The sequence below is a fragment of the Camellia sinensis genome, chromosome 4 (assembly GCF_055761805.1).
Source record: "Camellia sinensis isolate YWXY chromosome 4, ASM5576180v1, whole genome shotgun sequence".
Classification (NCBI taxonomy): Eukaryota; Viridiplantae; Streptophyta; class Magnoliopsida; order Ericales; family Theaceae; genus Camellia; species Camellia sinensis.
This window is the reverse complement of record NC_138964.1, coordinates 101,180,665-101,252,753: the sequence shown is the minus strand read 5'-3', so window position 1 is coordinate 101,252,753 and position 72,089 is coordinate 101,180,665. Positions and strand designations below refer to the sequence as shown.

The 72,089-nt window shown below is 36.6% G+C and overlaps 2 protein-coding genes across 7 annotated transcripts; both read right to left on the bottom strand.

The window, feature by feature from the left end:
• Positions 1-37,849: 37,849 nt before the first annotated feature.
• On the bottom strand, positions 37,850-51,301 carry LOC114283572 (IAA-amino acid hydrolase ILR1-like 4). Of its 6 annotated transcripts, none has more exons than XM_028226434.2 (7): positions 50,663-51,301; positions 50,012-50,089; positions 49,723-49,848; positions 46,629-46,943; positions 42,014-42,121; positions 39,033-39,161; positions 37,850-38,392 (listed from the first exon to the last, which is right to left on the bottom strand). In XM_028226434.2, exons 3-7 carry the CDS (start codon positions 49,843-49,845, stop codon positions 38,003-38,005), a joined length of 1,065 nt encoding a protein of 354 aa, XP_028082235.2. In that variant the 5' UTR covers positions 49,846-49,848; positions 50,012-50,089; positions 50,663-51,301; the 3' UTR covers positions 37,850-38,002. The 6 variants fall into 6 exon arrangements, with proteins under 6 accessions (XP_028082235.2, XP_082781543.1, XP_028082237.2 ...); XM_082925417.1 differs by having other exon boundaries at positions 49,723-49,912; positions 50,012-50,158; positions 50,663-51,160; XM_028226436.2 differs by having other exon boundaries at positions 50,012-50,158; positions 50,663-51,125.
• Positions 51,302-70,526: 19,225 nt separating this feature from the next.
• LOC114283570 (ESCRT-related protein CHMP1B) lies at positions 70,527-71,635 on the bottom strand. The gene has a single exon (XM_028226430.2). The coding sequence runs from the start codon at positions 71,254-71,256 to the stop codon at positions 70,645-70,647; it is 612 nt and encodes a 203-aa protein (XP_028082231.1). The 5' UTR covers positions 71,257-71,635; the 3' UTR covers positions 70,527-70,644.
• Between the last annotated feature and the right edge of the window lie 454 nt (positions 71,636-72,089).

The following is a 72,089-nucleotide window of genomic DNA, read 5'->3' as shown; positions in this document are numbered from 1 at the left end:
TCTCACTCTTCTCACTCTCCCTCACATTTAGAGCTTCAAAATGAAGAAATAAGTGCGCAAAATGAACTAGTGGAGTCAAATGGGCCTTATATAGTGTGATATCCCTGTTCCGTAATATGTTAATTGGTCCTTAAAATGAGTATGATTATGTGTTTAATATGATTTTGTGTGCAAGTATGTGAAAATATGTGGTTTTTGTAATAACCCAACCCTCACATGTGTTCCCGATATGTTTTCAATCCCTCATTATGCGTATTTATATGCTTATTGTGAAATGTCACGTGGAATTAAGTTTAAGTAAGTGAACCTTATGACTATGGATTCATATATGTTGAATAAGGAGACACGTGGGTTCGTTTTTGAAATTTTTATTGGTATGTTTGGGACCTCCTCATTTTATTTTGGGGTGTTGCTTGAGGTGGTAATATGATGGTAAAGTAAGATTGGACCAAAAACTTTAATTCGAATAATTCGTCTATGATCAGCCGGCACTCTTTTGCCTTTTTCTTTTTCCACACTTTGAATTTGGATGTGAGGTTAGAACCATTGGAAATCTTATCTCCGGGGCTTCAATTTGACCACAAGAATGACATAAAACGGAGTCCGGATGAGAGAGTTATACCCGTTTGAAGTTTTCACATCTGTGCTGGAAGCAGGTCCGCACGTGCGGGGATAGCGGCGCACGTGCGGGACTGTGCGGGACAGCAGCTCAAAAACATGATTTTTGGACCATTTCTTACATTTTCTTTTCCTCTCTTCTTCTCCCCTCCTCCATGTCCCAAACCCTAGCCCCCAAAACCTTGATTTCCTCCACTTTTATCAACAATCCACTGTGGTTCTTGCATCAAGGATGGAGAATAAGAGAAGATCAACATTTTCTACCGTTTGGATTTCGAAATTTTGGAGGAATCTCATCAAGCTTGCTTGATTCTTGAGGTATGGAATCTTGGGAGTTAAATTGATGGATTAAAATGGTGAATTATGAATCCTAGGTGTTTAATCAATGGGAAAATGGGAATAAAAAAGTAATGGGTTAATAAGTTTGAATTTGTCTTGAAATTTCAATATTTTCTTGAAACCGTAGGTTGATTAATGATGATAACCAATGATTTAGCCCAAATTGAAAGTAGAATAATGAAATTGAGATATTGAATTAGATATGTACAAGTTTAATTGGAATTTGGAAATATTTGAAAATTATGTTTAAAATTTGCGAATGAACTTTGTTATGAACGTTGTAATTCATGCTTTAATGTAAAGGAAAAATTGGAGAAATAATTGATTAAGGATATGGATGACATGAACTCGGTTGTGGAATGTTGAAATGGGATTTAAGGATTTAGTTTGAATTATGTTGAATTGCAAATTGATGTGTAATTGGTATAAAGAGAATTAAACAAGTTAAGAACGAAATAATTATATGTGACCCGATTTCTATGTGTATTATGAATTGTGTAGGGTCAGTTACAGGGGCGGACCAAGCATCTGAACACTATGAGTAGTAGTACGGTAGTCGTACATTCAACGATCATTAATGATTTTTGTTGTTAACATTCTATTCCTTGCAAGTATGTTGATTGGAAAATCTAAAGGCACTATTGCGCAATACATTTTATTATTGTTGACAAAGAATACTAACATTATGTGCAAGATATCTATAGTGATTCATGATGAACCAAGGGAACGTATAAGCACTATGGAATCATGGTATTCACGTATCTATGAAATCATTCAATTTGTAAATGTGCTTATCTCTCATTAGTAATTATCAGGAACGTCCTGTTAAACTTAAGTTAACTATGTTAACTCATGTGAATGATGTAACGGCTACCAGTAGTACTCTGCTAAGTACAAGTCAAATATGGTAACATATATGAACGAGCAAACAAAGGTGTATGCTCTATATGCTATTAATAGATCAAGTGAACTACGCTATTTCTTAACGAATAATTAGCTAAGACCACGGATTGTTTTATACGTTAATACCTGCTAAGTATTATGATAAACAACGGATTGACTTACGGATGGCTCAACCCAAAGACAGAATTAAATATCGATGACCTTGTCATGTAACCCACATTATGATGTAACCTGTTCTGTCTTTGCTAAGTGTACTGTAATGACATGATATAACAAGAAATGTTCTATGTTCTAATATGTTACGTTTTGAAGTAAAGAACAGTTGGCCATATATGTAAAGTATTCATGACATCCGTAGCACACGACCCTCACCCGGGGGTAATAATACTGTGTTTTCAAGTATGTTACAAGTTCAAGTATGTTACAAGTATACGCATGTTACAAGTTCAAGTATGGTACAAGTTTATATATGTTACAAGTTCAAGTATATACAAGTTTACGTATGTTATAAGTTTACATCTGCTACAAGTTTACGTATGTTATAAGTTTAGGTCTGTTACAAGTTCACGTATGTTATAAGTTCAAGGATATTACAAGTTCTTAGTACCGAGGAACAAGAATGCTTTATATTGACTTGTTAGCACTATTGAAGTGCCAGGTATAATTAAGTTTGAATTCTGATTTTTGTTTATGAATTAAGCATAATGCATATGTATGAATTTGTTTCCATTTATGATATGACATGATATGTATGGTTGGTCTGTAAAACCTGTTAATTATTGGTACGGAACAAAGTGCTACTTGGAACTAAGTGCTACATTGCGAGCCACCTCTAGAGTCCATGTGAGCCACCTCTTGAGTCCATACATATATGAATGAGGCTTATAGCCAATCTGGGCCTATGGCCATTCTATATGATCTATGAGGCCAGAGGCCATTCTGTATTTTCAGTATGGAGCAAAGTGTTGTACGGAACTAAGTGCTGCAATGCGAGTCACATCTAGAATCCGTACGAGCCACCTCTTGAGTCCATACATATGTGCAAGTTATGAGGCCTATGGCCATTCCGGATAAGTTATTATAATATGAAACAAAGTGCTACACGGAACTAAGTGCTACGATGTGAGTCACCTCTAGAGTCCGTGTGAGACACCTCTTGAATTCATACACATATGTTCAAGGGCTTTATGCCACATGTTCAAGGGCTTCATGCCATATGTACAAGGGCTATATGCCAATATGTTTAAAAGTTTAATGCTAATATGTTCAAGGGCTATCGCCACTTTGTTCAAGGGCTTAAAGCCATTATGTTCCAAGATATTATGTTTCAAGTCAATATGTTTCAAGACTGGGCCTTAGGCCGTTCAAGAACTAATACAGAATCAATTAACCTTATGCCTCATTATTTATGTATGCGTTGATATGTATTATAATTCAAGTTGAGCATTGAATCGTTTATGTACTATTATTCACAGAGCTTCGCTCACTTTATATTATGTCTGTTCTGTAGGTAATCACTTTGGGAGTCCGTCTTAACCCTTGAAGCTCACCCTTCAGTTGTCAACCTCAGTATGCCCAGGCTCGCAGACCAAGTCTATGCATTTATGTCAAGTTTTGTTAAGATTTTGGCTTGCACTTTAATTATTTACCTAACGTTAAAATGTATGTATATGACCCCTTTCTATACCAATGTTCATTTATGCGGTCATGTATGTGTACGGGTATGTCTAAAAATAAATGACTCTCACGAATGTGATCCTGGAATGTTAGGTTTAGCTCAATGGATGCTTTTCTGTGTTATTTTCTTATATTAAATGCTTCCGTTCAGGCCCCATATGATATGTATATCAGGTTAAGTCTCCGTTTCTGTATGCGTCATGCCCGAACTTTTAGGGACGAGTTTGGGGTGTGACAGTTTTGAATTTCTATATGTTCACCGTAGGAATATCTGTTTGATTATCTGCTTTCGAAATTAAATTGAAGGCCTTATCGGTCACCGAAACCAAAATTGATTGCGCCATTGTGATTGGCATAATTTTTAGAGCCTACGGGGAAATTTAATTGAAAATTGATTCGGACCAGATTAAGTTGATTAAATTGGTGAGTTAGTGCCCAATTATTTATTATTATTATTTTGTGTTGAGTGGGGGCCTTAATACACTCTCCCTTACTTCTATTGAACTCAAAAAAAATCTGAGTTATAAAATTGTGAGAGAGAGAGGGCCGGCCATAGAGAGAGAGAGGGAGAGACTTGTGCAATTTTTGGCTCAAGCTTGGGAATTTGAAGATTGAACTCAAGAATTGGCTAGAACTTGGGTGTTTGAAGCTCCTAGGTGAGTAAACCCATGAGTTTAATGTGTAATTTTGTGTATTCAAAGTTGATTAAGGATCAAGAGCGAGAAATAAAATGAATTTGAAGTTAGAATGAACATGCATGTACATAATTGTTATAATCTTGGGTGTTCTAGCATATAGCATGTTAAAAATGAAGAATGGAGCACCAAACCTTACATGCATGAGTAGTTTTGTGTAGCTTTGTGATTTGGAGCATCATTTATACCATTTGTAACAAAAATGAAGTCAAAATTGACATGCATGCATGATTGAAGAGATTATGAAATGGGTATGGAGCTTGAATGTATGGATTTTGATCATGCAAAAAGGAATGTTGATTAATTTTGAAGGTTGGGCCATGATTTTGAATAATTGACTTCATGTTGGTTACATCCATATGATATATATTGTGTTTGCATGTTTTGAGACCAGAATTGTGGGTTTTGGACCTGTGAAGGTCGAATTAGAACTCAAGAACACATTTTGGAAAACCTAGAATTTTTGACGTCCTCTCGAGCGAGAGAAGTGCCGCTCGAGCGGGGAATTCGTGTTCCTAGCATTTTTGCAGACTTGGATTCCCGCTCGAGCAGGGGAGTTGATGCTCAAACGGGGAGCCATGTAGCGAGGTTTTCCGCTCGAGCGCCAGACTTCACGCTCGAGCGTAGAAATGACATATCCAGTACTTTTGCATATCTCGTGGGTCTGCTCGAGCAGGGTTTCTGAAATTTTGAAAAGGGCATTCTGTGTTTCGTTTTCTGTTCTCTTTCACTTCTGAGTACTCTTAGGCATACATTGAGCATTGTAAATGAATTAGAAGAATAAGAATTAAGCCTAAAGAGGAACATGTGAATTAAAGAACGGATTTAATTATTTGTGACCCATATGTGTTATATGATGTGTAGGGTCAAGCTCCAGGGCAAATCCACGAGCCGATCACTGTGAGTAATATCTTAACAAGATATATATTGTTGTCCAATTGTTTACTTCTATATAAGTTTTGTAAGTTCATTAATTTGAATAGTGGGCAACGATTGATATGAATGAATGGGCCGAAGGCCGTTTTGATGTGAATGAACGGGCCGAAGGCCGTTTTGACAAGAATAAATGATTGGGCCGAAGGTCGATTGACATAAATGATTTGGCCAAAGGCTGTTTTGACACAAATAAAAGTTTGACATGCATGAATGGGCCAGAGGCCAGTTTGACAAGCATGAATGGGCCAGAGGCCAGTTTGATATGAAAGTTTGATAGGCCTAAAAGGCCAGTTTGATATGGAAGTTTGAAAGGCCTAAAAGGCCAGTTTGATATGGAAGTTTGAAAAGGCCAAAGGCCAGTTTGACACGAATAACAGTTTGACACGAATAACAGTTTGACACGAATGACAGTTTGACACAAATAACAGTTTGACACTAATGAATTGGGCCCGAGGCCGTATGATGTGTTTGGAACCGTAGTTACTTAACTTACATATGTCTATGTATCTATGTATTAGTAGAAATATAAATTGGGCCCAAGGCCATTTGATGTATATTGTTCCAATGTGTATTCTTTATTTGATATTATTTACTGGGCTTTCACTCACGCTTATTCATGTGTTTGTAGGTGAGCCAAGAGAAGTCCAAACCCAACCCCAGTGAACTCTATATGGAACAACTAAGGTTTTGAAGAGTCAGCCCTTGCGTCTCACGCGCGAGACACGTCTTCGCCCTTCTGCCATTCTATGTTACTTTGTCATGTTGGCGAGGACTTTGGTGTACGTCTATATATAGCTTTGTTTCGGCTGACTTAGATTTGAACGAACCTGTCTGTATAGAACTTTATGTTACTATACTTTCTGTTGTGAGTTATTAACATATGTATGTATAGAATGTTATGATGTGCATATAAGCACGGCTCTATGGACAAAGTTTTAAATTGCTTCCGTTTGGCCTCCGTTAACTCTGTTAAAATACATTTGGTTTGATTTGACGCCGTAGGTAATCTCATGATTACTGGCCGATTATGTCCTTAACCCACGGGGGTGAGTTCGGGTCATGACAGAGTGGTATCAGAGCACGAGTTAATAACTCACACACTTGTCCAAAAGAGCAATAAGCGTCTAGAGAAGATCTAGGATGCATTCATATGATAAGTATGAATGTGGAAACATCGAGAACATGCTTAAATGTTTTGATAAGAATAGTTATGTGTTATAAGCTGTGATCTGCTTGCATTGTAAATTATTTGAATATGTATGCTCTTTAGTATATACATACCTGTGAATCTTCTGTATAAGCCATAATGCAAGTTTAATCAAATGTTGAGAACATGTGATTATATGAGATATGAATTGTTGCACTAGTATGTACAACAAGTTTGTTTTGTTATAATGCACATATATGAACATATGAATCATGAAAAGTTGCCTATGTGCATTCGATTCCGCCAATGGGTGTCTATGTGAAATATGAACACGATTTAAGTATATAATTACTTAGTAAATGTTCAGCATGCGATATCTGATAAGTGTGCAATTATCTGTTACGTATGTGATTAATTGTGTCTTAACGATACATAAAATGAGGATATAACAATGTGCCTATGTGCGAATGTACGCATGTGTATCTGTGTTTATCTTTGTATTGGGCATCCTGGTATTTGGCAAGGGTTAATAAGAATTGTGTAGAACATGGATAAAGTGAGGGCATACGAGTTGGCAGACTCTTCCACAGCCCGACTTGATAGACTGGAAGAATAATACAAGAAATGGCAGAGATTTTAAGGCAACAACGTCAGTTGCCACTATGGCAAGGACCCTTGCCACCACCAGTGTAAGAAACATTGAGGAGTTGTTATCGAATTTCTAGGGTTTTGTTATAGGTGTGGTGAAATGGACCGTATGGTGAGGAACTATCCCCGGACTGAACAAAATGTGAGTAAATCTTCTGCCTCAGCTAGATCCGTACCAATGGTAGGAATTGCTAATCAGGATAGAGTAATCACACTCATCCCAGAAAGCATTCAAAATACTACGACCGTTATCCCAGGTATCTATACTGTTTATAAACGAATGCTTATGTGTCGATTGATTCTGAATTAGTACATGTGTACATTTTTGCTTGGGATATTATTTGATTCGGATTGGCATATTCTTTCGTATCTGCTACATGTGTATCCAGACTGGTTAGACCCATCAGATTGAGACCGTATTCATTGAATATATATGCTTCATTTAGGGAAATTGTGAAATGCATATTGGGATATTGATTAACTTTGCACATGCACATGTACATCTAAACTTATGCTCGGGGTGATTTGTTATATTGCTGTCTTCAATGACTAAACCACTGGAATTATGACTCTGTGATTATATGACTGAGTTGAGCACCCCAAATAGCGAACTCTAGGAATTGCAAGATCACGTATCTTGATTGGTAGAAAATTGACTGGATTATGTGACTATATTAAGCTTGACTCAGAAACCTATGCTTTTGTGACCAATTTGGAACTTTGTTTAGTATGTTATTGTGCGCCATATATTTGCATATAAGACTTGTTGGGGAACTACTGTATTGATTATGGTACATACCTCCTGATCTGAATAACTGCATGCTTATGCAACTACCCCCGAATTTATGTAGGCGATGCCATATTGTACATGATTTGAAATTCTTTGATATGAATAGTTGTGAAACTAGTAACCATGTACCTAAGCAAACGGAGTGTGTCTTATAGAACCGAATGTACCCTATTTGAGAAAACCTTTACTCAATTTGATCCGATAGAACCTTTGTCTGATATTGCCTTAATAGTACCCTCACTGGATATGATTTGATGGGATCTTCGTTTGATTAATTTGACAAGACCTTTTCTTGGATTGATCGATAAGACCCTCTATCTAATTTGATTTGTTGAAGGGAATTAAGAATTGTCTATAAATAAATAACCAGATTATTCGTGGCAGAAAGACTGATAGACCCAAAACTTGAACCCGTTTGGAATAACTGACTTATTTGAAAGACTTTTTGTGGGCTATCAACAGATTGATTTGATCGTAAACAGTACTGAATATTTATCATCGACTAATCAGAATATGTTTCATATGTCTGCTTCAGTGTTATCAGATTTTGGGAAATCAGGTTATGGTGAGTGGTATTATGTTTGCTTTGATGACATTCTTGGGGCGTCCTTTCGTGCTAGGGGACGTTAAGCCTATGTAGCACCTTTGTTGAGATATCTCTTTTGCCACCGACGGTTTTGTACGGGTGGATTTATTTAATCGATCTCGAGTCGGCCACCGACGGTCGTAAACGGGCATGCTTTGATTCCGAGACGATTATTCCCTTGTTTTGTCTGGAATGTCATCCTTTGGTATTATATGGATATTATTAGCATCAAAGGAGCTTTGAAAAATCCTGATTATCTGAAAGTGTGTGAATTCAGTACGCTCTATGTAAATAACTGTTCAGTGCCATTATGTTCTGCAATTAGGGCTCTGGGGATGTGTAAATTGTGCTTAATATGTGATTGACTCCTTTGATACTGTCCTTGACATCATGGGGATTTGTATATGCAATACCTTATGTTTTTTAGGATTATCAGATAATATGGAAAGACTCAATAGAACAGGGGATTGATTGTGGACTGAATTGTAAACCGTAAATTATTGAATGAATTAAGGACACGTGTATTGTATTAGAAATTGATTGCTTCGATGCTACCTTTGTTGATTCAGGAATCGGTATCTAGATCCACTTCATATTCCTGAAGACTTTTGGTAAACCTTGGATAACTGTGATGAGTCACTAAACTAAGTACTAAATTGGGTTGTGAATTGTGGAATTATTGAGAAATGAATTGAACTTCTGTGACAAGAAATGGATCAAATTTCTATGGAAAGGTTAGTTGGCATTTGAAACAAATATGTTGACGACCTATTGTGAAGAAGGAAATATTGTTGAATTTGTGTCTGAATGTTTTCGGTGCCAACGAGTCAAAGTTGAATAACAGATATTGGCGGAACTACTACAACCTCTCTCTATTTCGGAATGGAAATAGAAATATGTGACTATGAAGTTCATTGTGGGGCTACCTCGAGCACCCAAGGTATAAGTCCTGTGTGGGTTATTGTATGAAGAATTACTAAGTTCGCTCATTCCTCCTTGTAAAAATTTTGTATGGTGCTTGTAGACTAGCCACTGTTTACATCGATAAGATTGCTTGTTTGCATGGGGTCCCAATATCTATTGTTTTAGACAGAAATTCTAAAATGTGCTTGAATTCTGACAAGCCTTCAAGAGGCAATGGGGACTGAATTATGATTCGGCGCTGTTTTTCATCCGCAAGTTGAGGTATAATCAAAAAGAACCTTTTAGATTTTGGGAGGAATGCTCCAAAAATATGCATTAGATTTTTCAGAGAGGTTGGAAAGATCTATCCATCATTGGCAGGCCTTGCTTACGACGACAGCTTGCACTCTAACTCGGTGTGACACCATACAAGTCTTGTATGGAGGGAAAGGTAAGTCTCTGACTGATTGAGAACAGAGTGTTACTTGATTTTGAGACTAAGTAATAAATGACTATCAAAAAGGATTGGAACCGTTGAATGAAAAGTGTTCCAAATTGTGTTTGACAAGAGGTAAATTAAGTTTGGAGGACCAAACTTCCTAAAGGGGGGAAGACTGCGATATCCCTGTTCCGTAATATGTTAATTGGTCCTTAAAATGAGTATGATTATGTGTTTAACATGATTTTGTGTGCAAGTATGTGAAAATATATGGTTTTGAATTTCTATCGGTTCACTGTAGGAATATCTGTTTGATTATCTGCTTTCGAAATTAAATTGAAGGCCTTATCGGCCACCAATACCAAAATTGATTGCGCCATTGTGATTGGCATAATTTTTAGAGCCTACGGTAAAATTTAATTGAAAGTTGATTCGGACCAGATTAAGTTGATTAAATTGGTGAATTAGTGCCCAATTATTTATTATTATTATATTGTGTTGAGTGGGGGCCTTAATACACTCTCCCTTACTTCTATTGAACTCAAAAAAAATATGAGTTATACAATTGTGAGAGAGAGAGGGCCGGCCATAGAGAGAGAGAGGGAGAGACTTGTGCAATTTTTGGCTCAAGCTTGGGAATTTGAAGATTGAACTCAGGAATTAGCTAGAACTTCGGTGTTTGAAGCTACTAGGTGAGTAAATCCATGAGTTTAATGTGTAATTTTGTGTATTCAAAGTTGATTAATGATCAAGAGCAAGAATTAAAATGAATTTGAAGTTAGAATGAACATGCATGTACATAATTGTTACAATCTTGGGTGTTCTAGCATATAGCATGTTAAAAATGAAGAATGGAGCACCAAACCTTACATGCATGAGTAGTTTTGTGTAGCTTTGTGATTTGGAGCATCATTTATACCATTTGTAACAAAAATGAAGTCAAAATTGACATGCATGCATGATTGAAGAGATTATGAAATGGGTATGGAGCTTGAATGTATGGATTTTGATCATGCAAAAAGGAATGTTGATTAATTTTGAAGGTTGGGCCATGATTTTAAATAATTGACTTCATGTTGGTTACATCCATATGATATATATTGTGTTTGCATGTTTTGAGACCAGAATTGTGGGTTTTGGACCTTTGAAGGTCGAATTAGAACTCAAGAACACATTCTGAAAAACCCAGAATTTTTTACGTCCGCTCGAGCGGGGAAAGTGCCGCTCGAGCGGGGAATTCGTGTTCCCAACATTTTTTGCAGACTTGGATTCCCGCTCGAGCGGGGGAGTTGATGCTCGAGCGGGGAGCCTTGTAGCGAGGTTTTCCGCTCGAGCGCCAGACTTCACGCTCGAGCGTAGAAATGACATATCCAGTACTTTTGCAGACCTCGTGGGTTCGCTCGAGCGAGGAAGTCCACGCTCGAGCGAGGACCCTGTTTTTTGAAATTTTGAAAAGGGCATTCTGTGTTTCGTTTTCTGTTCTCTTTCACTTCTGAATACTCTTAGGCATACATTGAGCATTGTAAATGAGTTAGAAGAATAAGAATTAAGCCTAAAGAGGAACATGTGTATTAAAGAACGGATTTAATTATTTGTGACCCATATGTGTTATATGATGTGTAGGGTCAAGCTCCAGGGCAAATCCACGAGCCGATCACTGTGAGTAATATCTTAACAAGATATATACTGTTGTCCAATTGTTTACTTCTATGTAAGTTTTATAAGTTCATTAATTTGAATGGTGGGCAACGATTGATATGAATGAATAGGCAGAAGGCCGTTTTGATATGAATGAATGAGCCGAAGGCCGTTTTGACAAGAATAAATGATTGGGCTGAAGGCCGATTGACATGAATGATTGGGCCAAAGGCCGATTGACATAAATGATTGGGCCAAAGGTCGTTTTGACACAAATGAAAGTTTGACATGCATGAATGGGCTAGAGGCCAGTTTGACATGCATGAATGGGCCAGAGGCCAGTTTGACAGTCATGAATGGGCCAGAGGCCAGTTTGACATGCATGAATGGGCCAGAGGCCAGTTTGATATGAAAGTTTGAAAGGCCTAAAAGGCCAGTTTGATATGGAAGTTTGAACAGGCCAAAGGCTAGTTTGATACGAATAACAGTTTGACACGAATAACAGTTTGACATGAATGATATTTTGACACGAATAACAGTTTGACACGAATGACAGTTTGACACAAATAACAGTTTGACACTAATGAATTGGGCCTGAGGTCGTATGATGTGTTTGGAACCGCAGTTACTTAACTTACATATGTCTATGCATGTATGTATTAGTAGAAATATAAATTGGGCCCAAGGCCGTTTGATGTATATTGCTCCAATGTGTATTCTTTATTTGATATTATTCACTGGGCTTTCGCTCACACTCATTCATGTGTTTGTAGGTGAGCCAAGAGAAGTCCAAACCCAGCCCCAGTGAACTCTATATGGAACAACTAAGGTTTTAAAGAGTCAGTCCTTGCGTCTCACGCACGAGACACGTCGTCGCCTTTCTGCCATTCTATGTTACTTTGTCATGTTGGCGAGGACTTTGGTGTACGTCTGTATATAGCTTTGTTTCGGTTGACTTAGATTTGAACGAACCTGTCTGTATAGAACTTTATGTTGCCATACTTTCTGTTGTGAGTTATTAACATATGTATGTATGGAATGTTATGATGTGCATATAAGCACGGCTCTATGGACAAAGTTTTAAATTGCTTCCATTTGGCCCCCATTAACTCGTCTGGTTTGATTTGAGGCCGTAGGTAATCTCATGATTACTGGCCGGTTATGTCCTTAACCCACGAGGGCGGGTTCAGGTCATGACATATAGGCTTCATGAAATTGACTTAATTAATCTTGGCTTAAACTAAGCAAAGGAGCACTAATTATTTTAATTAATTCGTTCCGAATCGAATTTTAATTAAACCTACCATAAAATTTTAAAAATTCCAAATAACCCATAACCTAAGTCAATTTCGTGATCGGATGCCAATAAGGCCTCCAATACGCAGAACAAAATAGAAACACAAACAGATATTCCTACCGTAGACAGATATAAATACAAATAATCCAATGCACATGTAATTTAATTCAGGATTTCATCTTAATTACTTATTAGGCATATTTGATCATGGCTCAATAGTTAATCATGGGTCAGGGTTGTTACAGTCTTTCTCCCTTAAAAGAGTTTGGTCCTCCAAACTTAAATTACCTTTGTTTTGGAAGAATACTAGATCCAACGAAAACAAGTCAGGGTATTTTTTCATCATGTCTTCTTCCGTCTCCCAAGTTACATTAGTCCCTCTATGGTTCTGCCAATCAACTTTTACCAATGGTATTTCTTTGTTCCTCATTCTCTTAATTCTGCGATTCACAATCTAAATTAGTGTATAATCATCTTTCAAAAATACATGGGTCAGCTCAATCACGTGCAATGGGTCCTCAAATAATCTCGAAGCATTGAGACATGAAACACATTGTACATATTCTCCATGACCAGAGGTAAGGCCACTCGGTATGTTACTGAGTTGATTTTCTGTAAAACTTCATACGGGCCAATGTATCTTGGTGCTAGCTTTCCTTTCACCCCAAATCGTGTCTGGCCTTTTATTAGAGTTACTTTGATAAATACATGGTCACCAACTTCGTATTCTCTGTGCCTTCTCCGGACATCCGCATAAATCTTTTCACGGCTCTATGCAGTTTTCAAACGTTGTTGAATTAATTTCACTTTCTCAGTTGTTTCTTACACAAGTTCCAATCCCAACAATGGTCTATCACTTACCTCAGCCCAGCAAATCGGAGATCGGCACCTTCTACCATACAAAGCTTCATAAGGAGCCATTCAATGCTTGAATGGTAACTATTGTTGTACACAAACTCGGCCAAAGGAAGGAAAGTCTCCCAATTCCCTTGGAAGTCTAACACATACATCCTGAGCATATCTTCCAAAGTCTGATTAGTTCGTTCAGATTGGCCATCAATCTGTGGTTGGTAGGCACTACTCAATCGCAGTTCTGTCCCCAAAGCCTATTACAAACTCTGCCAAAATCTTAACATGAACTTCGAATCTCTGTCAGATACAATGGATACTGGCACACCATATAACTTCACAATCTCATCAATATAAATGTTAGCCAGCTTGTCCGCATTATGAATAGTTTTAACAAGCAAAAAATGAGCAGATTTAGTCAAACGGTCAACTATGACCCAGATAGAATCCATAGCTTGAGAAGAGCGAGGCAATCCCACAATGAAGTCCATGGTAATATGCTCACATTTCCATTCCGGTATTGGAAGCGGCTGAAGTAGTCCAGCGGGTCATTGATGTTTAACTTTAACTTCTTGGCAATGTAAGCATCAAGCCACAAAATCATCAATGCTTTTCTTCATTCCCAGCCACCAGAAAATTTTATTTCAAGTCATGGTACATCTTTGTATTCCCCGAATGCATAGAAAATTTAAAGGTGTGGGCTTCAGTCATAACACGTTTTCTCAAATCCAAGCAATCTGTAACACAAAGTCTATTCTAGAATTTCTGTACATTGTTCTCCAGTACAAATCCTGGCTTCGGTTTTGAGTCTATTTCATTCACAATCTTCTTCAGAAACTCATCTTGCAATTGTTTCTCTCTAATCTCTTCAATGATTGCGGGTTAAGCAAAAATAGAGGCTAAGATCCCGCCTTGTTCACGTAATACAATTTCAATCTCATTCTTCTCCAAGTCACATAACAACTCTTTCTGACTGGTGAGCAAACATGACAAATTCCCGATTGATTTTCTACTCAATGCATCTACAATAGTAATGGCTTTCTCTAGACGATACAAAATTTGCAAATCATAATCCTTTATCAACTCCAGCCATCTTCTCTGTCTCATGTTCAATTCCTTTTGGGTGAAGAAATATTTCAAACTTTTATGGTCGGTATACACCTTGCAAGTCACACTATACAGATAGTGTTGCCAAATTTTTAGAGCAAACACCACAACTACTAATTCAAGATCATGTGTTGGATAGTTCTTTTCATGCAGTCGAAGTTGTTGAGAAGCATACGCAATTACCTTCCCATTATACATTAACACACACACCCCAAACCTTTATAGGAAGCATCACTGTAAATCTGAAAACCATTGGTTCCATTAGGCAATGTCAAGATAGGTGCAGTTATCAATCTAGTCTTCAATTCTTGAAAGACTGACTCCCGTTGATCAGTTCAATCAAATGGTACATTTTTCTGTGTCAACTGTGTCAATGGCATAGCAAGTTTTGAGAAATCTTTCACAAATCTTCTGTAGTAACCTGCAAGTCCTAGAAAACTTCTAACTTCTGACGCATTAGTTGGTCTTGGCCAATCCACAATGGCTTCAATTTTCTGAGGATCAACAGAGATACCATCCTTGTTGATTACATGTCCCAAAAATGCCACACTGTCAAGCCAGAATTCACATTTGGATAATTTTGCATACAACTTCTTTTCTTTCAAAATCTATAAAACAGTTCGCAAATGATTCTCATGCTCTTCCCTGCTTTTGGAGTAAACTAGTATATCATCAATAAATACAAAATAAATTCATCAAGAAATTGTTTGAAAACCCTATTCATTAAATCCATAAACACTGCAAGTGCATTTGTTACCCCAAATGGCATTACTAAAAACTCGTAGTGCCCATATCTAGTACTAAATGCAGTTTTCTCTATATCCTTTGCTTTAACTTTTAGCCGGTGATACCTAGATCTAAGGTCTATCTTGGAGAACACTTGTGGCCTCTGAAGTTAGTCAAATAGGTCATCTATTCGGGGTGGTGGGTACTTGTTCTTGACAGTTACTTTGTTAACTCCTATAGTCTATACACAGCCTTAAAAATCTGTTTTTCTTCTTAACAAATAGGACTGGAGCACCCCAGGGTGAAATGCTCGGGCAGATAAACTTCTTGTCTAACAATTCCTGCAGTTGGGTTTTCAATTCTTTTAATTCAAAAATAGACATTCTGCATGGGGTTTTAAAAATCGGTTGTGTCCCGAGTATAACATCAATAATAAACTCGATTTCCCTATCAATTAAGTCTCCAGGTAATTCATTTGGAAATACATCAAGAAATTCATTTACTACAAGGATGTTCTCAATAGTAGAACTATCAGAAGTCACAGTCAAAATGCAACATAAGTAACCCCAGCACCCTTTTCTTAACAACTTTCTAGCTTTCGCAAAAGAAATCAAATATAGTGGAGGAATTACCCCATCACCAACGAATACAAACACAAGCATACCAGGTGGTTGAAACATAACAGTTTTATTCACACAATCAATAGTTGCACAATACTTCGTCAACCAAACCATGCCCAATATACAATCAAAATGATCAATGCTCAAAGGTAGCAAATCAACGTACAATGTCATATCACTAATCATAATATCACATGCCGGATAAACATAAGCACACATCATAGAACCTCCAAATGGTGTAGACACAGATAGTAAATAGTTCATAGGTTCTAAAGGTCTAGTTAATTTCTAAGAAAAAACATGCAATACAAATGAATGCGTGGAACCTGAATCTATCAACACAGTGACATTCTAGCATAAACAGAAATAAACATAAGCACACATCATAGAACCTCCAAATGGTGTAGGCACAGATAGTAAATAGTTCATAGGTTCTAAAGGTCTAGATAATTTCTAAGAAAAAACATGCGATACAAATGAATGCGTGGAACCTGAATCTATCAACACAGAGGCATTCTAAGCATGAATAGAGATTGTCCCTGACACCACAGACTCGATATTTTGTACATCTCCAAGCACTAGTGCAAACACTCTCTCTTACCTTAACGTCTCATTTCCAGTGTTGCCTCTAGCATTAGTTCTGACATTTGACCTTGATACAGGAGTAGATCCGGCTGAACTTGTTGCAAGACGGTTAGTATTGTCGAATCTCAGTGGACAATCTCTCATTACGTAGCCGGCTTGCCACACCGAAAACAAGCGCCAGATGCACAGTAATACGTGCCTTTATGCTTTCTTCCACATTCCGAACAAACTGGCATAGATCCACTGCTTTGGCTTGAACTGCTAGAAAATCCAGTATTTAGCTTTTTGTTGGTAAAAGATAAGCGGCCTTTCTGAAAATTAGACCCAGATCTTTTGCCTCTCCATTCAATTGTCGTTGGGGCCTTACTTTGTTTCATAGCTGCTAAGGTAGCTTCTACCATCAAGGCTATGTCCAGTACTTCCACATAGGTGTAGACGCGCCCGCGTGAGGCCTTCGTGCTACAGTTCGGACTCAATTTGTGTCACGGTCCTTAATCTAAACCAAAGAGTCCAAATCCGGCAAATCGTTTTGAGAAACAGATTTTTGAAAAGAAGTGCCAAACATGGACTGCTTTGCCAGATACAGAGTCGCCACCTAAATATTTTTTATGGGGGAATTTAGGAAACCCTGACTCGGTGCCAAAGGCCACGTGTCTGTCATCACCAAAGTTGCCTCGGCTCGGGAGCTTGGGTACGATTGGAGAAGGTCAGCTATGAGCACCCCCTCTCGCCCGATCCGAAGATCGGCCTCTACTAACCGTGATATCCGTTTTTGAAAGCGTTATGTGTTCTTATTCCAGTTATTAGCCTAGAATTACTATGTTATGTGCACAGCAAACAAGTATAGACCAAATCGCCTAAATTGGAACAAAACATAGCATGTTTGTTTTAAAAATGGTTTGCTACTCGCAAGGAGGCTAAAATGCAGGTTTTGCCACCCTTAAGTGGGCCTTTAGAAAAGATGGTTTTACCACTATCTAGTGGGCTTAAAACTCACAGTTTTAATGCATTATTCCAATTTAGATAATTCAACCTCCATCCACAGGCATTCAAGCAGTTATATCACATAAGCAGCTAGCCTCATGGTAATCATGTTGTTATGGCAACACTCACACGCATGCGGTATGCTAAAGCATAAATGCTTACCTAGTACTCCGAGCCAAAACAAAAACTAGTTAGTAATCATATGCATGATCCTAGTTCATGTTAAGATGGCTAATGCAACACATGAAAAATGCGACTAAGATAGGCTCGGCTAATCTATAATGACATGTGAAATGCCACAACTAATCACGTATTCAATTTGGATTTGAAATACAAATGCAGTTAGAATGATGCGCCGAGCCCGGTGCATGCAAGACAAATGTATGAATGCACGCATACATAGCATAAGGTATGCTAAATTAAACATGACCTATTACTAACCATCAAAGCAGGTAAGTAAAAAGGAGAAAGAAGTGGGGGTTGGAAGACATGCACACACTCACCCACACTTATTACAAATTCGCCCTCGCTCGGACGGACCGAAAGAATAGTACAAATTAACTAACTCGCAAGCTAATTAATTATTACAAATCACCTAATTAATTAGCAAATTAACTAAGCTAAGAAAATCAATAAAAAGGGGCCTCGGGAAGAGGGTCCAATGCACGCGTGCTCGGGTCTTGCTCGGAAGTCCACTGCCATGCACAAGCTGTCTCTATTTTCCCTGCTCTACTCCTCTGAAGACTGCCAAAGTCTCAGGATGTGCTCACTGGATGTTGGGGAATACCACCGGCTGGAGGGAATCATCATTGGCTGTGATTTGGTGTCGATCGGCCAAAAATGAATCCATCGGCCACCGATGGATTGCCAGTCGGCACTCTGTGCAGTCGATCGGCAAAAAGTTCCTGCAGAATCTGTTTGACAGCAGTAGAGGACAGAGCTTTGCATGGCAATGCAATTCAAGCAATGTATGCACCAACCATATCCCTTATCATGTTTATGACTCAAAGGGACATGGTCCTTGGTTCTCGGACCATCAATCGCGCATTTCAATGCGTGATGGCCCAAGAGACCAAGTTATGCATGTTGATTTCAAATGCAATGCAAACCAACAAACAAAGGCCCAACTCCCATCACTAAATCAAGGAACAAGGCATGCATGCTAGATGGAGTGCAACCTAGGCATGTGAACTAGCATGCAACATGGGCATACAATGCATTTATGCAAGTATGCAAGCAAACATGCAAGGTAAGTATGCAAACAAGCAAATGATGGACTTAAGCTCGTTTGGGCAGCCCTTAAGGAAGCCCAAACCAGTGGCCATCAACCAAGGAAATGAGGCCAAATGCACATGCAAGCATACATAACAACATGGACCAACATTTAAGCACATAAAGGCAACTTTTAAGCGCACTTTAAAAGAGGCATAGCATGGACAATTAACATGCAAATGAAGCTCTGAAAATCATGCTATAGGAGGTGCCAAACCAACTAAACAAAGCAAGCATATCATGCAACCAAGCCCAACGCCTAAGGCTCACCAAAGAGGCATTGGACTACACTTATCAAGACCAAACATGGCATGATTTAAGCAACTAAAATCAGGGTTTTAGCATGTCAAAATGAACCCCAAAAACCACTTAGATGACATCTAAATGACTTACACATGGAAGCATGCACAAATGCACTTTCAAGGAGCATGAAACACAAACTCTTGAAACATCAAAGAGCCATGAAATGCAGGTATACAAGCATGCTAAGTGGACTGAAATGACATGGAAAATAGTCCCAACTCACTAAATCAAAGCAAGTAATGCATGCTATACACTCACATACTTGAAGCCTACAAGCTAAAATGCAAAGGGGCTATGCAATGCATGCTAAAGTCGACCCAAACAACTAAGGACAGACCTTAAACATGGCAAAATAAACATGAAAGCTTCACAAAGCCAAGCCTAAAGCATGCTAGAACAATGGTTTACAACCTAAGGCATGTTAAGGCAACAAAATGGCATTACAAGGCATGTATGCTAAGCAAGCATGGTGTACCAAAACTAACTTAAAACAATGCTATATCATGGCATAATAAGCATAAAAAATAGCCGAGGCATGGTCAACATGAGCCTAAGCTAGGTGCTCACTCAAGAGGCAAAAATGATCCTTTTCAAGGACAACAAGGAGAAGGGGTGGCCCTCTCCTTCTTGGGACCTCAAGGCACCATCCTCACCTCTGAAATCCCTCAAGATTTCAGTGGTGAGGAGGCCCAAACACCAAGGTCTCGGAGCTCACCCAAAATGGCACAAAATGGAGCCTTACAAGGCTTAAGAGGGGTCAAACAACCCCAAAGCTTGAAGCAACCTTAAACAACTATTTAGAGGGCCTAAAAACAGAACTTTTTTATGCTATAAACAAAGCTTAAAAACAGTTTCAAGATAGGCTAAAAAGCTAAGCAAGAAAGGGGAAAAAGGGGCAAGATTGTTACCCTTGAAGACCTCTTTCACAAATGAAACTCCAGCAGCTTCTTGAGCTTCAAACTAGCTCCAAAACTTCAAAAACAACCCTCTAGAACCTCAGTTCCAAGAGAAAGGTGTAGTAGTAGGTGTTTGTGTGCAATACTAAGGCTTAAACACACACAATACAAGAGAATGAGAGATATAGATATAGGATAGATATAAAACCCTAAACCTAGAACCAGAGCTTCTCTAACAATGTTTTCTAACCCTAATGCCAAGAGAGGAAGTCTCTTCTTATAGGCAACTCCCTCTTGTAAGGCTTCCAAAATAAGTCATCCAAGAGGGAAATCCCTCCATACACGTGTATGGAGGGGAACAGAGTGGGTGCCAGCTATTACAGCTGGCACAAAATATCTACTAAAAGTAGATGAACAGTGATCGGCCATCCAAAATTGCCATTTTGACAAAATAAATGGCCGATCGGCAACAAAGAATGCCGACCTGCAATATATATTGCCGATGGCATAAAATCACTGGCCGGTGGCCTCGAGCCATGGCCGGTGATGTGTGGGGATGCCTCACAAGGCATTCCTTGCCCCTTCAAGGCAAAACACAAGTGTTTGGTGCAAAACCAAACACAAAACAGTCGAGTCGAGAGATCCTGAGGCAAGGTGCGCAACCGAGACCTCCGGGAACTCAAGATGAACACAAACATGGATGATCACCGAGTGTTCAAGCGGTGACGTCCAAGTCTTGAGGACGGTAAAAAATGGGGTGTCTACAATAGGTTGGCAACTTCAAGACGCCAACTCAATCAAACACTTCCAGATCCAAACTGCCTTCAAATTTTTGTGCCTTTTTGTAATCAGTATCCACCATGTGCGGAGCGAACTTGGCCAACTCAGTGAATTTAGCCTCATATTCGGCTATAGACATCTTGCCTTGCTTAAAATTCTAACACTTTTCGATCTCTGAAGCATTGGAGAAAATACTTATCGTAGAAGATCTCGTTAAACTGAGTCCATGTCATGTTCCTATTATTAGTTTGGATCAGTAACCACCATCTCCGAGCTTCATCCTTTAAGGTATAGGTGACCAAACAAAATTTTTGTGTCTTGGAGCAAGGAAACACTTCAAACAGTTTCTCCATTTCAAGCAACCATGTTTCCGTCTTTAAGGGTTCAATACCACCCAACAAAGTTGGCGCTTTCATCAAATTTATAATATCATTGTTATCTTATTCAACTTGGACCAGAGGAGGTAGAGGAGGTAAAAGTTGTTGCCCTTGTTGTTGCATCATTGCTTCAGTCAAAGCTGCAAGCATCTATTCCATTCGGCTCATTCGGGCTTTAGAGGATTCGGTGGCATCATTACTTCTTGTATTTTCTATCAGCTATAGGTAGACAGAACATTTATAATATAAACATAGGCAAACCCTTTTTTTTTTTAAACAATGTTCAGATCATTCAATCTCAGTTCAATTCATTCATTTCAATTTCATATGTTCATGATCAGGTTTAATTTTCACAGTTACAGAAATTAACACACACACTCACATGCAGATGAAATGTCCCTAACTCTTACTAGAACATCCTATAGCTCATATGGACTCGTGCGTGTGGTACAACTCGTGCTCTAATACCACTCTATCACGATCCAAACCCGCCCCTATAGGTTTAGCGTCTTAACCGGCCAATAACCCTTGGATTACCAAGGCCTTTGACCTGAATATCATAAAATGTAAAGGGCTGCAGAAGCAAATATATAAAATATATATAGTCCATTGAGCTGTGCTGACATACATGAGACAGAAAATTTAAAACTTTTATAAAATATATACATATATGACTTCATATCCACAAAAGTCTCGCAACACCGTACAAGGTGTACGGATGAACAAAAACAAAACAAAACAAAAAGTTCTTCACAAGATAAACTCTAAGCATGGTCCACAAACTAGACTTCTTTAATGGAAACCTCCCCGGGAGGCACGGTAGCTGGCTGACCCAAAACTCTAGGCAGCAGCTTAGGTCGAGTCACGCGCCTGCTCACCTACATACATAATATAAATAGTGAGTGAAAGCCTAGTGAATAATAACAAAGTAAAGGGGTGTAAATAAATGATGTCCCAACAGATTCAGAAATAAAAACATATTCATATTCATATTCTCGTTTGAATTATATATAGAAATCATCCATTAGCGTTAACAGATCAAATATGAAGCATTAAGGGTCATACTTGTCAGTTCCATAAAGGAACCTCTGGTATTGGGAACAGATAACATACTTGCCAGTTCTACAAAGGAAGCTCCAATATTGGGAATAGATAACGTACTTGCCAGTTCCACACAGGAACCTCCAATACTGGGAACAAATTACATACTTGCCAATTCCATAAAGGAACCTCTAGTACCGGGAACAGATCATACACTTGAACTACAGAATCATTGCCACAAGTGCTTGTCAGCAACTAGACAATCATTCATTATATACAGCATAACATTTCATAAAACATATCTTATTCCATATACAAAAATAAATAAAGTGAAACATAGATTTACTAAGTTATTACTCACAGATGGCTCTAAAGCAAACAACAGAGTAGATAAATCAGGTAACTTGCAGAGCGTGACCCACACAGATATAGAACGAATACGTACTAAATTACACACCTAGAATTATTAACTCAGTTCTTTCTTCTTTAGGTGTGTTTCTACTTCTTGTCATTATTATTATGTCTTAACTAGGGCTTAGGAATGCCTAGGATGCAATGAGGATGCCACAACATGCTATTCAACACTTAGGCAAAAATACTGGAAACAGGGGTCTCGCTCGACCGCAACTTCCTTCGCTGGAGCAGACGTCCAAACATATGAGTGGTCGCTCGAGCGGTCAGTAAACTTTGCAAAAGTATTGGTTGCTTGATTTTTCCGCTCGACAGTCGCTCAAGCATGTGACTGAGGTCTTCGCTTGAGCGCAACTCTTGTCGCTCGAACGGTCTACAAAAATGGTAAACTTCTGGGGGCATGCATTTTACGCTCAAGCCGACTTTTAGTCGCTTGAGAAGAAGTGCAAAATACAGAGGGGTTGCTCAAGCGCAAATTCTGTCGCTCGAGTGAAGAGACCGAATCTGAAATTTCCAAATTGCTCTTCCAAGCTCAATTTTCAAATTCAAAGCTGAAACTCATGTTCCTTTGGGCCCAAAACTTATGTTAACTTGGAAAACTTAGTGAATTTAATATCATTTCACAAAATCAGGGAATTGTGCAAAATTCAAACTCAAAGCTTTGAAACATAACATGCATAACCTCCCAAAACAAGATCAAACAAGGCAAAATGGTATGAAACTTGATGAATTTCCAAAACTACGCCATAATCAATGCATGCATGTAAGAATTCTTCAAAATCAAACTCTAAATGTAAGAGGATGTACATGCATGTATGATTATCATCCTAACTCTTCATTCATAGTTTAATTCTTGCATCTCATAGGTTAATTTCCTTGAATTCGTGCATTAAGCAACTAAGTCGCAACACTAGGGCTTGAATTCTTGCCTAAGCTTTCCAATTTAAGCTCAAAAGGCTAGATTCTTAAGTCTCTGGGTTCAATCCTTCAATATCCTAGCAAGTCCTTTAGCTTGAGTTCAATTCCTCTCCAATTTGACTCTAATCTCACTCTTCTCACTCTCCCTCGCGTTTAGAGCTTCAAAATGAAGAAATGAGTGTGCAAAATGAACTAGTGGAGTCAAATGGGCCTTATATAGGCTTCATGAAATTAACTTAATTAATCTTGGCTTAAACTAAGTAAAGGAGTAGTAATTATTTTAATTAACTCATTCCGAATCAAATTTTAATTAAACCTACCATAAAATTTCAAAAATTCCAACTAATCCATAACCTAAGTCAATTTCGTGATCAGATGCCGATAAGGCCTCCAATTCACAAAACAAAACAAAAACACAAATAGATATTCCTACAGTAGATAGATATAAACACAAATAATGCAATGCACATGTAATTTAATTTAGGATTTCGTCTTAATTACTTATTAGGCATACTTAATCATGGCTCAACAGTTAATCATGAGTCGGGGTTGTTACAATTTTGATTTGCTTGGCTCCACTCAAGTCCAAGCTTACTCCAACTAGGGAGCTTTCAAAACGACTGACGCAGGGGTTGACTTTAAGGCTTCTCTATCCTTGATGCTCAGTTTGCTCACCTACATATACATATAAATAGTGAGCTAGGGCCCAGTAAGTAATAATAGAATAAAAGAGTTAAATGAATGAAGTTTGATAATATTTCAATACAATTCCTATTTCAATTCAATTCACAATGATCCAATAATAGCACAATAGCAATAGTCGTTTCTATTGATACATCCAATAGAGTAACAATATTTCAATATTAATGGGACCACGAGGGTCAATCAATGTTCCATAGTCAATGTGACCACCAAGGTCTAACCTCAGAGATCTTTATATTTCAATTATCCAATGGGCCATGGTATTGTTTCCCCCGGGTAAGGGCCAATGGGCCATGGTATTGTCTCCTCCAGGCAAGGACCAATTAATCAATGGGCCATGGTATTATTTCCCCCATGCAAGGGCCTTACTATTGGATGCTACGAACACAATTCAAAGAAGAACTTCATTCATTGAAGAAAAACAATATTCCAATAAACCAATCATATAACAATTTTGAACGTAAATATAGTTTGAACATATCTTTATAAAGTTACTACTCATAGTGGGTTAAATCGACGTTGGGCCTCGAACGTCCACCTATACACAATACATAGCAAAAACACATTGAGGCTCTATTTCAATGTAACGTTTAATTCTCAATTCAATTCGCTTCTTGTATGTTTTTACATCAATTCCTTATTATTGATGTCTTAATCAATGTCTAAGAATGCTCTAATAAGCATGAGGATGCATGATGCAATTATGAAAGCTTTTTGAAAGTTACTGAAAACAGGGTGTTCGCTCGAGCACACACTTTGTCGCTCGAGCGGCACATCAATATGACAAGGGTTCGCTCAAGTGCACACTTTGTCACTCGAGCCGTCTGTAAAGACTGCAAAAGTACTGGATGCTCGATTTTCACATTCGACGGTCACTCAATAGTCGCTCGAGCCAAGTACTGAGTAAAAGTGGGTTTGCTTGAGCACACATGTGCTCGCTCGAGCCATTGTGTAATTGCCTGCAAAACTACTGGGAGCTTGAAATGTACGCTCGAGTGACACTTCCATCGCTCGAGCGAACTGCTGAATTCTAGGATTTCCCTGTTTGAAGTTCAAACTTGCAATTTAATGGTTCAAACTTTACATGGTTGGTACAAAAACATGGTAAATCATTTTAGAACATGAAAACATAGTCAATTTGAAACCAACTGCTCAAAATCATGCTCCAAATTCCAAAATCAAACTTAAACCATGAAGTTGAAACCATGCATGATATGAATTGCACTCTTTTCTTTTCAAAACTCCCATATATGAGATGAGAAGTGTTAGAACTATGAAAGATCTTCAAAAATGTCAAATATAGCTTCATGCATGTGGAAAAATTCATGGAATTCAAACTCAAGTTGGTGATTCATTCATAGATGTATACAATCATGCTCAATTCTTCCAAATTCATGGTAACTCTAGCTTGCTCTACACAATTACATGCAAATGAACTTAGGAACTTGATGAATTCAACTTCTATATGTTTTATTTTCAACGTTTAAGGATGAATTTCATACCTAGAGCGTGAATTCAAGCGTAATCTAGCTCAATTCTTCAAGTCTTCTTCAAATTCTCTACAAATCTTCCTTCTCTCCCTAAAGTTGAGTTCTCCCTCTCTTTCTCTCTAAAATCTCAGCTCATTTGGTGTAGAAATGAATTCATAAGCTTGATTAAGGCCTTATATATGAGTGGATTAGGTTAGACTAATCAAGATTGATTAAGGTTAATTAATTATACTCAACTCTAATTAATTCTAATTATTTGATCCGAATCAATTTTCAATTAAAGCTACCATATGATTCTAAATATTCCAACTACCCTATTGGGCTAATCAATTTTTGTTTCTAAAGCCATTAAGGCTCTCAATTTCTGTCTCTAAGTCAGCAATTCTAACAGGTATTCCATAAACAAACAGATATTCAAACTTAAGCATATAATTAAGCAATTAAACTCTCACAAATAATCTATAAAAATAATGTACGTGTTAGGGTCGTCACAGTTGTAACCAAGCATCGTCTTGGAATGTTTCTTAGAATGTTGTAGCCATTAAGGCATTTCATTAGTTGGTTTTATTTCTCTTTTTACACTTGTATCCATACCATATGCTATAGATTCAGAATCTAGTATTGGTGAATATATATTGCATATGTCATCTTTTGTAATAATCAAAGTTATAATGAATAGAATTTATGAGATTATTGATCAATTGTAGAACTAAAATGAGATGGGTTAATGTTAATTATTTCGAGGCGTTACATGAGAAGTTTGTGGCCCAAAGATAATATGGAATTCATGAATGTGGATGTAGAGGATGTGGCTGGTGGATTGTTGTGCATCTTAGATCCTGAAGTCTTTCATCTTTTTGAATGTTGCAGCAACAAGAGCTTCATTTTGTTTTCAAGTACCATTCTCAATTCTTTTGAGTGTGTGATTCTCAATGTATATACTCCTAATTAGGAGTGTAAAAATGGACCGCAACTCGTAGTGGGCCTGGCCCGTTTGGACTCAGTCCCGAGCCCAGCCCAAGCCCTTGAGCCTAGACCTGGGCTATCATTTTGAAGCCTGGCCTGGCCCGTAGGCCAACCCGCTCGAGGACCAGTGTCTTTTTTAGTGGAAAATAATAAAATTCTAGTAGAAAAAGTTTTAAAAAATAAAAAAAAATGGTCAGACCGGCCCAAGCCCACCGGCCTGCCCAAGGCCCGAATACCCATGGTCCTGGGCCTAATTTTTTTTCCTGTGGCCCGGCTCGAATACCCTTGGGCCTGGGCCTAATTTTTTGGCCTGTGGCCCGACCTGAATTTTAGCGAGAGCCCACGAGGCCCGATATGGGCCGGGCCAGATTTACACCCCTACTCCTAATGACATTACTAGTAGAGATAAGTTTTGGGAGGCCTTATTAAATCTGATAGATTTCTTCCCAAAACCGTGGTGTCTTGATGGTGATTTTAATGAGATCAAAAATCTGGAGAAAAGAATAGGAAACTCAAGAAGGGAGAGAGGTATGAAAGAATTCAATGAGTTCATAGATAGATGTGAGATGGCTGATATGCAAATGTTAAGGAGAGAGTACACTTGGTGCAATGCATATGATGGGAATAAATAGAGTAAAATTGACAGGTTCCTTCTTAGCCCTGAGTGAATTGAGAGATATAAATTCAAACTTTAGGGTCTACCCAAGATTATATCTGATCATTGTCCAACTGTTCTTACAGAGGATGAGAGAGATTGGGGCCCTAAACCTTTCAAGTTCTTGAATGCTTGGATTTTGCACTCTAACTTTAACCTTTTTGTAGAGAAAAATTAGAAAGAGACGCAGATTAGTCGGACTGATGGGTTTATTTTGCAAAGGAAATACAAGCTTTAAAGATGGCTCTAAAACAATAGAATAGAGAAGTATATGGCAAGGTTGGAGCAAAATTAAAATAATTTGAAGATAAATTACATGCCCTTGATTTGAGGGCTGCAACTAGACCTCTAGAGGATGCAAAAGTGAATCAAAAAAGAGAGACAATGAATGAAATGTGGAAATTAAGTAGGATGTTGGAATGGGCATGGCTTCAAAAATCAAGGTTGGACTGGAACATAAAAGGAGACGTGAATACTAGATTTTTTTCATGTCATGGCTAGTAGTAGACAAAATAAGAATGCCATCAATTCCATTACAGTTGGGGATGTGGTGTTTGAAGAACCAAATCAGGTAAAGAAAGAGGTGTGGAACAACTATATAAAGCATTTCTCAGAAGATTGAAGGCACAAGCCTGTGCTAACGAGTGAGTTCAAAAGTGTAAGGCAAAGTGGTTCATTTCAAATGCTAGAATCAGAGTTTTCTAAAGAAGAGATGTAGACAACTGTTAAAGAGTGCAATAGGAAAAGCTCTTGGACCAAATGGTTTCAATTTAATGTTCTTTCAAAAAAAATTGGACAGTGGTTAAAGAAGAGGTGATTCTTTTTTGAAAGAGTTCCATAACAGAGGCAGATTGACTATTGGTTTGAACAGCTCATTTATCACTCTCATTCCAAAGAAAGATAGTGCAAGTAGTTTAAATGAGTATAGGCCAATAAGTTTGATAGGGTCTGTGTATAAGATTCTAACCAAGGTCCTTGCAAGTAGACTCAAAATAGTTATGCCAGTGGTAATTGTTGAAACACAATCAACATTTCTAGGTAGTAGAAACATACTTGATGGGGTATTGATTGCAAATAAAATTGTGGATGGATGGAAAAAAAAACTAAGAAAAAAGGGTTGTTGTTCAAAATTGGCTTTGAGATGGCATATGATTCCATCAATTAGAAGTTTCTCTTCTCAATGTTAGTAAATTTTGGGTTTGGGTCAAAATGGATTTCTTAGATGAAGGAATGTGTATCTTCAGCTAGAATTTCTATACTTGTAAATGGTTTACTAACTAAAGAGTTTATCCCTTATAAAGGACTTAGACAAGGTGATCCTTTATCACCATTCTTATTCAACTTGGCAGCAGAAGGGCTGAATATTTTATTGCTGAGAGCTAGGGAGTTAGGGTTGTCAAAAGGGGTAGTAATTTGTGATAAGGAAGTGGTAATTTCTCATCTTCAATTTGCAGATGACTCTACTATTCTGTGAAGCTAAGTATACAGAAGTGCTAAATGTAAAAAGGATCCTAAGGTGTTTTGAAGTGGCATTAGGGCTTAAGATCAATTATCACAAGAGTGTGGTTTGTGGGATTGGAATTTCTGATTCAATGCTCAATGAGTTTGTTTCCCTAGTAAACTACAAAACTCAGAATTTACCATTAAAGTACCTTGGGTTGCCATTGGGTGCTAGTCCAAGTAGAAAGAAGTCCTAGAAACCTGTTATTGAGAAGTTCAAACTTAGGTTTGCTGGTTGGAAAAGGAGATTCCTTTCCTTTGCAACCAGGCTAACTCTAGTTAAAGCAGTTTTATCTAGTCTACCAGTGTATTATCTTTCATTGTTCAGGATGCCAGAAGGAATAGCAAAGGTTATAGACAAAATGCAGTTTCATTCTTATGGGGTGGTTCAGAGTTAAAGAGGAAATTACATCTAGTGAAATGGCAAGAGGTAATTAAAAGCATCTAGTAAAGGGGGTTGGGAGTTAGAAGAATTAGAGATGTGAATGTTTGCTTATTAATTAAGTGGTGGTGGAGGTTTTCCAATAAGGATGATACATTGTGGAAAAAGGTGATTTGCAGTAAGTACAAAATTGAAGGAGGGGAATGGTTACCAAATCTGATCCCAGGTAACAAATTTTCTAAGCTCTGGAATGACATTATTGTAGCAGCAGATCAAAGGGGTAACTTACTACAATTTTATGTAAGTAATCTCCATATTAGAGTGGGAAATTGTTGTAGAGTGAGGTTCTGGCATGATAGTTGGTGTGGAGAAGTGTGTTTGAAAGTGGGTTTCCTAGACTTTTTAGGTTGTCTAATGATAATGATGGCTCACTCAAAGATTATGTTGAGAATAAAGGCACCTCAGAGAATTGGGAATTCAGTTTTAGAATGATCTTATTTGAATGGAAGAAAGAGGAACTTCACAAACTCAATGAGGTACTAGGAGCATCACCTGTATTGAACATAAATGTCAAGGACAAGGCAGTTTGGATGGCAACCAAAATAGGGCAATATTTTGTATCAGTTCTATATAATCACACTACTTTAGATTATTGTGAGAATGTTAGTTCTAGTAGATTGGTATGGATCAAGTACCTTCCCCCTAAAGTGCAGTTCTTTGGGTGGTTGGCATCGAAACATAAGGTTAAAACATCAGTATTCTTGCAAAGACGTAGAATTTTGGATGGAAATGCTTCTACATTGTGTATTTTCTACAAAGCTGAACAGGAGTCAGTGGAACATGTGCTTATTTTCTGTCCTATGGTTTGGAGAGTTTGGACTGGTTTGCTACTGTCATAACCCGAACTCGCCCCTAAAAGTTAGGACCATAACTAGCCAATAATCATGAGATTACCTACGGTCTCAGACAAAAATCAAATCATAATTAATTATATGGGGCCAAAAGCAGAAGTAGAAATATAAAATTTGTCCAATGAGCCTGTGCATAAATGGCATGAACAAAAACATCTTATATATATAACTCACACCTATACATACATAAGAAATCTCACATGTCCAAGATCATACATATGTCATTAACATATAAACCAAAGCTTATATGAGCATGGTCAAACATGACTAACAAAAGAAAACAGAAAATCAAAAGAAAAAAGCCTCGTGCATGAGGCATCCTTGGCTGACTTCACAAAAACTCGATACTCCTCCACAGGTTCACTAGAGCTAGGGTTAGACATCTCACTGTTCACTTACATACATATATATATATATATATATATAACGGACTAAGCGAAAGCCCAATAAATAATATCAAAGTAAAGAGGTTATATGAATGAGTTCTAATACTCAAATAAAATCATTCTCATAATAGTTCATATCATAACGAACCGAACTTGGGTCCAATATTTGACAGAACAACCTGGTCCAATATATATAAAGATATAGAGCAGAACAAATCATACTTATTGGAATGACCTCAGGCATTATGACCTCGGGTCTATTTAATTACAGCTATATAGTGGCCATTGGGTCAATACATAACAGATACCCAGACTTATCAGATATATAGAAAATCAGATGATTGAAATGACCTTGGGTCCATTTTATCAAATATACAAAACAACCTTGGGTCCATTTCAGTTGTACAGAATGACCTCAAGTCCATTATATGTTTTCATGCTTGCTAATCACATTTACAGATCTTCTACGAATCAGACAGATAGAAGGCTTATTTATAACACGAAATCATAAGTTTAGAAAACTTACCATATCAGTAAATTTAGAAAATAAGATACATAAAAAATATTTTTACTAAGATATTACTCACAATGATTTGGTTGCTGATAAAGCTTTGAGAATGAACCTACACAATTCATAACGCATACACATATTGGGTCACATTGCTTATTCAAACCATTCACTAACTTATTCAATTCTCTTAGGCTTCTTTATAACTCTTTAATTCAATTAGAATACTTAATTCAAGCCTAAGAATGCTCAGGAAGGAATGAGAACAGAATTATGAACAGAATATGATTTTTCAAAATATATTGAAACAGGATACTTTTCTTGAGCACAACATTGGTCGCTCGAGTGGATCACATGGTCTGTAAAAGTACTAGATGGTCCGAATCTAGGCTCGATGGTCGCTTGAGCCAAGGTGCAAAATAAAAAGGCGGTTGCTTGAGCGATAACTCAATCGCTCGAGCCAACTGCCAATGTCTGCAAAAATACTGGATGCAAGAGATATGTGCTCGAGCAACAACTTGTTCGCTCGAGCGATGCAGTCAAATTCTAGGTTTTCAAAACTGATTTTGTACTTCAAAACATGTATTCAAAGTGTGTAAGCTTGCATGACATGCTGTTATCTTCAAATATACAACCATAAGTATAGATACAAAACCAATTTACAAATTCAAAGCCCAAAACTTCATGAATTCACCATGCATGACTCAATTGATTTCAAATTCTTTTCCAAAGCTTTAAAAACATGCATGCATGTAAGATTCAACACCAATTTCTTCCTTCCAAGTTCAATTCTCATAATTAATCACATAATCTTTTTGAATTCACATAATAGGCGGCTTAAATTCATTAATTGAGGACTAATTACTTACCTAAAGTCTTGAATCAAGCCTTCTCTAGTCAATTCTTGGGTCCTTCCTCACAATTCCACAATCTCCAAGCCAAATCTTCAAATCAATCTCTTCCTCTTTATACAATTAAGTTTTTTTTCTCTCTAAAGCTCTCTTCCTCAGATTTTGAGCTCAAAATTATGATTAAATCTCTAACTTAACATATATATAGGCTTAATTAGCTTAGTTGACTAATTAAGGATTAAGCTAAGTAAATAAAGATCAAGTTAATTAATCAAAAGCTTAATTTAATTGATTTAATCTAATTAATTTATTTCGAATCAAATTTTAATCAAACTTCTCAATAGGCTCTAAAAATTATGCCATACACATTAAACTATTCAATTTTGGTTTCTGTCACCATTAAGGCCTTCAAGTTCAAATTATAATAGAAATCACAACAGATATTCCTACGATTAATATATATGAATCCAAAAATCACATTAAACACATAATTAGCTTCCAAATTCACACTACCTGCTTAAATAACATTCTTAAGCAATGATTAAGAGCATAATATGTGAGGGGGTTGTCACAGCTACAATAGTGGGGAGCTTAATGGGTGGTGCCTGGATCAGTTGAAGGTCTTCTACAGTGGTGGGCAAGGAGTTGCTACAGGAAAACTGAAAGGAGGATTTGGAAGGCCATACCTCTGGTGGCACTTTGGTCCATTTGGAAGCATAGGAATGAATGCTTATTTGATGGGAGTCAACTAAAGATGATGGAGTTGCGGGACCTTATTATCACAAGGCTTGCATTTTGGTTGAAAGCTGCAACCAAGGATTTTCATTACTCTATCAATGAGTTTTTGTACAACATTTTGTAGATTAGGAACTGTATTGGGGGGTTGGGTGTACTGGTATGTATTATTTTGGGGGTGTTTGAGGTGTTTGAGTTGGAAACTCTCTAACTCTCTGTGGAGGTCTTGGGGATGCACGTGATTAGTCTTGTTTTGGATGCCAACTTAGTTCGGATACTTAGCTTTGACAATGATGCAACTTCTTCCCAAGCTATTTGTAACTTTTACTCTATTTCTCTATCTAATAAAATATGTTGTTTGTCGATCAAAAAAAAACTAGGCATTGTATTCCAGAGATAGAATTTCCAATAGTCCTTTCTCACATAGGAGGAATTACTATATTAAAGAGACTTTCCTAGAAGTGACTTGCCTATTGTTCGATTCTGTTTTTTCTGTTTTCACAACATAGTTTTATACAACACTTTCAACATATGTATTTGATCATCCAAGGATAAAACTTTATGATTGATCTTGAGAGAAAAATCAATCGTATGAATGTCCAAACAAGCTTCAGAAAAAATGATTACTTAGTTATTTAAATGTATAGAAAACTATCTGAAAACAAACCTGTAAATCCTTGATAAGTGGATGATCAAATGCAGGTTGTTTGTAAATGTCGATGTAATCAACCAATTCACCATCTTCACTCTGCCAAAAATTTAAAATAAAAATCAAAACAAATAGACAATTGCTTTATAAATCTTTCAATATTTAGAGAGAGAGAGAGAGAGTGACCTCTATGGTCTTGACTGTTCCTTTAGGTTTCAAGTTTAAAAACTTTTGGACTACAGCATGTCTATGTTAAACACATCCATAACTTGGCATGTGCATGATAGTTACTAAGGCAAATATTGCGTTTGGTAGAGTTTTGTAAATATGATTTGAGAGTATGAGTTGTATTTTGAGTTTGTGAGTTGTGGAATTATGATTTGAGTGTAGAAAATTTGTTTGGTTATGGTTTTTGAATAGAGTGTTGAATTGAGTTTTGAATTATATGTGGAATTGAGTTTTGAAAGTTTGATGTGACATGTGAAATAAGAAAATTTGTTTGGTGATGAGTCTTCAAACGAAAAAGCTTCGTAGCTCGAAATATTTGGCTTGAAATTGGCTCAAATATTTTTTTCTTCTTTTCTTTTCTTTTCTTGCTTTCGAATACAGTTGGAAGAGAAGAGGAGAGAGAGAGAAGAGAGAAGAGGAGAGGAAGAGAGAAGAGGCGAGAGAGAAGGAGGAAGAGAAGATCGACGGTGATGGAAGAGAAGGAGATCGCTCGATGGTGATGACGGTGATGGAAGAAAAGAAAGATCGCCGATCGCCGATTGCCGATCGTCTCTGTTGGAAGAGAAGATGAGAGAGAGAGAGAAGAGAGAAGAGGAGAGGAAGAGAGAAGAGGCGAGAGAGAAGGAGGAAGAGAAGATCGACGGTGATGGAAGAGAAGGAAGATCGCTCGACGGTGATGGAAGAGAAGAAAGATCGTCGGTCGCCAATCGCCGATCACCTCCGTTTTGTATCGCCGATCGCCTCTGCTTTCATTACTTTTTTTTTTTCTAGTTGATCTGGATCTGGATCTGAAGGGGGAAAAAAATTTGTTGATAATGATGATGATAATGTTGATGAAGATGTTGTCTGTTTTCTCTACTTCTTCTTCTTCTCCCTTTTTTTTTTTTTTTTGTTTCCTCTAGTTGATCTGGATTCAAGATGAAGGGGAAAAAAAAATATTTGTTGCTGATGATGATGTTGATGAAAATGTTGTTGTTGATGATGATTTTGATCTCTTTTTATTCTTCCTTGGGTTTGAGGAGAGAGAGAGAAGGCTGTGTGGCTGTGTGAAGAAGAAAGGAGGAAGAAGGAAAAACAAGTTCAAGCCATTCGAGCTCTATACTTTCGAGCTACGGAGCGGGGTCGGTTTTCAAAATAGTTTTCAAAACTTAATTCAACCTATAATTGATAATCAAACACACAACTCATAACTCGATATCCGTATTTTTGATCAACAATCATAACCAAACTATTTTTAAAATACTCAAACAAAAAAATGATTTTTTTTTCAATTAATTGTTTTTAAGTAATTTTTTTGAATAATTTTTTTTCAAATAATTTTTTTTTTCAAATAACTTTTATGTCAATTAATTTTTCTGTCAATTAATTTTTTACGCCCGTATAAACATTAAAATATTTAAAATATTTAAAATATTTAGAAAATTAAAATATTAAAAATATTCCGAAAATCAAAATATTAAAAATATTCCTATAAAATAAAATAAAATAAAATATTTAAAATAAAAAATATTTAAAATTAAAATTAAAATATTTAAAAATATTTTTATAAAATAGAGTTTGAATTTATTTTTATAAAATATTTTAAAATTTAAAAACTTAAAATCGTAATATTTAAAAATTAAAATATTTAAAAATATTCAAAAAATTAAAAAAATCGTAACATATTTAAATATTAAAATATTTAAAATCTTAACAAAATTAAAATATTTTTAATATATTTAAATATTTAAAAAATTAAAATATTGATTTGAATTGAGTTTTGAAAAGAGTTTTGAATTATGTGTTTAGTGATGAGTTTTGAAAAATAATGATTATGTTTTGAATTGAGTTTTGAGAAATGATGTAGAATTATGATTTAAAAACTCAAAACAAACACCACATTCAAATCAATGAATGAAACTATAATTTGAAAGCCAAACCAAACGGAAGGCTTTATGACCCTCATTAGCCATCTAAAATCCAATATATTTGCAAGGTTAATTTTTTTCCCTTTCAAATTGGGTTGTGTTGACAAATTTTAGTGTTGACCCATTTTACATACCCAAATGATTCATGCGATTACTAAAATCTTAGAATTTATAGAAAGTCCATTTAAGAAAAAAACTTTTGATTGTATTAATAATGTTAACATTTTGTTCTTCTTTGACTGGTATGATTATTAGATAATATATATATATATGAATAGTGTAATGTTTTATTTTGTCAGAATTTTTCGTCACTAGACACAACTTAGGGATTATTTTGAATGTCCTAAATAAGTGTATTTTTTGACTTTTTTGACTAAAAAGTTGAGGAAAAAAATATAATTGTTTGGGTTAACTTTTTGACTTTTTATGAAAAAATGTGTATTAAAAAATTGTATAAATTAGTGTTTAGGAGAAAATTAGGATTGAGAGTTGTACAGCCGTACTTTTTGACTTTTGGTGAATAGTGATAACTTTTTAACTTTTTGAGTAACTTTTTGACTTTTTTGACACATGCCAAACTTTGGCTTAGTGATATTCATATTAATAAATGTACGTAGGTTTCTTTTAGTTCTTTTCAGTTTCGTTGATGTTTACATTCGGTTACAGCATACAAGAGTTTTAGAATCCAAATTTTTTTCTCTTCAAATGTGAAAAATTTAATTGATAAAAAGAATTTAGAGACCAATTATTGTCGTCGTTAGAATAATCACTGAAAAATCGTCATAAAATCTAATTTTTTTTCTCTCCAAATGTGAAAAATTTAATTGATAAAAAGAATTTAGAGACCAATTATTGTCGTCGTTAGAATAGTCACTAAAAAATCATCATAAAATCCAATTTTTTTCTCTCCAAATGTGAAAATTTTAATTGATAAAAAGAATTTAGAGATCAATTATTATCGTCGTTAGAATAGTCACTAAAAAATCGTCATATAAAACAGGTCTATTTAGCAACAACTCATCTTTCTCTAGTGACTTACTCTTGCCATTATTTTTAACAACTGTCCCGATCATCACCTAATGACTAGTCATTGCCGCCGCCGCCTCATAGCAAACAACAACAATAACAATGAAAATTCAAAAATCATTGTTTTTATAAACAGTACAATTGTACTATTTGATTTAAACATGTAAGTAGTAAATTTTACCATTGTCATCACAAACCACACTTACTCTGATATCAACCATTATTCCTATAAATATTAAATGATAAATTAGTTAGAACATTGATTTAGTAACATTAATAGTAAAATTTCACTTTGGTAGGCAATAAAATTTTACTATTTTTGTTACTGAACATATTGTAACGACATCTTTGTTTGAAATCCTAACCTTAGTATTCAAACATATCATAAACACCCCCCCCCCCAAAAAAAAAAACACACACACACAGTCTTTGAATTGAACTTCCAAAAAGTAAGAGATTTTTACAAATCTAAACCTCCAATCTTAATGTTATCGATATCATATTTGAGGCAATAATGATGATGAGATACTCTAGTGGCAAAACGATGGTAGATTCAACGAATGTAAGCGGTGGTAGAACCAACGAAGATAAATCATGGTAGAGCTAGTACGGACATCAGTGACTTCTATTTTGAGAAAAAACAAAGGGAGGGAAAGAAAGGAGGTCATAAGAGAATTGTAGAGCCTATGAAAATGCCGCCGATGATCCCTATTAGTAGAGAGAGAGAGAGAGAGAGATCATGAGAGAATTTGGGAGGAAATTCTATTAAACCACTCATGCATATATTAAAAGCCAAAATTGTCCATAAAAAATATGCAAAATAAAATTTATGTCTTTTTGAAAGAATAAGATGATTTTGAAGTAGAAAACTTGCAACTGTCCTTGTAAAAAAAAAGTATTTGTATGAGAAATTTTTTACCAACAATCCCTTTCGACTTGTCTATACCACATCACCACTATCATTTTATCACCTACAGTCATATTATAGTCAATTATGATCAAGACTTCCATAGTGTTTATTTGGACTCAGTTGTAGCTCAAGTGGTTGAGAAAGGGCACTTGGGTGCTAATATGGCTTTCTGAGACTTGAGCCTATGAAAAGGCATCAGTCTTCATTTACATTGTAATCTAACTATTAACTTGTACTAACCCTCTAAAAAAATAAAAAAATAAAATAATAAAAATCATTAACTTGTATTATTACACAATCTAATAATGCATTATTACAAATTATAAAAATATAATTTTTATGGCCATATTCATACCATACTTATTATTTTTTTTTAATTTGTTAAAGATTTTTTATGTCATATTAGTAATACCAATATATGTACAAGTACATGTGCACATGCTTCATAATTAATAAATGCTAAAAAGATTGCCGCAAAAAATGTGGATATGAAAACCAAGGTATATGGCTACTTTGGTAATAAGCTAAAATAACCAAAAAGGAACTACAAAAAAAAAAAAAAATTAAATATTTTTTTTTTCTAAAAAAAAAAAACGAAAAATAAAATAAAATGTGAAAGGCCAAATTATTTTATCATTTCAGAAGTTACAACTACGACTGAGCAAACATGAGAGTGCCAAAAAAACAAAAAAAAAAAACATTCATAGTTCATCATAATGTTTTTTTTCCATTCAGCAAAGCAGTCCTCTGTTTAAATTCTAAAAGATATCTAGCAGCTAATGATGCATGAAGTGCAGCTCCGTAAGGTAGTGAATCTTCATTGATAGTGAAGTACGGTGAGTGAAACGATGCAAGCCTTCCATTTGTTTCGTTCCTCATACCAAGGAAGAAGAAGTAACCAGGTATCACCTCTTGGTAAAATGAAAAATCCTCGGAACCCATCAATCGTTGCATGTCTTTAGTATTCAGAAGGCCCAGCATATCCCCAGCAACGTTACGGAAATGTTCATGCAAGCCTTTGTCATTTACTGTTACCGGGTCTTCTTCAAGGAAATCAACAGTTGCATTGCACTTCTGTACATTTGCTTGTCCGGTTATTACCTATTAGTGAAGAGAATTAGCTTGTGTTCCATTAAAAATAAAGGAATAAAATGACAGAGTAGCCATAGAATGATTAAAAATTAAAAATAAATAAATAAATAATAATATTCTTGATTGGAACAGTAATCCACTTCCGGATTCGGTATGGATAAAAGATCTTCCTATGGCATACTATTCAATTCTCGACACTGAATTGATTTGATAGCTCATACATTGTTATTCAGATCAACAATCTCAAGAAATTGCAAAGCCGCTAAAGTAATGATAACTTAGTAAAATGGATCCTTCCTGATCCCAATATGTATGATGGAATCAATTCAGAGGGGGAAATGTCTAGTGACACGAAAATATTTGAGAAAATTAAGGGTTTGCAAGGGAACACATGGAGAAACAAAGAAGCATACATCAACATTCAGATTTGTCAATGACATGAGCTTTTTTCAGTAATTACAGCAACATTTCTGAATTCTTTTTTTTTTTTTTTTTAATTTTTTGGTGAGTTATACATTTGTGATTAATAAAAAAACTAGAGTACTAAAAAATGAAACTACAATGCATAATCAAATGTGGACAAAATCAATGAAAATTTAGGAATGAAGAATTGTCATTAAAGCTATTATATAGTCCATTTAACTACTACCTCCTCAATTCGCTGCTTGAGTTGCAAAAAACTTTCCTTTGAGAAGGCTCGGAAGGTGCCCCCAATGGTGACAGAATCTGGAATGACATTGAATGCACCACTTCCTTGGAACTTAGCAACTGTTACGACCTGGAAGTGTATGTAAAAGTAAAAACTTCAAAAAACTATTTCATTACAAAAGAAACAGAATTCCATGTAGTTCTCATAGAAACAATTTAAAGCTTGGTTGCACAAAATGGAGGCAGCGAAGGGAGCAGAAGTGGGAGCAGGGCCATATAGAAGTTTCTTAAGTTGGGAGCACAGTTATTTTTTGTTGCTTGGTTGTAATATATGTATCAAAATATGAAAAAATATTTAGAGATTCATGCCAACTACAAATTATCTATATGAAGTATAATAAATATTATATAAATACAACCCACTAAAATAAACTTGAAATTTTTTTTCCTTTGTTTATATGAGATTTATATGTTTGAGAGATTTCTATCTTAGTTGAGAGCGACTTCCTTTCTCGACAAGAGCAAATTTCTTACTTGGGAGCGTGAAATCGTGTTTCTTAGTAACAAACGTTAGTCAAGTAGAAGGTTCCTGCTACTAAGATTGAAAGCACATCATAAGGAAGAATTTAGAAGTCAAATCTATCTAGTATTCAGAGTTTGCATTGATTTGGTACCACTTACATCCAGATGTCCAGTTGATGCAGAACAGGCACCCACCAATTTTGGGTTCAGATTTTATTCATAATTTTATCAATTGTAATATTTATGTTTATTTTTATTTTCATCTATAGGTTAATTAGGAATTTCATTAAAATTTATTTTTCTTAGGGATTCAATTTTCCTTCTTCTGTTAGGGTTAAGTTTCCAAATGATATTAGTAGTTAGTTTCCTATTTTAAACTCCAGTTTCTAGTCTATAAATATTAGTAGTTAGTTTCCTATTTCAAATCTGAGTTTCTAGCCTATATAGTCTTGTGCTACCACCTCGTGGGAAGTGAGAACGCACGTTCACGTCTGACTGCAACCACTTTGTGCAAATAATGTTAAATGTTACAGCCATCTCCAGTCTTACACTACTAACACCTCTGATTAAAGGGTACCAACACTGTCATAATGTCTTTCTATTATAGTTGATTTGCCAATGACTAATACCCATAAAGGGTACCAACACTGTCGCAATGTCTTTCTATTATAGTAGACTTGCCAATGACTCATACCCATGGGAGGCCAGAGGAAATAGTCATTTCACTTCTTAGCATAAAATAACATCATGTTTTAAAGAAAATACTGCCATTGAAAAGGACGATTGGCGGTTATCTTATTTATAACTAGTTGAAGTGTAAAGATTGTAGGAATTACTGTTAAGACTAAGTAGAGAGGAAGAAGAAGAGGTGGAGAAAGAGAAGAGAGAATACGGTAGAAATTAGTTTTAGGGTTATTAACTAAACCTTTCACCTTAGCACTTATTTATATTAAAGAATGGTGCTATTAGCACCCCATAAATTATTTTGGATGCCCCATTTCTTTAGGACCCCACTTATAAATTTTGAAACCCTCAAAATTTCTTCCCCCCCCCCAATTAATACCAAAATTATCTTTGTGAAAACATTCCACCCATTAAATTTAAATGCACAACCCCCCCCCCCCCCCCACACGCCCACACTCCAAAAAATCCCTCTTCCAAAAAACCCTAACAAAACCCACCAAGAAGAAAAAGAGCCAATGTGATAACAGTTTTTGCTATCTCATCTACTATTGTCACAGTTTGTATGCTTTCTCTCTCTATATATATACATTATTTCTTAGTTTTGTCGTAATAATTTCTTCTCTTGCAGGAAAAAAATTATAATAATTGGTTTGGTTGATTTTGTTATTATAAAATTTGAGTTCAGCAGAGAACTACTCAGTAATAAAATCAAAACTACACAATGAAGGAATAACTTTTGAACCTGATAATAAATTTGGGCTACTTCTGATAACTTCTGCAAGTATTAAAAATTTTGACCATTCAATGTGTAAAGAAATTTCCATGTTCGGGTCTGTATTCCTGAACTTGAAAAAATAAAAACTTCTGCAAGCATTAACGATTTTGACCATTCAATGTGTTAAGAAATTTTCATGGTCGGACTTGCATTCCCGAACATTACTTATTTGTTCGGGAATGCCTTCCCGAACAAATAAACAATGTTCAGGCTTGTATTCCCGAATTTCAGTCATATGTTCGGAAGTTCAATCCTAAAAAAATGGCGAACAGATTTTATTATTTTTACCATTTTTTTTCAAGAAACTTACCCTTACAAGGCCTATCTCTTCTGAGCTAAGAACAACATCAAAGCTATGAACCTCCTTTAATCTTTTATTGTTGTACTCCTCGTCTTATGGAGTTGTGGTTATCAAAAAAACTTGCACTCATTGTCATTGTCGGAGAAGTGTAGATAGTCAAATAGTTGCCACTGTTACTGCCAGAATATTGCTGCCAAACGGTTTTCAAGGTTTTGAGGGTGGGTAGGTTTTGAAGGTGGGATTTGGGGAAGATGGAATGAGTGGTGATAGAGGTGGGTACTCTTATAAATCCTAATTCATGATGTAATAGGTGCGTAGGTTTAATTGTGAGATAGAGTATCCCAAAATAAATGATGTCCTTTTTAGTAATTTTATTTGAGGTTATTATTTTAATAAAATAAAAAAGTTAAAAATTAGGAGGTCCAAGATAATTTATGAGATGCTAATAGCAGCACTCATATTAAACTCAAGTGTTATAATATGACAATAGTACCCCTCATTATAAAATTAAATAACATATTAACACTCTCCCTCAAGCTGGAGCATAGAGATTAAACATGTCCAGCTTAGCAGATAGACGCTCAAAGGCAAGGCGAGCTAATGGTTTAGTAAGAATATCACCTAGTTGATCATCAAACCGAACATAGGGAGTCACAAGATGCTTTCGTAATAACAAATCCCAAATAAAGTGACAGTCAACCTTAATATGCTTGGTGCATTCATGAAACACCAGATTATTAGCAATGAAGATAGCCACCTGGTTGTCACAACACATGTGCAAAGAAGAGGAAATAGCAAGTCCAAAATCCTGTAGAAGAGAATGAACCCAGAACATCTCAGACGCAGTATGAGCTATACCACAATACTCAGCTCCAGCACTAGATCAAGCAACAATAGTCTGCTTCTTACTACGCCAAGTAACCAGGTTATCACCAACAAAGGTACAATAGTCAAAAGTGGAAGGACAATATAGTAGACCGCAGCAAAGGGCACTCTTCAGGTAGCGCAAAATACAACACACTGTATCAAAGTGAGGATGGCAAGGAGCATGCATAAACTGACTGACCACACTCGCAGCATATGTAATATCTAGACGTGTGACAGTGAGATAAATTAATTTCCCAACCAAATGACGATAGCAACCAACATCGAAAAACAACTCACCATTCTCACCATAAAGTTTGACAAACGTGTCCATAGGCATACTTAACTGGTCGGGGGGCACCTAAGAGACCAGTCTTAGAGAGAAGATCAAGCTTATACTTTCGCTAAGAAAGGAAAAGACCTTGTGAGGAACGAGCAACCTCAATCCCAAGAAAATAGCGAACCAGTCTTTAGTATGAAATTGCTGGCCTAAATAGCGTTTTAAATCAACAATTCCTATAGAATCACTGCCGAAAATGATAATGTCATCCACATAAACAATCAAGACAATAACCCAACTAGAAGAGTGGCGAATAAACACAGAATGATCAGAAGAGGAAGCTTAAACCCATAAGCAAGCACAACAGTACTAAAGCAATCAAACCAAGCACAAGGAGATTGCTTCAACCCATACAAAGCCTTCTACAAGCGACAAACAAGATGCTCATTACAAGCACAACATAACCAATGGGCTGGTCGATATAGACTTCCTCTTGCAAATCGCCATGGAGAAAGACATTTTTTATGTCAAGCTGATATAAGGGCCAAGAACAACTGACAACAACAGAGAGAAGTATCCAAATGGAATTGAGATGAGCCACAGGAGACAAAGTCTCAAGATAGTCAACACCATAAGTTTGGGTGTATCCCTTAGCCACCAAGCGAGCTTTAAGGCATTCAATAAAGCCATTAGGGAGATATCAGTATCTAAGTAATATAAGCCATGTTGCTCATGCCCTGAACCAATTATCCTCTTGGTCTTGAGGTCCTGTAAAACACAAGAAGTGGAAGAAAAAGTTATGGAACAGGGAAGAGCTTTGGTTAATTAACTAACGGACAATAAATTAAGGGGAAATTTAGGGACATAGAGACTAAAGGGTAGAGATCAAGGTTCTGAAAAGCAGTTGCAGTCGCCGAAACAGTGGCGGTGACACGGTTGCAGTTGCAAGGTGTAAAGGCCGTAGTGTAACGGTTGCGGTAACCGAAACCGTGATTTTTTTTTATTTTTTGCACAATTTGAAAAAAACTTACCGATACGCATATTTTTTTTCCATGATCATATTTATTGGGTTAAAAATAAATATTGATAAACTTTTGTAAATTTTTAAGTATGATTCAATATATTTCATATTTTTAAATCACTATAAACTGAGTTTTTTACATTTTATTTTAATAATTAATGACTTTATATTATACAAAAAATCAATCACTAACTATTATATATAAGATAAACAATGATAAAAGTAAGAGAATAAATAAGAGCCTAAATATATATATATATATATACATATTTTAACCAAGCCAAATAGATAATGACTATACTTATTATTATTATTATTTTCAAACAATATATAGATAGACACACGCAAACAAAATGGTTTAGTGATAGCAGCTGAATAGAATAGCATAGGTCTTACAGCTTCAACAAATCAATAACATGTTCTTCATCTTCCCTCCTCTCTCTCTATCTCTTGCTCCTCCATTTTCTCTTTATCTTCCCTCCTCTCTATCTCTCTTCCCCCATTTTCAGTTTTTTTTTGTGTTTTTTCGAAAGAAACAGTTTGGAACTGTTACGTAACGGTGCGTAACAGGCCGTTACGACTGTTACGGCACCGTTACGACCGTTATGGCAGCCGCTACGGCCGACATACCTGTAAATCTCAATCACACTGCAAAAGCGGTCATAACAGGTGGCGGTAACTACCAAAACCGTTACGTAACGGTTGCGACCGCTTTTTAAAACCTTGGTAGAGATAAAGTTGTGGTGGGGTGAAGTGTACCCATCCCACTGGCAGGTCGGGATAGTCCACCAGTAAGAACAATATTATGTGTGAGATGATGTAAAGCATGAAAAAGGGATAAATTACTAGAGATGTGTGAACTAGCACCAGAGTCAAGAGCCAAGGTTGGCTAGACTAAGCCATACATGCAATATTACCTAAACTAGCCAAGGTAGCGGTGGATGATGGAGGAAGAGTAGAACGAAGGAGTGAAATAAGCTCAGTAATCTGAGCAGTGAGTGCCTCATGAGAATCAGACGAAAGAGCAACATAACCAGAGGTAGATGTCTGGGAAGAGGAAGCTACATCGGTAACCTGATACACATGGTCAAACTTGCCATACTTTTGCCAACACCAAGGTTCAATATGACCAATGGAACCACAATAATCATATTTCTGGTCACCATGAGAAAAGGAACTACGACCACCACGGGTACCACGATCACCACGAGAACTACGTTGTGAGCACCATTACCAGAAACCATAACGGAGGAGGAACCAAGGGGTGGAGTGGAGCTAGAAATAATAGAACTCTAACCTACGGAAAATCATAATAAGCGAGAATATGCATTAGCTTTTGAAGGTAAAGTCTCACTTGCCAAAATTTGATTCTTGAATCCAGGCAAATCAGAATCTAGACCGGTAAGTAATCAGGCAATCATAAACTCCTCCCAATTCCTCTTTTACTGAGTTAAATCTGTAGTAAAAGGGCGAAGTTGCAACAATTGATCCCACAAATTCTTAAACAACTATAATGCTCAGAAAGTGGAGATCTGGACTGCTTAGTAGCAAAGATAGTCTCATATAGCTCATGCACTCAAGAAAATTACTCTGCTACGAAAAGGATACAGCAAGAGAGTCCCAAATCTCCTTAGAGGTTTCACAAAACTCAACTGTAGTGGCAACATTTGGTTCTAAGCTATGCCAAAGCCAGACCATAACACCAGAGTCCTTGTTAGACCAATCATTATAAGCTTTATCCTCAACCGAAGGAGGAAGCTCCGTAAGGAAGCACAATTTTTTCTTTCCACGCAAAAACACCTTCACAACATGTGCCCAAGCCATATAATTCAGACCAGTCAATTTCTCGGTAGTAATAGATTTGGGCAGATCATCATCCTTAACCAATGTAGGATGAGAATGAGGCACATCATCCTTAACCAATGGGTTTTTACCCTCAGCCATGATAGGTGAACAAACAATAACAAATGCAAATATTGTATTCATTAAGTAGCAAAGAAGAGAACAGATCAACACTCTACCAGCAAGAACCAACAACAGGAGGCACCAATATCAACAAACAAGGGCAAAAACAGCAACAATCTAGAAGTAGAATCAATCTAGCAGTAGCAGCAACATACTCGACTGAAGAAACGACCTCTGGAGACCAGAAAAGAACACCCGATGGACCAAATCACAAATTAAACACCGAAGGATAGTCTACCAGGTCGAGTCGGCTCCCATAGGGTAGAGCCCAACTGACAAAATCAAAATTTTGGGCTGGAATCGCAGATTGCAAAAATAGGCACCACAAACTCAAAAATCATTCAAAAATTGAAAACTCATATCAAACAACTCCAAAAAAATTCCACAAAAATTACCATAAATTCCAGGAGACAAAACCGAGTAGGTACATGAGTTCACCGGAGCACGACGTCTGTATGGATAGTGACATCATAGTACGGATGATGACATCAGCACAACACAGCCACCTTGTGTTGATTTCTAGGTTCTATAGACTACTCTGATACCATGTTGAAGCGTAAAGATTGTAAGAAGTAGGGTTAAGACTAAGTAGAGAAGAAGAAGAAGAGAAGGAGAAAGAAAAGATGAGAAAATTAGGTTTAGGATTATTAACTAAACCCTTCACCTTAGCACTTACTTATATTAAACTCAAGTGTAACAATATGACAATAGTACCCCTCATTATAAAATTAAATAACATATTCTAACATAACTTTATGCTTATTGCAGACTTCCTAAGTGAAATGATGAAACTGTGGTTGGTGTCTCAACAATTACTGACAATTGGCAAACATAAGCTACCAAATAAACTGCACCAGAAAGTGCAGCAGTGCTAGTCCCTCTACCAAAAAAATGCAACAATGGTATCATTTCCAACAGTCCCCATTCTCTGTAATTGGTAATTGCAACAAATAGAGAAACAATCGCAAGGGAAGCAAACTAAATAGAAAAGTCAAATATTCATCATGAGTCCAGATTAGTATTTCATTCTATCCACAAGATTTGAAATTGACCATGTTTGATATCGAAAAGAAATAGACAAAATTTGTAGAATAATTCTTCTTCGATATTCACCAAAGAGTATGTCTCAGTTTTGCATAAATATCAGAAGGGATAAGTTATAGATTTGAAAGTTGAAATATGAACCTGAGAATCCAGTGGATCAGCTTCCCGTGAAACAAGATGCTGTAAGCTGATAATAATACTTGAAGCTGCTAATATTGGGTCTATTGAGTGCTGAGGAATGGCTGCATGACCTCCCTTTCCATTAATTACAGCTTCAAAAAAGCCGGACCCAGCCATAATGGGTCCAGGCTTGGAGGCCACTTGACCTATGGGTATGTCCGGGTCGACATGCAGCCCAAAGATAGCTTCAACGTTCTGAAGTACTCCGGCATCAATCATTTGTTGTGCCCCTGCACCTCCTTCCTCTGCTGGTTGGAAAACAAGCACAACAGTCCCCTATTGAACATATCCCCCCTCCCCCAAAAGAAAAAGGAAATAAAATCAGTGACAAATCAAGCATCCATTTGAGGACAGATGAGCCCTAGAAAGCAAAATATAAAAATGATAGAGAGAGAGAGACAGAGAGAGAGAGAGGAATGTTGAAATGAAGTTTTAAACATTCACACAAGCATCTCACCGATAGTCCATATGTTTTACCTTTTTAATGATGGATGGACATGAGAATAAGATTTGTCATTTCCTGAGGTTGAGATTATGATAAGTGTCTAGATGTAGATTTTACAAATCGCTGACTGCATAGAGTCCATTTGGATAGATGTGGATTTCAAATCAAGTGATTTGTGGTTGAATTTTACAAAAAAAATATTGGAGAGTTAATTAATATAGGTGGATAGAAAAATTATAGAAGAAGACAAGTCAAGAGAGAAGAGATGCACTTTAGTAGGATCATTGTAGCTAGAAAGGGAATCCTTGGCATGATTTCAAGTTAATACTTTTATATAGTTATTTCAAATCTATCATGATAAAACTATTTAGGGTAAATTACAAGCACACCCCTGAGATTTACTTAAAATACGAACTGCACTTGTGATTCTGAAAATTACATCCCGTCTCCTGAGGTTTCTAATTTCATAACAAATTGTCCCTTTTATTAATAAACCATCAAGTTAATTAATAATTTGTAATGATGTTAAAAATTTATTTCAATTAATAATTCAGGTAATTTTATTATTGTATAAGAGAGCAGTTAGGAATTTCATTTTTTCAGTTACTTCTATTAAATAAAAAATTCTGACAATGACGTATTTGTAATTTTTCAAACCACAAGAGACAATTTATATTTTAAACAAACCTCAAGGGATGTGTTTGTAATTTGCCCAACTATTTTAATTCAATTTTGAAATCCGTAGATAAACTATCAAATCTAAATTCAACTATTTTGTTTCTCTTTATTTGATTAATGTCAAATCCATCCATTTCAAATTCGTAAATACAAACGGAGCCTTATTTTCTTGTCTCTTTCTTAGTTGTATTACCAAAGCAAATGTTGAATCAATGTTATACAAAAAATACTATTTCGTTCAAGATTAATCTTCAGTTGTCTACAAGTTGTTGAAACGAAGAAACTAAAGATTGAATAGTTTTGAAAAATTGTGTTACATGGACTCTTCTATTTCCCCCACAATATCCATGTCCACCAAATAGGACATGGATAATGGTGTGGGATATGTGTCCGACACTCATACTCAATTTAGACACTCGGATCCTTTAATTTGTTACAATATATGAGAAGAAGAAACTCACATTTGCTAGTAAAACAATATTTTTAGCCTCTCACATTAATTATATATAGAAATTTCATATTTTTTTCCTAAATCCTATTTAATTTCAAGAATATTTCTATATAATTTACAACATTTCATCCGAAAATATTATATAATATGCAATATATATATATGATGCGTCTCCGTACCCATATCCAATTTTGGATACGTATCCCAAAATCCTAAAATTTTAATTTATGAAGGTATGACGCTTGCATACACACTCGCACCCGATACTTGTACCTGAGTCCACGTAACATAGCGGAAAAATATCGACAGTATCCATCACCAAACTGCTATTATAGGGAAAGTATCAGTGAAATATTGAATCCTTCATATAGTAAGAAAATATCGGGTCTAGCTTACCAAGGATCCACCACCATACAAAGCATCTCCTGAGAGTAAAAGACATACCACTGTCTCCTTATTTTGCTAGTTATACAACACCCACTTGGACAAACTCCATCCATTTCTTAAAATTCCCAATCTTAAAATTTTAGCTGAGTGGCCGTATAAATGAAAAAAAAAAAAAAAAAAATTAAAAAATACACTTTCTGGAGCTGTAGCACTGCAAACTCTCCCTACTAACTAATTCTACCTCAACCCAACTCAAGTTCTTTCAGAGGACTGAACTCATGATCCTCTTGTATGGGGAAGAGACCCCAAAAGCACTTTTAAGTAGATTCTAAAACCAGACTTCTTCCTAAAAATTGCACTTGCGACAACACCGAAAAGGAAACATACATGAAGAAATTATACCTATTAGTTATGAATATACTTCCAAACCACTAGTTCACAAGGTTCCTTGAGAATCTTTTCTTCTCTGTTATTCACCTTCTCCATACTCACAAGCCACACCAACTGCTTACACAGGATCGCCATCTCTACTACATATCTCCACAAACATTTTCCACTAGTGCTTTGTCAGAAAAAAAATAAATAAAAAAAAAAGGAATGCAAATATAAAACCACTGATGCTAATCAGTCGGAGAACAAAACAAGAAAATATTAAATTTAACTTTTAAACAGAACCTTGAAAAGAGAATCAATTATGAGTTCTCAAGATGATCAAACACCAATCAATGAATCCTTTTTTAAAAAAAGTTTTAAAAAATGAGAATGTGGGCAAACTGGTCAACGTGCTCAACATGAGAGCTTTTTCAACCTACCACCCTTTGGAAGACACTTCTACAATTCGCCAACATCCTTAAAAACATTCTATAACTGCATTGCAAACCACTTCATCCATACCATTAATATAAAAAAAATCAGTTTTTTCTGTAGTCTATGAGCATCCAAATGATTTTCTAGTTCACCTAATCACAGACACAAAAGCAATGCCCGTGGAACAAAGGAAAACTATCAACCAGCATATGAAGTAGAAGTACAGAGAAGATAACAGAAAAAATTACGTAGGAAGATCAAAGTTAATGAGGAGTCAGAAAATTAACCTCTATAAGTTCATGATGCCCTTGAAGAATCTTTGCAGCGCCTAGAAGCATTGCAACATGACCATCATGCCCACAAGCATGCATCTTTCCCCGAATTTTACTCTTGTGTTCCCACTCCACCATTTCCTTCAAAAATTACAATCTCATGAATATATTTGACAGCACACTTCTTCACCCCTTTCTTCTAAGCCTAACAATTACAGACATTAAATTACACTAAAAAATAAAATCCCATTGCCTAATTACATATAATATATTTTGATTCTATTATATAAAACACACAACTTACTTGGTTGAAGCTTTGTCATGCAATTTTCATTTCCAAAAACTTCACAGCAGCAACAGTTTTCCCAAATATTATCTTTTCCTAACAGTTATTGTAAGAATTAAAATGAAAAATTATCTTCTCCTTCGTCAGACTGTCTCAATCACCAAACTACACAAAAATTTAAGAGTAAATTAAACTAACATCCCTTGAGGTTTGAAAAAAATACACGAGCGCCACAAATTTGACATAATTACAATTTACATAAGTTCCCTTAAGTTTTTAATTCACATAACACTTAGCCCCTTTTTCCTCAATAATTTGTTAGTGATGTAGATGGAAAAAATGATACTATCATCTATCTTACACTCAAATCTATATTTTTCCTTGTTTATAGCAGCGTTTTCAGATCAATATAATTACGCCTGAACTTATTGTATTTTTTTTTTTTTTTTAAATATCAGGGAAGTCAGTAAATTTATCCAATATTTAAATGTAAAATTACAAAGGCATCGTACGGTATCCATATCCTCCTCTTTGACCCAACCAGTCCTGTTACATGGTAATGACTAGTCAATAAAATCAAACCATTCTAAATACCCTTAACAAAAAAGATTTCATTTCCGCAAATAAGCTTTAAATTCAGGAAAAACAAATCCAAAAGCTGAAGAAAACCTGCAGAGGGAGAGCATCCATGTCCGCCCGTAATGCAACAAAAGGAGGACTTCCGGAGCCAACGAAGCCAACAACACCAGTAACCGCAATTGGGTATTTGTGAGGAATACCCATCTCATCCAGTTCTGCTCTGATAAGCTTACTGGTCTCAAATTCCTCATAACCCAGTTCTGGGTTCTCATGTATCTTCCTCCTAATCCCAACCATCCACTCAAACAAATCAGATTTCTTGGCAAAATTAAGGAAATTTTTTGGGATTTCTGAGAGCTGTTCAGAGCTCACTGAAGAAGGATCTGAGAAACTGGGTATTGGACAAAACAATAATACAAGGGTGAGAAGTAGGAAGTCCCGCTTGAAGAAACCCATATTTTTCTCTGCAACAGAAAAAGGATTCAAACGAACAAGTTCTGACTTGTAATTGCAAAGACCAACAAAAGAAGATGGATCAGTTCAGTTGGTGATCATTGTGTCACCACCAGCAGTTTCAAAATAAAAAATGCTCGTTTTACTCATTCCACTCCATATTCTTCTTCGGGTGAAGTAAAGATTGGAAATTTTAGGGAACTTCTGCTATACACACTCTAATCATATGTTTATGTTATTTTTTTTCTTTACGTATAATTATTTTTTTTTTATTTTGGTAAGATCTTATTTTGAGTTATAACTTATAAGATTTTGATTATATCTCATATGTTATTTAATTATGATTTTTTTTTTAATTATAACTCATAAAATATGAAATTACGTAATTTCTTAAGGTACATATAGTACACACCATGTGAGAGAGATACACCATAATTTTTCCCTTGAATTTAAGATTATTTTGAGAAGTGTTAAAAAAATTATATTTTTATATTTATTATGAAAAGACCTAGAGAAAGTAAAGAATTAATGTAACTCAAATCAAAAGAGGTCTAAAGCCTCTCGTTTGGAACCAGACTTTTTAAGTAATTTTTTAATTTTTTTAGCTATCATATCATATATATATACCTAATTTTCAATGGCAGGACTCTGAAAATCTTCAGACGTGTTCTCTTAAAGATTTGAAACATGAAACTGTGACGAGAAGTTGGTTAAAAGTAGATTTTTTAATAACAAATTATCTGAAAGTCCTACTTAAAAGAGGATAAGTCTATTTAGTCTCACAACCTTTTAAATACTCTTAAAAGTCCACTATCTATTTTTCTTCTTCATTCTTCCCATGCATTAGTTCTTCCCTCCCTCTTTCTTTTCCCTATTTCCCAGCGACCATTCCTTACTTCTTCTCTTTCTCTTTCTAATACATAGTCACCGACGACCACCATTGCCTTGGGTTTCACCGGCAACTACCGATCATCGACTTCTAACTTCACCCTCACCGACGACGAAAGAAACGAGTTTCCAATGATGAAGATGAGTAGATCTACTCAGATCTAAGTAAATCTACATGAGATCCGACTAGATCTAAACCAAAAATAGTTGTCGGAATACAATATTCTCTCTTTATTTGTTTCTTTCTTTCGATTTTTCAATTTTTCTACCTTTTCTCTACTGCACACTTCTATTTTCCTGTTTTAATGGAGAAAATTTTCATGTTCTGAACAAGTTGTTTTTAAATTTTAGTTACAAGTGATGAAAATTATAAAATTTTACAGTTTCAATTTTTTTGGTGCTGAAATAAGTAATGCTTTAAAACTGTAAAATTTTACTGTTTCATAACATTCTTCAGAACTGTAAAATTTTACAATTTCATAGCATTTTTTCCAGTTTGATTAATAAGAATAAATGCTTAATATAATCATGCTTTCAAACTGTAACATTTTACAATTTTAAAGCTTACTTTTCAATTTGATCAATATTGAAAATTATTTGTTTAAACCCTACAAAAATTGAAAAATAATATATACTTTTTCTCATTGTTGTTTGTTATTGTTATTTTTTATTTATTTATTTATTTATTTATTTATTTTTTTGCTTTTAGCTTATCGACATTTAGCGCATTTTGTTATGTTTTTTTACTATAATTTCTCCATTTTTTTTCTAGCAATATTCTAAACATTCAGGTGAGTGTCCGATGATATTCTTGACGTTCAATGAATATTTTGGACATTTCGGCGACTTCCAGTGATGTTTAGAACACTCTGGCGATACTCTAGTGATACTCTGCGCTACTTTCTGGTGATATTGAATATTCTGGCGAGTCTTCGATGACTGTTTGACGGAAATCTGACAGTGGTGGAATGTAATAGCGTTTTTAAAGTTTTTTTTTTTAAAAAATGATTTTTTGGTAACAATTAAAAATATGTAGGACTAATTAATGTAAGTGTTTTGTTTTGGAACTAAATAGATTTTAATTTTGTATATGAGACTTACTGGTAAGTGACTCATTTTTTATTTTTTTTGACCTTCTTTATAAAAAAAAATGTATAAAAATAGAAAAATAATGTAATCTAAAATAATTTAAGAAGTAAAAATTAACTTTTAGCCAAGTTTCTAAATTACGCCTAAGTTAACATCATATTTGTTTTTTTTTAATTTCAAACAAAAATGTAGGAAATCCTAAATTTTCTACTAAACACTCAAATAGGAAAAATACCCTCATTATCCCTCATTATTTGTGAGAGAGATTAGACAACCACCTTTGGACTTCATGTGTAATGTCCATCAGATTTTTTTTTTTTGGGCCAGGATGGTCTTCAGTCTAGATATGAGATAATTTGGTCTAGCTGGATTCATTGGGTTCACTTTTGAATCTCTTTTTGATAATTAGAATCGTTACATTTTCAGATTTGTTTAGTATATTATTCTTGTAAAAAATCACGTTAATCGGATAACAGATACTACGTATTCGGATCACTTTTGTCTTGAAAAAAATGAACGGTCATAAAATTAACAGTTTATAAAAAATTATCCGAATACATAGTATCCGTTATCCGATCAATATGATTTTTTACAAAAATAATATACTCAACAAATCATAAAATGAGAACAATTCGAATTATCAAAAAAAAAACTCAAAAATAAATCCAATGGCCAGACTGAACCATCTAGCCCAGATGGTGGACTGGAGGTAGGCCCCAACTTTCTTTTCTTTTTTGTTTTTTCTTTTTTTTCCACATATGATAAAGATGGAAACAAGAACCGAACACCAAATCAAAGTGACCCTCCATCAAGGAGCCATCGGAAATTATTATTATTTTTATTTTTGGTTACACGATTCATAAATTCAATTTTAAATTTTCGTTGCCTCAAAATTCAAATTCTAAAATATTTTATCCATAAAAATAAGTTTCTATAAAATGTCCAAACTATCCATATATATCTATATATATAAAAATCGCTTAGCTGTTTGAGGTTTATCTTTTCTCTCTGATTTTGTCATTTTATTTTGAATAATTTATTAATGGTGACCTATATGTTGAGTGAAAGTTTTTTCGTAATTACGTAAACATTCTTGATCAATTATGCAACAGATTTTTCCATAATTATGCTAACATTCTTAATCAATTATAAAACAGGTTTTTTCGTAGTTACGCAAACATTCTTAATCAATTATGAAATAGGTTTTTTCGTAATTACGCAAATATTCTTGATCAATTATAAAATATAATTTTTTTAGTAAATTACAAATGTACCCAGAAGGTTTATTTAAAATATGAATCGATCCTATAATACTATAAATTACAACTATCGTTTGTTATAAATTTTAATAGACCGGGTCTTAATAGACCGGGTCTTAATAGACCGGGTCTTAATAGACCAAACAGTGAATGATGGCCATCATATCAGTAAACAGTAGTGGTTCTACGAGGGAACCGACAGAGATCTCTGTAACAGTAACAGTAAGCAGTAGTTGCTAAGGATGCCACAATACAGTTCAGGATATAGGTCATACATTCATTCATTCAGTTAACAATAACAGTTCAGAAACAGTTCAGTTTAATTGTTCAGAAGATAATCATTTTGAACATATCTTTACACAAATGTTACTCACAGAGTTCTGGGCTATAGTAAGCTAGAGCGTCTCCTCGGAAGTCAACCCTACACAGTCAACAGATCGAACACACACTAAGCTACACAGTTGAGAAAGATAATAACTTAATCCCTAATTAGCCTTGGTGTGTTCTACATCTTTATCCTCATTAAGATGCCTTAAACTAGGCCTAAGAATGCCTAGGATGGGATGAGGATGCAAAAATACACTTAGAAAACATTTCGCAAACTTTGCTGAAAATAGGGGCTTCGCTCGAGCGAGACTTTCTCCGCTCGAGCGGAAGTCCAAAATCAAAGGCTTCGCTCGAGCGAGAAATCCTTCGCTCGAGCGGTCTGCAAAACGGTAAAAATACTGGATGCTGAGATTTTACGCGCGATGGTCGCTCGATGGTCGCTCGAGCGGAGCCCTGGACAAAGGTGCTCGCTCGAGCGGGGAATCTTTCGCTCGAGCGAGGAAGCCAAATCTGGAATTTCCAGATCTGCCTCCCAAGCTCAAACCAAGCATTCTACCACTCCAAACTCGACCTCTTGGGCCCAAATTCTGGAAAACATCACTAAATTCAATGTATAACAAGTTTCAAAGCTCAATTTATGAATTCAAGCCCCAAAGGTGAGTCGATTAAAACCATATTCAAACCCATTTTCAAGAACAACATTCAAACATGTCATGTATGAGTTTTAAACCAAATTAAAGCTCCAAAGCTTGCTCAAATGAGCTCATTTCTTTTCAAAACCAGATGAAAACATGGTCTATAACAACAATATGAGCATGCATGCACTAATGTCCATGTAATGAACCTCAAAATGCAACAATACCAACATGCATGCAAGAAATGAGCTTCAATCCAACATGTATGAACCAAATCATGGCTTAGCTCTACAAATGAGGCATGAATCATACAAGAACTAGCTCAAACACATCAATAAAGGTTGAGTTCTCTTACCTAGAGCCTCAATTACAAGTGTAGGACCACAAAGCAACAATCAACCTTCAATTCTCCAAGTTGTTTAAGCCAAATCTCAAGAACTACACAAACTCTCACTCTCTCTTCCTCAAGGTCGGCTAGAACAAGAGATATGGCTGTTGGGAATGTTCTTCAAGTGTGTACATACAAGGCTCAAGTATGTGTATTGAGATAGTGGCCCACTCGAGGGCAAAACGGTAATTAAGTCCAACTCTTTAATTAGCTTATTTTAATCTAATTTAATCATACCTAATCAATTTTCAGGTAAATACACCATAAAATCACATTAATTATGAGGGTCACGGAACATCAATCGATTTCTAATTCGGCCGCCGATAAGGCCTTCAATTAGCAGTTTAAACATATAAACATGAACAGATAATCATACAGTCAAACAGATAGATTATGCATTTAAACAGATACAGTCAGTCAATTAATTCTAGACTCCAGTCAGTCAGTTCAGTACTTTTAATCAGCTCAATTATCAGTCATAATCAATTCAGTTTAACGGTAATCAGTGTCTATCGGTAATCAATCAGTCATTAATCGATAAGCAGTATGAGGGTTGTTACAGTCTTCCCTCCTTATAAAGAGTTTGGTCCTCCAAACTCGAATTAACATACGGCAACAGAGATAACGCCTAACATAACAGTAGCTTTCACTCTTTAACAGGAGCATAATCATATTCATAACAGTTTCATGGCCCAATCTCACTCTTAGCAGTGCACAGAAATAGAATCATAAATTGCATACAGAGATTAGGGTCCGAATTATAATGGAGTCTTAGACCTAGTCTGGTTTTAGAGTCAGGAACAGATTCGGATACAGAGCAGAAGCTGAGCCCTCGTAACGAGGCCTCCGGTACGGGTAACAGAGTGTAGACAAATACAAGTTCCATAAGGAACCTCCAATACCGGGCAGCTAACATATACCACATAATATTAAGAGTCACGAATACATATCAGAGGTTGACCCCTTAATCAGTATACAACATATAGCATTACAGAAAACAAAACTTATTTCGTGACACAGAACATGAATACTGTTGCACACAACTTTACTGTAGTGGTAATCACACTACTTATATCAAGTACTTATCGGGGTTATAGATTGCGCTAGCTTCATTTCATAAGTAATTTCCCCCGTTAAGTTACAGAGATTCGATTCATTCACTTCTGAGTCATTCATCTGGTCTTTGTTCAATTTGTCCTCAATTCGGCAATCCATCACAGTCAGTCCAGTTCATTCGGGAGTTATTGGAAACATAAGGCGAATTTGTACATTACTTCCATAGCAGTAGGCAGAGTTCTGAAGTAATCATTCACATACTATTCATCAGTTTCAGTCCTTACAGATTCGATCATATTACGTATCAATACGGAAGCAGTCATACTGACTACATATACTTCTAGATAGTGAGGGTTCATAATCAAAACCAGTCTGTTGTCAATAAATCCCATCAGTTCTGAAGCACGGTAATCCCCAAAACAATCATTCCCTAGTCAAACAAGTTCATAATCATAACGGTAATACCGGGTAAGTAATCACATGTCAACACCCAGTTTCTCCATATTGTAAGTAAATCAGGTAATAGCTCTCAATAAGAGTTTTCTCAAGTCAAATCGATGAAAGTTAGACTAGGTCATTTCAGATGCCAGTTCTGCCCAATCATAATAAGTAAGAGTTCGGAGCACAAGCATCAAACAGAAGTTCTATTAGTTACACAAAGGGTTTCATCAACCCATGGTTCTATCAGATCAGATCAGATCAGGTAGCAGTTTCATACTCCAGTCATTTCAGTACATAGTCAGTAGTTTCGTAATTAGTCAGAGTCCATTTATTGTCAAACTTACATCAGAGTCTGGTATCATTATAATTCATATCGAAGCAGTACAGATCATATACAATGTGTTCCTCCCATTAAGTTTACAGGCAATATAGTTATTCACATCGAGAGGTAAACATCACAGTCAGTATAGCAACTTCCAAATAAATCTTTCACATAGGCATATGGCATACATCAATACATTACGCGAGATTCTCGAACACATAATAGGGAGTTGCCCTACGAGGGTTCCAAATCAGTCATACAGTCACTAGAGCATAGGCTCGCAGGTCTATTCCAACAGTCAAGAGTTTATTCGTCGGGGTCTTTATTCAGTCACACAATTCTGGAGTCATAGTCCCAACGGTTAAGCTATCAACAAATTATACACCAATCAATCCGAGCAAAGGTACAGTCATATATTGCACTCTCAGAGTCCACTAATATTCCCAATACGGATGCATAAGTTCAATGTACAATACAAAATAGTTTTCCCCAGATACGATAGTTAAGGTAGCAAGTCATAAGTCTACCCAGTCTAGTGACATCCTTAAGCAAAGGTATACGAACATGTACATGAGTCCAAACAGTTTTCATAGCATAGGTGATTGTTAACATAAGGCGTTACGGTGTTGTACATAGTCCACATCAAATAGTAGATCTCGAAAGATTCATTAACCACAGTCCATACCTGACAGTCCTAATAGTATCACAAGTATGGGAACATATATATAGGTGTGAGTCTAAAATCAATTAGCATGTGAGCATTCGTTCGCAAATTCATACGCAGTAGTTCATCTTTACAAGCTAATATGGGCTCTTAATTTCAGAAGTCCCACACACAAACAGTTCACGTGTATAATTCGAGTTCAAGGGTCCGATCATTTAATGATGTCCGTCAATATATAACAGTTCAGTCCGAATCATAGCTGTACAGATTTCTCGAATTACAGTCAGTCATAAGGTGTTCCCACGTTCAACAGTTCTAGCACAGTTCAAAAGGTCATGCTTAATAGTACACATTCAGTTATTGCCATATGATACAAGGACCTAACTCAGTAAACTCTCGTTGGTCACAAGTCCTGACAATTCTCATAGTATAGGGTTCATAATTTCAGTAATTCAGTTGGTCCAGTCAGTATGTTCACAGTCTTTATCGGATTAGGGAATGTACGATTCCCACACAAATGTTCGTATAGGCAATTACACATAATTAAGGTAATACCCGCATCAGTCATTTCAGTGTTCCGAGCATTCTCTGGAACTATGGTCTAGATTTAGACTCAATGTCGTTCGGTTGAGTTCGTGGGCAAGATTTAGGCAAGTGTCCTCCCTGTCCACGTCTAAAGCGAGTTTCAGACAGGCGGTGGCAACGCCCCAATGTTATTTCCCACAATCGGTACAGATAGGTATATCATTAGTCAGGGCTATTGCCCGAGGTTTTCCATTCACAGTGGTCATTTTCACTTCCTGTTACTTCCGTTTCATTCTTTCTGATTCGGTTGACGATGTTGATTTGGATATTTCAATGCTGCTACGTTGTCTCAGGCATTAATACTCCATCCAGGACATCTACATGCTTTGTTGGGTTTTAGCACGTCAAGTCAGTCAAACACATCTAGGTCACGCCCACCTTCAATTCTCTTCTATTCTTTGGTAGACAGTATCTAACATGTGGGGTGCCTATCGAATTAGCTGGGTAAATTTTACCTTGTATTCGACCACAGTCTTATCACCTTACTCGAGTTGTTCAACTCGGATACTTCCCTATCTTGGATGCATTGGGGGAAAGTATTTTTCGAAGAACACTTCACCTATTTTCTTAGTTACTGAACCCATGCCTCAGTTTTCAGTGGTTCAGTACTTCCCAGAAATTCCGGTGGTTTCAGTTTGTTGGGTTTCTGTATCCTCGCCCTTTCCCTTGTTTACTCACAACGGGGTGATTATCAATCCAGGAGAGGTTCTTACTGATTTCACGTTTTATTTCCTATCAGACGTGTGTATGCTTTCAATTCAACTCAGGTACGGTCACATGACCCTTTACTACCACGCGTCCATAATCACATAGATTCCATATTCGGCATTAACATTCACATTACATGTTATACCACTTAACTTCTTTAAGTGTGCATATAGGTTGCGTTCATTTCACCATAGACAGTACAGTAATCATAAGCGTAGACAGTTGCATACTTAAACACATTAACACATTTATTCAAACCATGGCCACACACACTTCTCATGTTCATGCAATGCCCTAATTACCTTTCTAGGACATCCTATAGCTCACTTGGACACGTGTGTGCAGTATAACTCGTGATTAAATATCGCTCTGATACCACTCTGTCACGACCCAAACCCGACCCTATGGGTTTAGCACCGTAACTGGCCAGTAATCCAAGATTACCGAAGGCCTGCTGAACAGTAAATCAGTAAAACAGAGTACAGGGCCTGGCGGAAGCCAATATAGTAAATGAACAATGTCCAATGAGCTGTGACAGTCTACACATACAAGTACAATCATTCAGAACAGGGATCTAATCCCTAATAAACGGTACAGTAATAGTCTATACAGTAAAGTAAACAGTTACAGGGACAGACGGGGAATATTAAAACACCCCAAAGCCGAAGCTTGAACGGCTTAGAACCTCACAGTGAGGCACAGTGGTTGGCTGACAAAACAAAAGCTTGCCTGACGCTCCTAGCAGCGGTCCAGTGCCTGAACACCTACATATATATATAAGCAGTGAGCTAAAGCCCAGTGAATAACATAATGCGTAAAGAGGTTTAGGATGAATGTCTTTTCAAAATTTAAACAGTTCATTGATTCAGTATACCGGTCAGTCAGTTTGTGGCTCATATTGATGCCGTAACAGTCATTTAGAAATCATAGTAATCGTACGTGGCACATCCGTTAGCAGTACTAGTAGCAGTGTCAGTACAGCAGCAGTAACAGTAACAGTACAGTAGCAGTAACAGTAACAGTACAGTAGTAGTAACAGTAACAGTAACAGTACAAGCAGTACAGTAACAGTAACAGTACAGTAGCAGTACAGTAACAGTGCAGTAGCAGTACAGTAACAGTAACAGTGCAGTAGCATTTCAGGAAACAGTACAGTTCTTATGGATTCAAGAGGTGTCTCGCACAGACTCTAGAGGTGGCTCACTCTGTAGCACTTAGTTCCGTGCAGCACTTTGCTCCAAGTTTCATAGATTATAACAGTCATATGTGGTACATCCAGTAGCTAAACAGTACAGTAGGTCTTAATAGACCGGGTCTTAATAGACCAAACAGTGAATGATGGCCATCATATCAGTAAACAGTAGTGGTTCTACGAGGGAACCGACAGAGATCTCTGTAACAGTAACAGTAAGCAGTAGTTGCTAAGGATGCCACAATACAGTTCAGGATATAGGTCATACATTCATTCATTCAGTTAACAATAACAGTTCAGAAACAGTTCAGTTTAATTGTTCAGAAGATAATCATTTTGAACATATCTTTACACAAATGTTACTCACAGAGTTCTGGGCTATAGTAAGCTAGAGCGTCTCCTCGGAAGTCAACCCTACACAGTCAACAGATCGAACACACACTAAGCTACACAGTTGAGAAAGATAATAACTTAATCCCTAATTAGCCTTGGTGTGTTCTACATCTTTATCCTCATTAAGATGCCTTAAACTAGGCCTAAGAATGCCTAGGATGGGATGAGGATGCAAAAATACACTTAGAAAACATTTCGCAAACTTTGCTGAAAATAGGGGCTTCGCTCGAGCGAGACTTTCTCCGCTCGAGCGGAAGTCCAAAATCAAAGGCTTCGCTCGAGCGAGAAATCCTTCGCTCGAGCGGTCTGCAAAACGGTAAAAATACTGGATGCTGAGATTTTACGCGCGATGGTCGCTCGATGGTCGCTCGAGCGGAGCCCTGGACAAAGGTGCTCGCTCGAGCGGGGAATCTTTCGCTCGAGCGAGGAAGCCAAATCTGGAATTTCCAGATCTGCCTCCCAAGCTCAAACCAAGCATTCTACCACTCCAAACTCGACCTCTTGGGCCCAAATTCTGGAAAACATCACTAAATTCAATGTATAACAAGTTTCAAAGCTCAATTTATGAATTCAAGCCCCAAAGGTGAGTCGATTAAAACCATATTCAAACCCATTTTCAAGAACAACATTCAAACATGTCATGTATGAGTTTTAAACCAAATTAAAGCTCCAAAGCTTGCTCAAATGAGCTCATTTCTTTTCAAAACCAGATGAAAACATGGTCTATAACAACAATATGAGCATGCATGCACTAATGTCCATGTAATGAACCTCAAAATGCAACAATACCAACATGCATGCAAGAAATGAGCTTCAATCCAACATGTATGAACCAAATCATGGCTTAGCTCTACAAATGAGGCATGAATCATACAAGAACTAGCTCAAACACATCAATAAAGGTTGAGTTCTCTTACCTAGAGCCTCAATTACAAGTGTAGGACCACAAAGCAACAATCAACCTTCAATTCTCCAAGTTGTTTAAGCCAAATCTCAAGAACTACACAAACTCTCACTCTCTCTTCCTCAAGGTCGGCTAGAACAAGAGATATGGCTGTTGGGAATGTTCTTCAAGTGTGTACATACAAGGCTCAAGTATGTGTATTGAGATAGTGGCCCACTCGAGGGCAAAACGGTAATTAAGTCCAACTCTTTAATTAGCTTATTTTAATCTAATTTAATCATACCTAATCAATTTTCAGGTAAATACACCATAAAATCACATTAATTATGAGGGTCACGGAACATCAATCGATTTCTAATTCGGCCGCCGATAAGGCCTTCAATTAGCAGTTTAAACATATAAACATGAACAGATAATCATACAGTCAAACAGATAGATTATGCATTTAAACAGATACAGTCAGTCAATTAATTCTAGACTCCAGTCAGTCAGTTCAGTACTTTTAATCAGCTCAATTATCAGTCATAATCAATTCAGTTTAACGGTAATCAGTGTCTATCGGTAATCAATCAGTCATTAATCGATAAGCAGTATGAGGGTTGTTACAGCCTTACACAAGTCTTTTTAAACTAATATATATATATATATATATATATATAAAAAACAGGCGCTTCATGTTGGGAAATTCTATTTTTACACACCAAATTTCCTTACTCCACACACTTAATGAATTTTTTCAGAATCACAATTTTATCCTTTAACAAAATTACCATCTCCCCCACCACCATCTCATGCACACATCTCACAATTTCTCCATATACATCTCACCCCCCACCATCTCACCAGCCACTTCACCGCTGGCCAACGTCTCCCATGCCCAAACCTTAACCATACATAGCGGGGACCAACACCAGATTGTATAACTTCTTCCATCGCGGACTTTCGTTCTGAAAATGAAATTTGAACAATTAATACCATTAGTTCCTTTTCCTGTTTGGCCATTACTATTCATTCTGCTGCCATTTAATTCTTAGTCTCCATTTTTTTTATCTTTTTGATTACAGAAAAAGTTTCTTGAACTATTCTGCAAGGAGGCATATGGTTGTGCTTTTCTGGATCATAAAAAGCATGTTGAGTACAAGCACTTGTGTAATTTCTCTTTCTTGTGCTCAATAAGTTTTTTAGATAGAATTGCTTGTCATGTATATAGTGATCACGGTTCTACCCCGACTTGTATTGTGTTCCGGACTTAAGTTCCGTGGTCGTATATTGTTGTCTATGTCTTGTTTCCTCCCTTTAATTCTTTGAATTTGAGTTTTGGGACTTGATGGGCGAGTTTGGAACACGTTGGTTGTCTTTTGGTACAAATGGTTGTTGCCCAGATTTTGGCTTCTTCGCTCGAGCGAGACTTCTTGCGCTTGAGCAAGCCTTGTGAAAATGTTTCTTCGCTCGAGCGAGGCTTCTTGTGCTCGAGCATGCGTCTACGTTGGGTGACAGACCTGAAGCTTTGTATTCTACGCTCGAGCGACGACTCTTGCACTCAAGCGAGGCGACCTGTTTGTGTCTGGTCGCTCGAGCGAGAACTCCTTCGCTCGAGCGAGCATGTTCATATCAGATCGTGAATGAGGCATTTTAGGTCACTTTTGCAGCTCACTTTCTCTCAAAAACTCTCCAAAAATGTAGGTCTTCACACTCTCTCTCTAGAATACGCATTCTCTTTAAGATTTCATCTAGATCTGTTGTGTTCTTGACCTTAGTGTCTTTGAGGATAAGGTTGAGGGCTTCAAGGGCGTCGTTTTGATCCAAGAAGAAATTGGTTTCGTCATCTTTGAAGTTCCACCTTGTTGCTTGGGTTTTCTACACTTGAGGTAGGGAATTTCTACACTCTAATATGGTTTTTAGCTTAGTTATTTGCTATTGTGTATAGATGATGAGATATGGTTGCAGTTTGGACAAATCTAGGATTTGGGTGTGAATGAAAAGAGGGGTATTTGATGAATATGAGGCTTGAATATAAGATCATGTTATGCCAAAATAATTGATTTTGGTGTTTGGATTGATAGTTGGAAGGAGGGGGATTTTGCCCTAATTTTGATTAAATCATTATTTTGCATAAATAATTGGAATTAACATTGAAAATGTGAAATAGGAAGGTTGCGGTTATAAATGGTGATATTGGTTATGTAATATCTCACCTATGAAAGTTTTGAATAAACTATTTATTTTGGGATTGAACATCTCTTTAGAAATAATTGTGTTTGGCTATCGGTAGAGGATATGTATGATTGTTGTAGAAATTGCATGAGGATTAGGTAATTTAATGTTAATTCATTGTTGGTGTTATTGTTTATGACCATGTTATAAATACATTGTATATGTATGTTTATTGGGAGGAGAAAGGGGATGTGCTCCATATAAGACTATGTTTATAAATACATTGTATATGTATGTTTATTGGGAGGAGAAATGGGATGTACTCCATATGTGATTATGTTTATAAATACATTGCATATGTATATTTGTTTGGGAGAAGAAAGGGAATGGACTCTATTTTAAAGCAAGTTGGCCAGAGTGTCCTGGGTGAAAGACCCGAAATTTCATATATAAATAGGTGTCGGTTCCTTCGGACGAAATATCCTTAAAATGACAGGTTTGAAGTGTTTATGTGTATTTTAGCATAGTTGGAAAACCATTGAGTTGTAGTCTCATTTTGGTTGTTGAAAGATAATGAATTTAACTCATGAATTTGGTAGTATATATGAAATGGAAATGAATTGAAGGAAAATGGAAAGAGGATAGGTCTTAATGGCATATGAATATGCAGGCCTTGTGGATGTTCTAGTATCAGTATTATTTATGCGCGTGGTATTTATACCTTTGCTAAACCTCATATATTATGTTAGATTATCTTTACTGGGCTATTGGTTCACCCTATACGGGAATATCATTTTCAGGTGCAGGTGAGGTGTTTCCTTCAAGGCAATAAGGTGGATGGACTTTCGGGAAGCAAGAGCTTCTTATTGATGCCTTATGTGTGGATGTTCGTTATTTGTAAAGCCAAGGGCTTAAGATGTAATGAGTGAGGCTCAATTTATGTAACCAAGCAATGACTTGGAAAGATGTAAGCCTACATGGCATTTAACTGTTTGTTGAACAGTAAACTCTGATGAATGAAAGTATTGCATTTCTGTTATATTCTTCCGCATGATAGATATGTTTATTGTATTATTTTGGGGGCGTTACAACTTGGTATCAGAGCGTACATGGTTTGAATACTTTGGGTACGTGGGAAGTAGTTAGTACCACAATGGGCTGTCTCGCTTGATTGAGATGTTAGCATGTATTGTAGGCTTATGTGATAACATGCTTATATGATTATGTGGGTATGGAATTTAGTTCCTAAGATGTTGATTGGGTCTACGGGTTTGTGGAAGTCCTATTGGAAGAGCACTTGATCACTGCTATTTCTAATTGGAACTCTAGCAACGCCATGGGACGGTCATTATCTAGGAAGGAAATTCGTATGTGTTTATGTGATTACATGTCTATGTGGAGTGATTTATTGTTATCCAATGTATTAGGCCGCGAGTGAGTTAAATTTGGCACGTTTGAAAATGTGTTAATGCTTGTTGTTACCTTTATTAGGATGTCAGGACGTGGACGTGGTGGTAATAGGCGTGGTAGGCCTAGGAGGCATGAGGTGCCCTTACCAGATGATATTCCGGTACAGGAAGAAGGAGTTGGTCAAGCCAATGTGGCCGAACCGGTTAATCAACAAGCCATGGGCACCTTAGCCCATGAAATGGCCGAAGCATTGAGAGAATCTATGGACATTCTTCGAGCTGAGAATCAAGTCCAGGCCCAAGTAGCTGAAGTAGGGCCATCTTGAAGAGGGAGTTTTTCCGGTCGAATCCGGATGAGTTTTTGGGTGATCCTAAGGAGCCATTGAAGGCAGATGAGTGGCTAGAAGAGTTAGTGAAGACATTCGAGATGCTTGGCATCGAAGATGATCAGTTGAAAGTGACCTTGGCATCTTTCCAGTTGAAGGGGGACGTGGGTCAGTGGTAAAAGTATGCGCATGGGCGCATATGAGGAACTTGGGAGCTTTTGTTGAGGCTTTCTAGGATAAATTTCTACCTTCCACGGTTAGAGAGAAGTTGAGAGATCAATTCTCTAAATTATTGCAGTTGAACACGCTAGTGGCTAAGTTTGAGGCAACCTTTACTAGTCTGTCGAGGTTTGCACCTGAGTTGGTGGCGACTGAGGAGCGCCGTTGTTTGGAGTTTAAAAAGAGGTTAAGGATCGGGCTAATGTATAAAGTTGCCGATTCCATGACTAGAGATTATGGGCGCCTTGTGCAGTCTGCGGCCCATCTTGAAACTATTATGCAGCTAGAAGATGAAAGGATGAGGGGCTCTAGGAGGAGTCAGAATAGTTAGAAAGACAGTAAGAAGCAGAGGGGTTCCTACCTTCAGCAGTCTCAGGGAACTCAATTGAGGTCCACTTTTCCAATACCGAGTTCAGGTTTTGGGAGACGTGGGCATGGAGATTTTACTTGTTTTAAGTGTGGTCAATTGGGCCACAAGTCTCCAGCTTGTGCTCAGAGAGGAGGAGGACAGCGGGCAGCATCATATTCGGCTCGTTTTTAGAGCCAGAGTTAGGGAAAAGGCTAGCCACTCACTTGTTATCAGTGCGGGCAGGCGGGGCACCTGAAGAGATTTTGCCCATAGTTGAGTGGTACATCTGGTGCGTCTGGTTCGAGATAGACACAGAGTTACCAGTCGACACAGTCAGCATAGGCCTCGAGGGCCAATCAGGGAGTCTCTTTGGCTCAGTCTGTGCATCAGGCTTATGCTCCGAGGGGTGAGTAGGTTGAGCAAAGGCCTATTGGACGTATGTATACAGTTGTAGGGCCATATCTTGTACCTGATCCTTCTATAGTGAGAGGTACCTTTTTGTTTTGCAATTCAGTTGCTAATATATTGATTGATACGGGTGCACCCCATTCTTTTATTTCGTATGTGTTTGCATCAGTTTTGGGTTTGGAGTTGGCACAGTTAGCATCTCCTATTTGTGTAGAGTCACCTATTGGTGGTCAGATTATCTTGAGACAGGGATGTCGGGGTTGTGACATCGAGGTTGTTGGTCGTCGATTACTTTTTGCCTTTGTATTGATTGACATGCTTAGTTTTGATGTCATATTGGGTATGGACTGGTTATCGTCATACCGGGCAGTTATAGATTGCTACCATCAGAAGGTTATTGTATGTACCTTGAGCGGTAATTGCTTTTATTTCTTGGGGGACCGGATGGATAGAGTCTTATCACCGGTATATGATCCGCGTGGGCGGAGTGAACTTAGTTAACTCTTTGCTAGCTTTTTGAGTAGTGAGTGTGATAAAATTCAGGTTGAATTGCCGATGAAAACTCGAATGTTTTTCTCGAGGATCTTGTCAGTTTACCGTCTCACCGAGAGATCGAGTTCTCTATTGATTTAGTGTCTGGCACAGCACCGGTTTCTATGGCTCCATATAGATTTGCACCTGCTGAATTGATTGAGTTAAAGATTCAACTCCAGGAATTGTTAGATAAGGGTTTTATCCACTCTAGTACTTCACCTTAGGGAGCGCCAACCCTCTTTTCTAAAAAGAAAGATGGAGCATCATGGCTTTGTATTGATTACAGGAAGTTGAACCGGGTTACTATTAAGAATAAGTACCCAATGCCTCGTATAGATGATCTGTTTGATCAATTAAAGGGGTCTTGTTGTTTCTCTAAGATAGACTTGAGATCGGGTTATCATCAGTTGAGGGTAAGAGAGGAGGATATCTCGAAGACGACATTCTGCACGAGGTATGGCCATTATGAATTTCTTGTGATGCCTTTTGGGCTAACTAATGCTGCACGAGGTATGGCCATTATGAATTTCTTGTGATGCCTTTTGGGCTAACTAATGCTCCAGCTATGTTTATGGATTTAATGAATTAGATCTTTCGTGAATTCTTAGATCGTTTTGTGGTTATCTTTGTGGACGACATTTTGATTTATTCACCTTCTAAGGAGGAACACGAGGAACATTTACGAGTAGTACTTCATTCACATTGACGATGTAAACATTCACATTAGGAGTATTTTGGTAATTATGTCATCTATAGGACTTATTGAAACATAAGAAAATAATGTGGACTAAATGGAACATAAATAAATGAAAAGGATATTTTGATCTTCTTACCTCAAATAGGACCTAATGGATTAGTCAAAAAGAATATGGATTGGATGGAATAAAACTCTTAGAAAAAGAATTTATCAAAAAAGTTCCCTAAAACAACTTTAAAAATTTAAATTTAAATTGACAAAATAAAAAATTCAGAATTTATTTTGTTATAAATGTCAAATTCTAAGATTTTTATTTTTATTTTTATAATTTTCCCTTCTTTCTTTTTTTTCTATAAAACACGCACAAGAAAGAAAAAAAAAATGAAAACGAAAATAGAACAGAACAGGCTCTTTGGGGTTCTTCCTTTTCCACTGTTTCCCACGTCTTCCTTGCTTGTGAGCCCTTAGTGCTTGGCTCTCTATCATAGCTCCAGTGACTTTTGGTTTTTGCTACTTTTCCTAGAAACAACTTTCACGGCTGCAAACTTATCGTCCCTAACTCTTGCTTGTTTTGCTGCCAATTTCAGGATCAAATCACCTTCACAAGTTTTTCTTATTTTCTGCAGCACCGCATTTGACACCCATTTGACCATGTTATCTCTCTCCCCTTGGACCAACCGGGGCTGTTCTTCCTAAATTTTGCATTTCTCTTGTTAATATATTTTGTTATCCGTCCTCTATCTCTATCTCTATCTCTATCTCTATCTATAATTCACACCTCTCCCGTAATATATTTTTCCTGATCAATGAACTTGGGGATAAATAAATATATATGTGTGTGTGTATGAGAGAGAGTTTAAAAAACGTCGAGTCCCCCATGTCATACGATGAAAATATAGCTCCTTTGGCTTCCCATAGGCACGACGCAAAAGATGCACCCAAGGAAGAACATCAAGCAAAACCAAAGTGGCTTGCAATAGTGAAAACAATTTAGATGCCCCAGAATGGAAGAAAAAATTTTGAATAAAGATTTCAACCTAAAAAATCACATTATGAATCTCAAAATTAAACAAAACAAACTTCAAATACTTGTTTTCTTTTCTTCTCCTCAATTATCATATAGCCGCCACCAAGTGGAGGCAACAAGAAGTTTCCATGGACTTGCATCAAATTTTGAATTTCTTTTCAAGTCTAATCTTGAAATAAGCACTCCATTCTTCCAATTACCAAATTCCATCCATCCAATAGTGTGATCAAAAGGAAGGATTCATCATCAGTTCTCCCAAGACAATTTTCAGCTACACTACGTTATTTCATCATAAGGTTATTCTCATCTAAACAAAATAATTTAACATTCAAGGAAAATCGATTTTTCCTGACACAACATAACTCTAGTGTCTACTTATATGCTTTGAACATATGACATAAGTTAATATACATAACATGATCAAAGTCACCCACAAGGTTCACATTATTCCGTAATAACAAAATTCACAAACGAAACAATTGAGAGACAAAAAAACATTAAATTTGGCAGTGCACAATCAACAAATCTAGAAACTTCACGAGGGATCTGTTAGGTGTAACTTATTGTAAAACTGATAATCAAAAGCATAAGTCAAAAGCACTCATCCCTTAACTTCCAGATAATTAACCTTTTTCAATTTATTTAAGCTATTTTTGCCTAATAAACACAAACTACCACATTAAAATAAGTTATAAGCAACTTGTTTAATCTACCCAAACACCACAAAGAAAACATGAAAAATCAAGTCTTTAAAAAATAAATTTTGGATACTACTAACTAAAAAGAAAAACATAAGTCCAAAATCCAAATAGATAGCAGCAAAAGATTTCACCTCAAATCAAATTTACTTGAAAATCAAATCTCAATCAAATCCAAAAATAAAACTAACAATACTATGATTACCAGCATGTTATCAAATTTGCATTTAAATACACAGAATATGAATATATAAATGTTATGACATTTTGTGGCGTTTATATCACATCACTTCACGCCATAACCAAACCACTTTCAATAATAACCAAAAAGACTACAATCATTACTAAACACCAATTGAGCCCTAACCACACTAACAATCACAATAGGTCACAGCTAAGACATAACTAACATCACAATGAACTATAACCAAAGTCATAACTAGGACATATGGTACTCTCTTTTAGGGGTGTCAATTATAGAATTTCCCATATAAGAAAGGCAATCAAAACAAAGTATTAAATCCTTCGATCTGTATGCAATAAATATAAATTGTAGCATACCAACATACAAGTTTTTTGGTCACAACATAAAATCAGAATTAGCATTCACATACATGCTCATTTGTCACAACATAAAATCAGAATAACACAAGGATAGGAACCAGAAATCAGCAGGACTATTGATATCCAAACACAACTCAAGAAACCTACATAGCACAATTCGGTAAATCCAACACCATAGAAGAAGATAACAGAATCACAAATACAGAAATAAGCATATAGGGCTGGCATTGAGTACTGAGTAGTAGCAGTGCATCAAAACATAATATCCAGTAACACAAGTTGTACATAAAAATGAAGATCACAGATTCATTCAAATTTACATACACAGAGTCTTTTAAACAGAAAAACCAAATTACTAGTAACAGAATAGGACTGCTTTTCAATTACCCACGGGACTTGAGCTCGGCAAGGCGCCTAGAAAGGTCGTCCTCGTCGACCTTCTCCGGGGCCTTCACAGCCACCGCGTGGGCGGCCGGCTGCGGCAGGCCCACGGAGACCTCGAGGCCGTAATCATCGGCGACTTGCTGCATCAAGCTGTTAACTTCACCCTCGGGAGTGGAAAGAGAAGTACTTCCAGCCATGGAACTCTCCATAAACTCAGCCTGAACCTCCATATTGACGAACTGTTTCTCGAACTGGTCCATGGTCTCAGACATCTTCTGCAAATTGCCGGTGGTGAGGGAGGATTCCAAGGACTTGACGATGGAGCCCATGGACTTGCTGATGGTGGTCATCTTGGCCTGAGTGTCGAGCCTGGCGACGACGGCGTCGAGGCGAGAGGCGAGGCGGAGGTAATTCATCTGCTCGTTGCGCTTGCGGATGGCGTTTTCGGCGTAGATTCGAGCGCCGTCCATGTTTCCTTTCTCGATCGCTTTCTTGACTTTGAGTTTCTCGGCTTTCTCTTCCTTCTCGCACTTCTTCGATTGACGTTGGAGGCTCTTCGACGTGAACTTCAGCTCCATGATCTGGTTCATCAATTTCTCTGTGTTCCCCATATCTCTGATCTACTAGGGTTTCTACAGATTCAAAATTTTTAGATCTACGATGATTTTGCAGTGCCTGATCTCAATTTTGTTTCTGAGGATCGAATTGATCGTCGATCGATCGATCGTGGACTCTCTCTCTCTCTCTCTCTCGGTTTTCTTCTACGAGGAGATATTTATATTTGTGATTTATGATCCTTCTTCGTATTTACGGAATTCAGACCGTGTGCGACGCAAACGAGTTGCAATACGCGCTTGAGTTCGATCAGTGACCGCTTGTCATTCGTTACTCTTCATTGAACGGTCAAGATTATATTGCTTTTGAAAACAGACCTCACACCTTACGATTTTTTTCCTTCTTGTGGTTACAATGGTTAGTTTGACAATCTAACAAGCGAGTAAATGATTGATTTTTCAGCATTTATCCTCTAAAGCTCAAATGCCTCAACGGGTTAAAACGATGTAATTTTGACATATATATATTTTTTCTTTCTTTTCTATTTGCATCTACTCTTCCTCAATTTTTTTTCCTTTTCTTTTCTTCTTCCACAGAATCAAAAAAAAAAAAAAAAAAGAAAAAGAGAGAGGAAAGGAAGGGTACAAATCAAAACCAATACAAATCAACATTTTTTTCTTCTTCCTCTATCTGTATCTATTTTTCCTCAATAGTCTTTCTTTTTTTTTTTCTTTTCTTCTTCCACAGAATCAATAAAAGAGATGAGAAGAAAAATAAAAAAAATCAAACCCAATACAAATCAACCCCAAAAAAACAAAACAAATCAAACCCACAAATCAAATCCATAAATGAGATAGAGAGAGAGATAGATAGATACACAGAACAAAGA

Bases quoted from the DNA above. Each gene is read 5' to 3' on its own strand.
- LOC114283570 (XM_028226430.2), bottom strand. From the start codon at position 71,256: ATGGGGAACACAGAGAAATTGATGAACCAGATCATGGAGCTGAAGTTC.
- LOC114283572 (XM_028226431.2), bottom strand. From the start codon at position 51,028: ATGGGTTTCTTCAAGCGGGACTTCCTACTTCTCACCCTTGTATTATTG. The intron at 49,849-50,662 runs GTTTTCTTCAGC...TAATTTTTGAAG, and splicing joins TGGATGCTCTCCCTCTGCAG to GAAATGGTGGAGTGGGAACA. The intron at 42,122-46,628 runs GTTCATATTTCA...TCTCTTCTACAG, and splicing joins CTGATCCACTGGATTCTCAG to GATTTTGGACTTGCTATTTC.